Below are 72,089 nucleotides of genomic sequence, written 5' to 3' on the forward strand. Positions count from 1 at the left end.
TGTGGATTTTTATTTTTGCGCCAATGTCACGCAAGGGGAGCGACCCCGTAGGCAAGGGTCGCTCCGGGGAGAGGGGGGCAAATTTATATTAGGCCATTTCTGCCCCCCCGGGGGCAGATCAGCCTATTGTTATTAGGCCGATCTGCCCCCAGGGGGGCAGAAACCTCTAGGTGCCAGGGAAACTTTTTTTTTTGTTTGTTTGTTTTTTTAGAGATGGGGAGCGACCCATTAGGCAAGGGTCGCTCCCCTGGGGGGCAAATTGTATTTAGACCATTTCTGCCCCCCCTTGGGGGTGGATCGGCCGATTTTATGTCAATCTGCCCCCAAGGGGGCAGAAACAACTAGGCACCGGGGATTTTTTTGTGTGCCAATGTCACGCAAGGTGAGTGACCCCGTAGGCAAGGGTCGCTCCCCAGGTGGGGCTGGGGGGGTATATTTATTTTAGGACATTTCTGCCCCCACGGCCGGCCTGAGCTAGAGGCCAAAAACCACAGGTAAGCACTTTGCAAAAAACACCTCTGTTTTCTGTAAAAAATGGTGATGTGTCCACGTTGTGTTTTGGGGCATTTCCTGTCGCGGGCGCTAGGCCTACCCACAAAAGTAAGGTACCATTTTTATCAGGAGACTTGGGGGAATGCTGGGTGGAAGGAAATTTGTGGCTCCTGTCAGATTCCAGAACTTTCTGTCACCGAAATGTGAAGAAAACATGTTTATTTAGCCACATTTTGAGGTTTGCAAAGGATTCTGGGTAACAGAACCTGGTCAGAGCCCCACAAGTCACCCCATCTTGGATTACCCTAGGTCTCTAGTTTTTAAAAATGCACAGGTTTGGTAGGTTTCCCTAGGTGCCGGCTGAGCTAGAGGCCAAAATCTACAGGTAGACACTTTGCAAAAAACACCTCTGTTTTCTGTCAAAAATTGTGATGTGTCCACGTTGTGTTTTGGGGCATTTCCTGTCACGGGCGCAAGGCCTACCCACACAAGTGAGGTATCATTTTTATCGGGAGACTTGGGGGAACATAGAATAGCAAAACAAGTGTTATTGCTCCTTGTCTTTCTCTACATGTTTTCCTTCCAAATATATGAGAGTGTGCAAAAAAGACGTCTATTTGAGAAATGCTCTGTAATTCACATGGTAGTATGGGCACCCCGGAATTCAGAGATGTGCAAATAACCACTGCTCCTCAACACCTTATCTTGTGCCCATTTCGGAAATACAAAGGTTTTCTTGATAGCTATTTTTCACTCTTTATATTTCAGCAAATGAATTGCTGTATACGCGGTATAGAATGAAAACCCACTGCAGGGTGCAGCTTATTTATTGGCTCTGGGTACCTAGGGTTCTTGATGAACCTACAAGCCCTGTATATCCCTGCAACCAGAAGAGTCCAGCAGACGTAACGGTATATTGCTTTCAAAACTCTGACATTGCAGGAAAAAGTTACAGAGTAAAACATAGAGAAAAATTGCTGTTTTTTTCACCTCAATTTCAATATATTTTTTTTTCAGTTGTTATTTTCTGTAGGAAACCCTTGTAGGATCTACACAAATTACCCCTTGCTGAATTCAATTTTTTTTCTACTTTTCAGAAATGTTTAGGTTTCTGGGATCCAGCATTGGTTTCACACCCATTTCTGTCAATGACTGTGTTGAAAAATTGGGTTTTCTGATTTAAGTCTGCCTGTTCCTGAAAGCTGGGAAGCCGGTGATTTTAGCACCACAAGCCCTTTGTTGATGCCATTTTCAGGGAAAAAACCACAAGCTTTCTTCTGCAGCCCCTTTTTCCAATTTTTTTGAAAAAAAACTAAATGTTCACTGTATTTTTGGCTAATTTCTTGGCCTTCTTCAGGGGAACCAACAAAGTCTGGGTACCTCTAGAATCCCTAGGATGTTGGAAAAAAAGGACTCAAATTTGGCTTGGCTAGCTTATGTGGACAAAAGGTTATGAGAGCCTAAGCACGAACTGCCCCAAATAACCAAAAAATGGCCTGGCACAGGACGGGGAAAAGGCCTGGCAGCGAAGGGGTTAAAAGTTATGTGTTCCCACTTTAAGTCATTGTCGATTGACGCTCCGACATGTGATTCTGGGGATGGTCTCATGGGGAATATGCATGATTTGGCCCAGTTGACACGCAGGCCGGATAAGTCTCCAAAAGTATTAAGTAATTGCAGAATTTGTGGAAGGGATTCGGTGTAGTTGCGTAGATATATTAGTGCATCGTCTGCATATAATGAAACTATGCAGAATTCTTTGCCGTCTGGGATACCCCATTCTGCTGTTTCCTTGCGTAGTCTTGCAGCGAGTGTCTCTCTTGCAAGTGCGAACAATAGTGGTGATAATGGACAACCTTGTCGCGTTCCTCTACCTATATCAAATTTTTCTGAAATGATTACGCCGGTTTAAATCCATGCTTTGGGATTAGTATATATTATGGATATCCAGCATATAAAGCCTGCGCCAAATCCAATTTTTTGTAGTGTTGTCATCAAAAAAGGCCAGCCCAGAGTGTCAAAGGCTTTTTCTACATCTAGTGACACCGCCACCCGAGATTGAACTAGTCTCGGAGTCTTGGACATGATGCGTAATAAGTTTCTAATATTAATAAAGTTATTGCGCCCTGGTATAAAGTCAGATTGGTCTGGGTGTATCAGGGTAGTCATTAGTGGTAGGAGGCGATTGGCTAGGATTTTAGCTAGTATTTTATAATCTGAATTTAATAGGGATAGGGGTCTGTCTGAGCGGACGTTTAAAGGGTCACATCCTTTTTTATGTAAGACTACAATTGTCGCCTCCCTTTGTGTTTCTGTGAGTTGTCCTTTTTCGTATGCTTCTTGTAGCATTGTTTAGAATGGTGCGATTATCTGTGGTCTGAAAGTTTGGTAGTATTTGATGGGGAGTCGATCCGTCCCTGGAGTTTTAATATGTGCCAACATGTTTAATGCCTGTAATATCTCTTCTCTTTCGATTGGTCTATTGAGGCTTATAATTTGTTCTGTGTGTAATCTCTTCAATGATGCGCGCTGAAAGAACTTTGCCAGTTGTAGCGGGTGTGGGGGGGGTTCAGTTGCGTACAGTGTACTATAGTTTTGTTTGAATGTCTCATTAATCTCTTGCTGTGTGTTTACCAACGTGCCTGTATCTTGTTTTATAGCATTTATGGGTGTGACTTTCTGTGTCCCTACGCTAGTAGCCTGCTAGATCGGTTGCCTTCGGCGTGTAGTCGTGCTGTGTAGTGTCGATAGTCAAATTTGTGCAAGCGACTCTTGTTTATGTTCCATTGGTTTTTTAGGTTAGTTAATTCGTTGCTATTGCCTCTGCCCAGGGCCAATTTGCATTCCATGTTGCGGATTTTCCCTTCAATATCGTGCAGCTCTGCACTGAGTTCACAGCGGACCCCACCTGCTGTTGCTATGCAAATGCCTCTTATTACTACTTTGTGTCCGTCCCATTCTGTAGCTCGTGATGTTGTCTTTGTGTTGATTGCAAATTAGGTTTCTATTTCTTCTGCTAGTTTGGCACGGAAAGGGAGGTCGCGCAGTATGGTGGGTTGCAGGCGCCATGTTGGAATACATGTTGGTTGTCTGCCCCATTTTAATGTTACCAGTAATGGGCAGTGATCTGATAGGGTTTTGGCCAGGTATGTTGCATTATGTAGCATGTGTGCTAGCCTGTTAGTGCATAGTAATAGGTCTATTCTCGTATGGAGTTGATGTACTGGTGAGTAAAAAGAGTATTCTCTATCTATGGGGTGTAATCGTCTCCATATATCTTGTAATTCTCTTTATTGTAGCCATTTATTGAGTGCACAGGACAAAGTCCTGCACTGGACGTCTCTCGTTGGAGGGTGTGATCTGTCCATTGACATCTCTATTACGCTATTAAAGTCTCCCCCCATATAGTGGGTGTGGTCGGGTCATACGGAATTTGTGTGGTAATGGTTTGAAGGAATTCTCCTTGTCCTGTGTTGGGTGCGTATAGCCCAATTATTATTAGTTGTTTCCCGTCTAGCTCTCCTACCAGGCAAGTGCATCTTCCATTATTATCTGTGTGTACATCTTTGACTGCGTATGGTACGCTGGGGACTATCCATATTAATACACTGTTTGCGTATGTCGAGGTTTTAGTACCATGTATTATACCTGACCAATTTTTGTCTATTTCACTCAGTTCGTGTGTTGTAGCATGTGTCTCTTGCAAAATAGCAATATGTACTTTGTGTCGTTTAAGGTACGAGTGTATCTTACGTCTTTTAGTCGTGTTGGCTAGTCCCCTAACGTTACAGGTTACTATGTTATATGATGTCATATTGTGTAGATTGCATGGTGTGTCACCCATGTCCCGGGTCCCACGCCGTCTCGACCAGCCCCCCGGAATATTGAGCATCTTGTAGAGGAAAAGGAAAGTAAAAGAGATAATAAAACTTACATTGGTTAATCTAACTGGGGAATGCAAGGCACAACTGGTGCAACTGTTTACATTAGTTACTTCAAGGTCCATTCGGTAACCCACTGGGTTGGGGGGGGCGTTGATGTATTTTCCAGAGTGACTGAGATTTTCAGCCCGTATGGATGTATTTGTGTCCCTTCTTGTGTTCTGTATTGTGCCTTCTGTGGTTGTAGCTCGCGCGTTGTGCCAGGTTTACTTTCTGCATGTTCCTTGCTTATTTTCTTTTTTTTCCCAGATTTGCTTTAATTTTGAGAGGGTAGGTCCCGTGGTATGTTTGCTGTTCTGCTTTTGTTACTTGGGTTTGTGAATTCGCACAAAGAGTCTTGGGGGCATATTTATACTCTGTTTGCGCCAAATTTGCGTCGTTTTTTTTCGACGCAAATTCGACGCAAAACTAACTCCATATTTATACTTTGGCGTTAGACGCGTCTAGCGCCAAAGTTCATGGAGTTAGCGTCATTTTTTGGCGTGAACACCTTCCTTGCGTTAATGAGATGCAAGGTAGGCGTTCCCGTCTTAAAAAATGACTCCCAGGCATGTGCGTGGTATTTATACTCCCGGGCAAAAATGACGCCCGGGAGTGGGCGGGGCAAAAAACCCCGCATTTGCGCCTCTTTTTAACGCCTGGGTCAGGGCAGGCGTTAAGGGACCTGTGGTTTCTGAGCCCAGAGGTGCCCTCCCCTGCCCCCAGGGACACCCCCTGCCACCCTTGCCCACCCCAGGAGGACACCCAAGGATGGAGGGACCCATCCCAGGGAAGAAAAGGTAAGTTGTGGTAAGTATTTTTTTTTTTAAAATGTGTGTTATAGGGGGGCCTGATTTGTGCCCCCCTACATGCCACTATGCCCAATGACCATGCCCAGGGGACAGAAGTCACCTGGGCATGGCCATTGGGCAAGGGGGCATGACTCCTGTCTTTGCTAAGACAGGAGTCATGTTAATGGCGTCTGGGCGCCCCAAAAAAATGGCGCAAATCGGGTTAAGACGATTTTTTTGCCTCAGCCTGACTTGCCCCATTTTTGGACGCCCAAACGCCATTTTTCCCTACGCCGGCGCTGCCTGGTGTACGTCGTTTTTTTTCACGCACACCAGGCAGCGCCGGTCGGCTAACGCCGGCTAACGCCATTCAATAAATACGGCACCCGCATGGCGCTTCAGAATGGCGTTAGCCGGCGCTAATCTTTTTGGCGCAAAACTGCGTTAGCGCAGTTTTGCGTCAAAAAGTATAAATATGGCCCCTGATGTTTTAGCTTTAAATGTCATCCGATGAACGTGGAGTAAACGTTGGTCCTGTGGTAAGCAGTAACATGATTAGGCCGGGTTAGCTGCTTGCTGAATCGGAGTCCGAGTTGTTCGTGTCTTGGTTGGATCGTGGCTGTATGCATGAGAACTTGTACGCCACCTTTAAGACTTGAGCTTGCTCCACCATTACCTGTGATTTCGTTGGTCCCGATTCGGTCCTGTGTTTTGATCTTTTTTTGCGGCGTGGTTGTGAAGTCAGCCACTCTTTTTGTGTTTGGGTCTAGGCTGTAGGGTCTATCAGACCTTTCGCGTGTATCCAAGTCCATGCGTCTTCTGATGTTGGGAATATGTGGGATCTTTCGCCATCCACCACACGCAATTTAGCCGGATACATCAAGGAGTATGAATAATTTTTGTCTCTCAGTATTTGCTTTGCTGTATTAAAGGTGGCGCGTCTGCGTTGCACTTCGGCGGTGTAATCTGGGTAGGCCGTGACTTTTGCGTTTTCTGTGTCAATTGGACCTGATGTGCGGAAGTTCTTTAGTATCTGGTCCCTGTCTCTATAGCTTAGAAGTCTCGCAATTAGTGGTCTTGGTGGGGCTCCCAGACGGGGAGAGACCCCTGGTACTTGATGTGCACATTCCACTATTAATAGCAGTGGGGGGTCGTTTGTGAATATGTTTTCTTTGAGCCAACATTCCAAGAATGCCTCTGCATTTGGGAGTTCGATCTTCTCCGGGAACCCAAGGAATCTTACATTATTACGGCGAGAGCGGCCTTCTGCCTCTTCAGCCCGCTTGTTTAGGCGTAGTATTTCGGATTCCTGGTGTTGGAGTCGGAGTTTCATGTCTGCTATGTCCGGTTGCGCTGTGTTAAGGGTTGTTTCAGCTGTTGCAACCCTTTCTGCTAGCTTCCGATGTTCCATTCGAAGAGTGTTGACTTCAGCCACTACAGTGTCTATTTTACCCTCTAATGATGTTCTGGTGTCGAGTATTGCTTGGAGTACTTTTTCCATTTGTGCGGAGTGAGCAGTTAGAGTCTCTGTCACTTTGTGTAGAGCGTTTGAGTGGTGCTCTGTGTCCTTTTCTGATGTTGATGCTTTGGGTCTAGCTTCAGTTTGTGTTCTTTGTGGTTTCGGTTTCACCATATTTATATTAATCGTGAGTTCGTTGCACATCAGTTTATTCGACTTCTATGTTGTAGTGCTAACTTTCTTTGGGATCGCTGAATAGTAGTACTATTCTACACAGATGTGGTATCTTATTCTAGTACAGGGTACACTTGTTATTGTGAATTTTATATCAAAGAGCCCTGCTTTTGCAGGTGAGTCCGCACATGTAATCAGTGGTGTGGCGCAGCTTAGTGGTGGAGTGGGAGCTTTTTCAAAGGTGTTTTACTTTATAGGGTTGAATAGGGTCGCACTCCTTTGCCTAGTTATCTTTGCGCGTGTTTGCAGGAGTCGATTTATGAGTCGCTTGGTTCCCTTCTTGGCCGCGTCCTCCTGCGTCGTCCAATTCACACACTTCGGCTCCTTCCACATTGGTTCGAGATTCCTGAGTTAGGCTTTTCTGTGCGAATTTTAAGTTTTTTTTTCTTTTTCTTTACCTACTTTTTTTTTTTTCTTTTGTTCATTTCACTCTGTGGCTCTCTCCCCCTTTACTTGGCGCTGTTCATGCCGGAAGGTGCATCATGCTATTTAGTCCGTTACGAATGCGCTACTAAACGCTACAGTTATTGATTCAATGTTTAGTTTTCTGTACTGTATGGCTAACAGTGTATTGGTTTAATGAATTGACAAACTGATTTTGAACGTAGTACTCAAGATATGTTCAGCTGTTAAATGTAGTGGAGCGGCGCCGCACTCCGGCCTTTGTCTACCCTGCCGGGCTTGATTAAACTTCAGTGCCTGTTGCGCTTGTCTTCTGGTGTCAGTGTCGCCGATGGAACGCGGCGCGATCAGCGGCTGGAGCCCGGTGTCTCGGCAACCATTTTTCGGGGCCCTCTGCTCCTCACCTTCGCCTCCGGCGGTCCTGTCCAGGTCCGGGTAGGCCAGAGTGCACCTCCGTCCGCGCCGCCGGGTGCCACTGCTTGTGCCGGCTGAGCGTCTGGCCATAGCTCCACGTCGAGGAGTCTCAGTGCGGGAGGCGACGTGGGTCAGAACCCCGACAATCGCTCCAGGGTCTCTCACGCCTCACCTCCGCTTCTCACGGCTCCACCGGCTGGGCCACTCCCCGGCCCAGGTAGGCCCGAGCGCGGGCGCCGCCCCGACTCCAGCGCGGGTCATCGGGTTCATGCTTGCTGCGTCGCAGGATTCCGTTGTTCAGTTTTTCTTAGTGTGCAAGCCTTATCGCACACATATCTGGTCATTTTCACATGCAGTGCCTGGGAATTTGATGTTTTAACAGAATCTTTTTACGGGCTGTGGACAAAGCTCACTTTAGAGTCTCCTTTCATGGCACCATCTTGACCACGCCCCCCCAGGCCATATCTTTTTCAATGCAGATTTCGCAAGTGGAGTACCGTTGAATTTTCATAATGCCAAGGTAGCTGTGTCAGAGGTATGTCATAATCAATTGTTGGTCTCTTCATGAGAAAAATTAATAGATCAAAATGGTCTATTATTGTTTTGGCAGGGGATTTTAATGTCCATCTGTGTGAGAATCCCAGGGAGAGGAGGAACATTACTCATTGTTCTTTGGTTCCATCTGGACTTAGAACACTCGATTCAATGGTCTATCTTAAATAGGTTGATGAGTGAGTATAACCTAGTTTTATCACTTGATAATCTTGTTACCTCAAAAGACAGCGTTATTTTCCCCATGTTTACTTGGAGGTGGTGCAAATCTTTTATTGATTTTATTTTTGTTTCTGTGTACCATTAGTACTGTGTAATAAAGGTGAAAATTCAGTTGAGCCACTTTAGTGATCATATCCAGTCACTTTATCTCTATGCTGGTACTTACCGATGCAGGTGTGGGGACTGAATAATTTGGAGGACCTAAGAGCAATTAAAAGACTTAGGTGGTCCCAGGTTGGTCACAATATCCTTTTTAGTACACTCTATTCATGTTGTGAAATGGAATTTAGCATTTGCCAATCGCCCATGTCGATGTCGAGTTCTGGTGATATCTTAGGGGGCTTTAGAGCAACTGCCACCACTATATCCTCTTTTCAGGAGTGCATGGGACTAAAATTGAGACCCCTAAATGGTTTGATAAGGAACGCTCCCTAGCATTGAAGAATCTCAAATACGTCTTAAGTGCATAATTATAGTCCTTTCCTAGTTCCAGGACTGGTAGGATCTTTGGGGTCCCATATTACTAAGGACAGATGTGTATCCCATTTTGAGGAGGAGTATGATGAGTATCCCATATTGAGGCGGCGTATGATGTAGCTCCAAGCATTGATTATAGTGAGTTTCATTTGGTCAAGGGGCTGTCCAAGTTGTCCTTTACCCTTTATGAGGTGAAAGCAGGGATGCTGGGTTAATCTAAAAACAAGGCTCCTGGTCCCGGTGGCATTCCTCCTGATTTGTACATCAGTGATACTGAGGTCTGTGCCTCTACCTTTACCACAGTTATTAAGGCAGCTGTTCTTGAGAGGTCTCCACAGTCTTGGGCCATCTCAGTCATTGTTGTGGTAATTAAGAAGGGTGACAGGGACAACCCCCAATGCTATCCGCCCATCTTGCTTCTTGATTCAGTAGTGAAAGTACTGGGGAGAGTCATACTGAATTGAGTAGAGACCTGGGCTGAGGAACATAGTATTCTATCTGATGTACAGTACGATTTTCAGTCTGGATGCTCCACAGCTGACCAGTGCTTAAGCCTGTACATGGTCCTAGGTGGATATACCATCACGTGCCAGGGCTATATGCACCTTGCGTTTATAAACCTTACTTAGGCCTTTGAGAAGAGAGAAACTGTGGCATATTATGCTGTCTATGGGGGTGGAGCAGGATATTGTCCTGTTTCTTTTGGATTTGCATCAGAATACTACAGCATTGGTGCGTTATGTTAAAGATATCAAATGCACATCTGTAGGGGAGTGAGGCAGGGCTGCATTATGGCCCCCTTCTTTTTCAATTTGTATTGTAAGCAATTAAAGCAGGCATTGATGACCACCAATGTGGATTGTCCGCAGATGGGGCAAATACATCTACCGGTGCTCCTGTACACCAACATTGCTATTATAATGGCTGAGCCAGCAATGGGGCTGCACTCTCTGCTGAATACATTTGCCACATTCATGTAAGAACTGGACCTTTCAGTTAATGTTAAGAAGTTGTTTGTGCCCTTGCTCCTCTAAAACTAAAATGTTTTATTTAGGCGCTAGTGCTCTGCACACATTTTCTTATTTAGGCATATTGTTTGATTCATCCTTGAATTGCGTTCCCTGGTTAATCAGAAAAAAGAGGAGTTTGTACGAGCAAATTCTGCATGTTTTAACTTTGCTGCGTATTTGGGCAAAAAACTACTGCGGTCTTTGCTACAAGTGCATAAAGCTAAATGTGTTTCCAGAGTGGTGTATGGGAGTGAGGTGTGGGGATATGTTAAGCAATCTGAGTTAAAGACACATTGGAAAAAAAAAATTCTGACGTCTTCTCTGTGTCCCTCAATGTGTCCCTATTTTTTCAGGGAGCTGGGTATGAGAAGTACCTGATCTCATTGGGCCAGGTCACAGCTCCCCAGCTACTCTGCAGCCTTCCTGCCTGATCTGCCCACATCACAAATACCGCACCTTCCTGACAGTGTGTCCCCGGATCCTGCTTCCTGCCTGTACCATCATGCTTTCCTGCCTCTCATGCAAGCCACGCCTACCCCCTAAGGCATCTAGTACAGGCCGTTGCGTAGTATGAATGAGACACGCCTAACCTCATAGGCCAGATTACATTTCCCCAGCTACTCTCCAGCTTTCCTGCCTGATCCACCAGCATCACAGATACCTCGTCTTCCTGACAGCACATTCCCGGACCCTGCTTCCCGCCTCTACAGCCCTTCTTTCCCGCCTCCCACACAGGCCACATCCACCCCCAGGGAATTTAATGCAGACCGCTGTGGTCTGGATGAGAACTACCTGACCTCATTGCACCAGGTCACAGCTCCCCAGCCACTCTGCAGCCTTTCTGCCTGATGCACCAGTATCACAGATTCTGTACCTTCCTAACAGTGCATCCCTGGATCCTGCTTCCCTCCCGACCTTCCTGCTTTCCTACCTCCCACGCAGGCCACCCCCACCCCCCATGACCTTTAATACAAGCCACTGAGTGGCCTGGATGGGAAGGCCCAGACCTCATTGGGCCAGGTCACAGCTCCGTAGCTGCTTTGCAGACTTCCTGCCTTATCTGCCTGTATCACAGGTACTGCACCTTCCTGACAGTGTGTCCCTGGATCTTGCTTCCCTCCTCTACAGCCCTGCTTTCCTGCCTCCCACACAGGCCACACCCACCACCAGAACTTTTAATGCAGGCCGCTGCAGTCTGGATGAGAAGTGCCTCATCCAGCTAGGTCACAGCTCCCCAGCTGCTCTGCAGCCTTCCTGCCTGATGCGGCTGCATCACAGGCACTGCACCTTCCTGACAGCACATCTCTGGATCCTGCTTCCCACCTCTACCGCTCTGTTTCCTGCCTCCCACACAGGTCATGCCTACCCCAAGGACATGTAATGCAGGCTGTTGCACAGCTGCACTCAGCAGGCACACAGCCAGCATGCTAAAGGCGTGCCAAAGGCAAGCCTATCTGCATCTGTCAATGACTGGACCACACCCAGCACCTGGACCACTGGTCCTCCTACCTTCCACCGCTACACCTCTAAGGAATATCAGGGCCTGAGCCCCAGGCCTCACAACAACAGCTGCTTCTCAGCCTCCCCACGTTTCTCCAAAGGAACTTTCGTCTGCCAACACTGCCGCTTCTCCTGCAACATGGACCCTCCATTACACACCGACACAGACACAATACTTGCGCAGAAGACAACAACAAACTCTAATGCTCTCCTTTGCTCAAAGCTCGCTCCCTCTGCAAACACGCCACAAAAATCTGGGACACCATCACCACCTACAACCCGGATACCGCATTAATTTCCAAAACATGGCTGAAATGTTCCACACCCCACGACATTACCACAGCCATCCCTACCAGTTACAAGATGTTACATCAAGATCACATCAACAAACTCAGTGGTGGCATTGCCATCTTTTTCAAGGAATCCATCCAATGCACCATTTTGAATGATGACCAAACAACACTCATGGAACTCCTCAACTTCCGATTGCAGACCAATGCCAACTCCACAATGAGAGGCACCCTAGTGTACAGACTCCCAGGCCCAAAACCAGCCTTCTGTAATGACATTGCCGACCTCATCGCCCCTTTGCAATCAGCTCCCCTCAGTACCTCCTACTCAAGGATCTCAATCTCCACCTTGAAGACCCCAAGGATGCCAGCTTCACCTCCCTCCTGAAGAACATCAGCAACATCAGCCTCTCCCAGCTGATCACCAAGTCCATGCACAAGGTTGGGCCCATCTGGATGCTATCTTCACATCCAGTGATAGAATGAAGTTCACCTGGACCGACCACACCATTGTCCATTTCATCATCTCTGATTCCCCTCACACCCTCTACAAATCCCACAGCACCCCCTACCGAAGCTGTAGCAAGGTAACCAAAAACCTATGGGCCCAGGCCCCAGGCGTCTCACAACCCAAGCCCATGCAGACCTCAACTAGGCCATACCAAACTTCTTCACCTGGATCACCGGATGTGCAAACAAAGTCGTCCCGCTGAAACCAGAAAAATGCAACAAACATGCCAAGCAAGCAAGATGGTACACTCCAGAGCTCAGAAACTTCAAATGCAAATGCTGCCAACTCAAAAAATGATGGTGCATAACCAAAGACTCATCCAATAAAGCTGCATACAAGTCAGGCCTCAACAACTACCACAACCACATCAAGGCCACCAAGAGAGCAGCCATCACCACCCTCATTTGCACAGCAGCCAACCACACTAAAGAGCTCTCCAAAATCATCAAGGAATTCACCAACCCTTCAGCCATGGAAGGCACCATCCAACCCTCTCAGAAACTCTGCAACTCCCCCTCAAACTATTTCCACAGCAAGACCACAACCATATACCACATCTTCAACCACGAACCCATTACCTTCACACTGGACATCCTCTCTCTATCAGCAACCACAAGCCACGCACAGACTGCTTGGACCCCAGTCACTCCGCAGACCACAGCCACCATCAAGGCATTAATACACATAGGGGCACCTACCCATCCCGGCCCCAACCATCTCTTTAACCTCAGATCCAGCACAATCAACTCAGCTCTAACCAGCAACCCTAACACCACTGTTAGAAATGGGGTCTTTGGTTGGCAGTCAGGTTACCCCTTGTCCAAGCAAGGACCTCACTCTAGTCAGAGTAAGTCACACATAATTCAAATTATCCTGTGCCCATCCTCTGTAGCTTGGCACCGAGCAGTCAGGCTTAATTTAGAAGGCTATGTGTAAGGTATGTGTGCAATAAATCATGCAATAACACAGTTTAATACCACAAAAATGCACCACACAGTGTTCAGAAAAATATAGAGTATTTATCTGGTTAAATGCAGTTCAAAATGATCATGATTTTATAAGTACACGTTAAAATATCACTTCAGAGAATGATAAAAAGAGTCTTTAGTGTTTAAAAAACAACGAGTGTCTTTCGCAAGCACAAAGTACCTGGTTTGTGTACAATTTCTCCTCAAGGGACTGCAGAGGAGGAGATGCGTGGAAAACGGGGAGGTGTGCGTCTGTTTCTCCGGGCACACACAGACGATAAGTCGATAATTTTCCAATTAGGGAAGGCATTGCATCGATTTCCGGGTCGCTGTCTTGGATCCTCTTCGGGTTGCGGGGTATTCGGACACCCCGGGGACGATGCAGCGAAAACCTGGGCATGCAGGACAAAGTCACAGGAGCTGCATCGATCTGGTGGTCCCCTTTCAGTTCCATCACGTCTGCCAGGGTCCCAGTAGGGGGTTTGGCAGTCCATTGTGTGAGGGCAGGCCACTGTCCTTTCAAATGTAAGTGTCAGGCCCTCCACCCTGCCAGCCCAGGAAGACCCATTCTGTATGCAGATGTGTGCAGGTGTGACTAAGCATCCTTTGTCTGGGGTTTTCTGAGTGAAATGCACAAGGGAACTGTCAACTAACCTAGCCAGACGTGGATTGTAAGGCACAGGAGGAATTAAGTTTCTAAAAGTGGCATTTCTAAAATAGTAATATTAAATCCAACTTCACCAGTCAGCAGGATTTTGTATTACCTTTCTGGCCATACTAAATATGAACTTGTTACTCCTTTCAGGTCAGAATCTACCACTCAAACAGTATATGAGGGTAGCCCTAATGCTAGCCTATGAAAGGAGCAGGCCTCACAGCAGTGCAAAACGAATTTCGGAGTTCTACACTACCAGTACATGTAAACTACACGGGGATATGTCCTGCCTTTTACCTACATAGCACCCTGCCCTATGGACTACCTAGGGCCTACCTTAGGTGTGACATATGTAGAAAAGGGGGAGTTTAAGGCTTGCCAAGTACTTTTAAATGCCAAGTCGAAGTGGCAGTGAAACTGCACACACAGCCCTTGCAATGGCAGGCCTGAGGCATAGTTAAGGGGCTACATATGTGGGTGGCACAATCAGTGCTGCAGGCCCACTAGTAGCATTTAATTTACAGGCACCGGGGACATGTAGTGCACTTTACGGGGGACTTACAAGTAGATTAAATAAGCCAATTGGGTATGAACCAATGTCACCATGTTTTAAGGGAGAGAGCATATGCACTTTAGCACTTCTTAAATCTTCCCGGATAGATGGAAGCACGTAGAAGTCAGACTCCGCCTAACAAAGCCCTCCACAGACCCCAACAACCTTAAAAAGTTCAAACTATCTCCTTGCTACCCTTCTCCATCAAAGTCATCAAAAAAGTAATCAATCAGCAGCTCACCAAACACCTTGTACAAAACCACCTGCTTGACTACTTGCAGTTAGGATTCTGAGCAACCTACAGCACAGAGACCACACTGATGTCTGCCACGGATGACATCAGAGCCCTCCTCAATTGAGAAATACTGGCAGCAAGCACTGATCCTGCTGGATCTCTCTGCAGCATTCAAAATTATCGCCTACCACACGCTCCTCAAGAGACTCAACAACATTGCTACTCAACATGAAGCCCTCAAGTGGATTGCCTCTTTTCTCTCAGGCCCCAGGCAAAGCATCTGCCTTACACCTTTCACCTCTGCACTCAAGACCATCACCTGTGGCGTACCCCAAGGATCTATCCTCAGCCCTACCTTATTTAACATCTACATGAACCCCCTTGCAGACCTTATCATATCCTATGCTATCAGCATACTCTCCTACGCCGACAACACCCAACTGATCCTTTCGCTCACTGTGAACCAACACAATGCCAAAACCAATTTCTACAATGACATACCACCTTGGATGAAAGACAACTGCCTCAAGCTCAACACTGATAAGACAGAGGTCCTGATCATTGGGAAGAACACCAAGGTCTGGGTGCGACAGCTGGTGGCCACCACAACTCAGACCAACACCCAGCCTATTGGAACACATTTGAACTTTGGTGTCATCCTAAACCACCAACTGTCCCCAAAGCAACAAGCGAACTCAGTTACCTCCACCTTCTTCCACATACTCCAAATGCTGTGTTGAATCTTCAAATGGGACCCTACCAACAAAAGGACATCAGTCACATACACACCGGTCACCAACCACCTCGACTACAGCAATGCGCTCTAAGGTTACTCAAAAGACTGCAGACCCTGCAGAACACAGAGACTCATCCTGAACCTACTGAAACACACCATCATCACCCCTTACCTCATGGAGATCCACTGACTCCTGGTCCAGAATAGATGTCAGTTCAAGATCCTCATACTGGCATACAAGGCACTACACAATTAAGGACCTACAACAACCAAAGACAAAATTTCCATGCCCCCAAAAGACAGCTGCATTGTGCAACTCTCAACCTTACACACACTTCCCGTATCCATTGCACCCACAGCGGCAGACCCTTCTTTTCCTACATTGCAGCCAAGGCATGGAACAACCTGCCCCTGCACCTCTGAACAGCTCCCTCCCTGGTGTGACTGAGAAATAGCCATGAAGACTCATATACTATTTTTACGCAGTGTGTGTGTGTGTGTATATATATATATAAATATATGGATTTTAGGTATGTTTTATGTATTCTCTCTATGCAATCACTGGTTTCTTGCTTTTAATATTTTTGTGGGTATTGGTTTTGCACATGGAGTTTGATGGATGACTTGTGTATTTATTGTATTTTATTATGCTTAGGCTTTTATGATTTGTTAAAAAGCAAAATACAGCTCATTTTATTCAATTTTAATTGAAAAGGAAAAGAGGAATAGAATGTGAAGTATCATGCATGACCACTTCCATATATGAAATCTGGAAGTCTAACGAATCACACGTAATCCACAGAGCCCAATTAAAAGCACCATTTGGTTAGTTAGCCCATTTAGTCATCAATTGTGTGCATGTGGGACCTGCTACCACTTAAATACAATGGACAATTTTGCAACTATTGTCATTCATATTCATTGCAGTATGCGTTTTATGTGACATAATATTAAGATAAAAAATATTACAATTTAAACATATTGAGAAAAAAAAAAAACTCTACATAGTTATTATGTGAACTACAAAATACTGCCTACAAAAATAAACCTCACTAAAATAATGCCAGCACATAGTTAAATAAAAGTGTTGAGCACTGTCCTCTCTGCCAAGCTTTTTGCCTTCACCCCTCCATTAGGCTGGATTTGTTTTTATTAGTTTTAGGACTCTGTGCACTTTACCACTGCTAACTAATACTAAAGTGCTTGTGCTTTCTCCCTAAAACTTGGTAAAATTGGTTTACACCTAATTGACATATTTAATTTACTTATACGTCCCTTGTAGAGTGGTATAGCGTATACTTAGGGCATGAAAATTAAATGCTGACAATAGGCCTGCAGTATTTATTATGCTACCCAGTTAGGCAGCCCTAAATACAATGCCTCAGGCCTGCCATTGCAGTCTGAATGCAGTTTTAAATTGTCAGTTTGACTTAGGAATACAACCCCTCGCCATGCCTTAAAGTTCCCTTTTTTGTACCTATGCTATAGGTGGTCCATAAGGCATATTAATTAAAAGATTGGGATGTATCCTTAAGTTTTGCATGTCCTGGAAGTGTAAACTTCTAAATTCATATCTCACTACTTGACACCGACCTGTCCTACAGGATAACATTGGGTTGCCTTATTACATTCCATAAGTGCTAATGATTGCTTGGCAACAGCTGGACATCCCATGTTTGGTGTCTGAGAAATTTTACTCAAAAATCCGCTTTAATCGTAAAGTTAGATTTTAAGTTATAATTTTGAAAATGTCACTTTTAGAAAGTTGGTATTTTGCTGCCCTAAACTATTTGGATCCTGCAGCCTCTCCTTGGGCACATGACTGAGTGTAGTTGGCAGTTGGACTTTGTTTATACCTCCCAGGCAGTCACATAATAGGTTGTACCTGAATAGGCCATCACCAGGCAGGTTGGGGGTGGAGCTTGGCACAGACTCATTCGGAACTGAATAGGCTGTGCTCTGCCTTCACACAAAGGACTTGCCACCCCTGCATTGTCCACATAGTCTGCTTGGAGCCTTGACAGGGGAGTTAGGAACCTGCAAGTACTTTAAAAGGATTCAAAGGAATTCTCTAGTAACTTATCCTACTTCAAAGAAGTCACCATGTAATACCCACTTTTCAGTTCAGTTTCTGGAACAGTGGAAGCACTCTCATAGGACTGCCTGCTGCTGTGGCCTAGTGTGTACTTAAGAATGCCTTGTTGCATCTGGAAGCAAGGCTTTGCTGCCTCAAGTCTGCCTTGAACCCTTAGTGGCCCGACCTACTGCCTCAGCCCTGCTTGATCATCTGCACCCAGGACTACCAGGGTCAATCCAAGAGCTAGTTTACTGGCCTTGTGCTTACAGCCTCAGGGACAGAAAAGGCTCCCTTCATCTTGAACCTGCACCTGAATCCAGCATGAGTGGCTAATAACCACCCATGTGGCACCCCGCCTGTCCTGGACACTTAGGCCCTCATTACAACCCTGGCAGTGAATCCTGCTTTCCGCCGTGCAGAAGACCACCAACATACCGCTGCAGCCGAGGAATTCCGCTACAGGTATTACGACCCACAGCTCGGAATCTGCCACAATACAGACACCCACACAAGTCCGCCATATCGAAGGTTAGTGATAAACTGGCAATACCAAAACTGACACCATCACGCCAACAGGAATACGGCCACACTATCAGGACCCAAGAATCAACGTGGCGGTCTTTCAACTGCAGTATTCCATTGGCGGTACACACGTAGCGCTCAAAATACACACACAATTACAAAACACAACCACATTGGACAATTCGAAATACACACACCTGATACACATACACACACCACTCCCACACACCTAATCCAACATAAAGCACACACCTACATCACCCACAAACCCTTACTACCAACATTTTGAAAGAAGGCCAGAGAGAGAGACTACCTAAAAGAACACCAGCATCCACAGACACACAACACCATCACTCACACAACCACCCCGCCATTTTCTTTCTGTTCACTCACTTGATACCTGACCTTCAACAGGAGAGGACCTACACTGCAAGTGCTGCTCTGACCTGTGTCTGGAAGCGACAATGGCTACAGTGTCTGGGGAAAGGGCCCCTGCCTTCACTTCGGAGGAGTTGGAGAAACTAGTGGATGGGGTCCTCCCCCAGTACACGCACATGTATGGTCCTCCAGACAAACAGGTGAGAACACGTTGAGCATGCTGCATGGGCAATGCCTGCTTTGAGTGGTGTGGATAGAAGATACATGGGGGGGCTGAGGCCTGCATGTGTGTATGGGGAGTGTATGTACGTCACGGCATGGGTGGGAACTGGTGTGCAATGACTATGACAATCCAGACGGGTGAGTAATTTCCTTTCCCCCTGTACCATTCCTCTAGGTCAGCGCCCACCAGAAGAAGGGTATTTGGCATGCCATCGCCAAGGACATGGGGACCCTTGGGGTCTACCACAGACGGAGCACCCACTGCTGTAAAAGATGGGAGGACCTGCGCCGCTGGAGAAAGAAGACGGTCGAGGCCCAGCTGGGGATGGCCTCCCAACATGGAAGGAGTGCCCGTCGCATCATGCCCCCCTGATGTCCTGGATCCTGGCGGTGGCATAACCGGAGTTGGATGGGCGCTTGGGGGCATCACAGCAGCCACAAGGGGGTGAGTACACTCTCCTTCAGCTGACTCGCTGCGCATAACGAGGTGTCTGGGTGGGGGAGGTGGGCAGTGGGTTACCCTAAGCCAGGGCAAACTTGGTAGGCAAGGTCCCTTGTGTGTAGGCTAAGTGGCACCCCAACCTCACTAGTGGTAAGAGACATCTACACCTAATCAGGCTCCTGTGACTTCCAGGTGTGCAGCAATTGGGCCTAGGCCTCGTACCCCATGTTCAGGTGAAATTTCTAGAAACTGTTAGTGCATGGCGTAGTGCAGAGGGCTGCTCCCTCTGTGTTGTGTCCGCCAACGATAGTGGTGTTGCATGCACTGAACATGTTTTTCTTCTGTCTTTCCCCCTCTTTTTATGGTCTCCCTGTTCTTGTGTGCAATAGCATCATCAGGCAGAGGAGCATTGGCACCGGAGCAGGAGGGAGCTGCAACCCACGTGGCCCTGGAGGGTGAAGCAACGGAGTCTGAAGCCACCAGTGGGACGGAGGGCGAGGGGAGCTCCACGGCGGGGACAGGAGCAGACACCAGTGACAGCGACTCCTCCTATGATGGGAGCTCCATTGCGGTGGCGGGCACCTCTGTGCCCACCGCATCAACAGGTAGAGCCGCCACCCCCCTACCAGCACCGCCCTCCCAGCAGCCCCTCAGCATGTGTCCCGTGCCCGCTCACCCAAGAGGGTGGGCATCTCCTTCGCACCAGGCACCTTAGGCCCTGCCCCAGTCAGCCCTGCTGCCTTCGGTAAGGAGGCTATTGACCTCCTGAGATCCCTCACTGTTGGGCAATCTACCATTTTGAATGCCATCCAGGGTGTTGAGAGGCATTTGCAACAAACAAATGCATACCTGGAGGGCATTCATTCTGGGCAGGTAACCCAACAGCGAGCATTTCAGGCTCTGGCCTCAGCACTGATGGCAGCCATTGTCCCTGTGTCCAGCCTCCCCCCACCAACTTCCACTACCCAGACCCAATCCCCTCTACCTCAGCCTATCCCAAGCCCACCATCAGACCAGCATGCACACACATCAACACACAAAAGTGACTCAGGAAAACATAAGCACCACACATCCCACAGGCACTCACACAAGCACCATACCCATGCACACATACCAACATCCACTTCCTCCACTGTGTCCCCCTCCTCCACGTCCTCCACCTCCCTCCCAGTCTCATCTCCACTCACACCTACATACACTACATCCTCAGCCACTACCTCCATCACTAGCACGCCCATCACCACACACCACTCACATGCAACCACCACCCCACTACCATTCACACATCCCCTGTGTCCTCTCCCAGTGTGTCTGTGAGCCCTCCTCCCAAACTACACAAACGCAGGCACACAAACATCCAACAGCCATCCACCTCACAACAGCCTCCGGCCCATGCACCTTCACCCAAACTCAGCATACGTACACCTCCTAGAACCACTACCTCTTCCTCCACTCCCACACCCCCTCCATCTTCCCATCCCAGTGTGTCTAAAAAGCTTTTCCTGGCAAACGTTGACCTCTTCCCTTCACCTCCCCCCCGTTCTTCCCCTAGGGCCAGGCCTTCCAGGTCCCAGCCCAGCACCTCAGCCACCAAATCCCAAGGCACAGTGGTGCCAGCAACTGCGGGGTCATCGAATGCACCACCCATCAGGGCTGCCAGTGTGCCACGTAGTGAGGGCAAGGACATTCCGCCACCTGCCAAGGTGAAAAAGGTGCTCACATCCCGGAGGGAGAAGCCGAGACTACCAGCCACCAAGGGCTCATCAAAAATAAAAGGGGATAGTGGCATGACAACTGCGGTACCAGCAAAGGTGGGGAAGGGCCAAAAGCAGAACAGCAGGTCAGGAGAGGGCATGGTGGCACCGACTGAGGGACCAGTGTCACAACTTCTGTCCACAACCACACCAACCTGAATGGCAGTGAACACCGCTAGCTGCCCCGCCACCACAACCGCCACCTGCACTGCCACCTGCACCACCGCCTGCACCTCCACCGGCACGTCTACAGCCTCAGCAACAGTCCCCAGCCTCTTCCCAGTGGGCAGCCATCCGATGTTGCAGGAGACGTCCTGCTGTGTCCCTCAGCAGGTGCTGATCCATGCACCACCGCCACAGATACCGCTGCAAGCACCACCGCCACAGACACCGCCCCAAGCACCGCCAACGGCCCGTGACGTACTCGGACAGTGGCACCACCGTTGACATGTCTACCATCCCCAGTGGTCAGTCGCCCGAGGCTGGAGGAGAGTTCCTGGACCCTGGGCAGCTCCATGAGGCATGACTTCCATCACTGTTTGCACCTGCAGGTGGAAGGCGAAGCCACAGCAGTGTGGGTTATGTCTCTGCCTCCATGGCGTATCATGCTACCTGTACCTCGCCAATCTCGTGGCACACACACCCATGTGAGGGAATTGTACCGCCACACTGCACATGGAGCACTCTGGGCACCAGGCCCCCTCCAGAACCAGTGGAGAGATACATCCACTATCTCAGTCCTTGGGAGGATGAAGCACTCTGGGCACCAGGCCCCCTCCAGAACCAGTGGAGAGATACATCCACTACCTCAGTCCTTGGCAGGATGAAGCACTCTGGGCACAATGCCCCCTCCAGAACCAGTGGAGACTGTTATCCACTTGAAAGACTGTGGCTTTGCACTCCCCAGGATAAAACACTGGGCAAACCACCCACTTGAGAGACTTGAGCGACTGTGGCTTTGCACTCCCCAGGCTAAAGCAGTGGGCAACCCACCCACTTGAGAGACTTGAGAGACTTGAGAGACTTGAGAGACTGTGGCTTTGCACTCCCCAGGATAAAGCAGTGGGCAAACCACCCACTTGAGAGACTTGAGAGACTATGGCTTTGCACTCCCCACGATAAAGCAGTGGGCAAACCACCTACTTGAGAGACTGTGGCTTTGCACTCCTGAGGATAAAGCAGTGGGCAAACCACCCACGGGAGAGACTTGAGAGACTGTGGCTTTGCACTCCCCAGGATAAAGCAATAGGCAAACCACCCACTGGAGAGACTTGTAAGACTGTGGCTTTGCACTCCCCAGGATACAGCAATGGGCATGGAGCTACCTCGTGCAGCAGTGGCGTAGTGATTTCATCGGACTGAGGTGGTCCCCTCCCACTCCCCCTCAGTTGCCTGTATATTTTCGGACTGATGCCCCAGCTGTGATCTCTCCATTTCCAGTCAGGTGTCTAGTGTGGGCTTCGCCTATGCATTTTGGGCCCAGTGGTCCACGGACAATGATTGGTACACTAACCGGACTTGTGTAGTTAATTACACTGGTTACAATCATTTACTTTTGTCCTTGCGTTCTTCCAGGGGGTGGGGGGGAGTATATGTAATATTGCTGCATGTATTTGTGTGTATGTTGTTGTGGGTGATGGTGAGGGTGCGGTATTGCGTGTTGAGTGTGTGTGTCACTCTCTTCCCCCCCTGTGTTGTAGGTGCAGTACTCACTGTGGTCATCACCGCCGCCGTTCGTACTCCTGGTAGATGAGAAGATACACCAACATTGGTAAAACCTGTAGTTCCGGCTCCATGGCGCCCTGGTTCCTCGTTGGGTGTCGAGAGGTGAGTATTTTCCATTTTGTGTACTGTTTCCACCGTGCTTTTGATCGCGTTGGTTCCGCCCTGGAAAAGGTGGCAGATAGGCATCTTGAAATACAATGGGCGGTACTTTGTCTTCCGCCTGTCTGTTGCCGGTGACCACTGCAGTGTTTGTTTCTATTGCCGTGGTGGTCGGAGTGTTAAAGTGGCTGTCTATGTTGGCGGTTTCCACCATGGTCATGATTCAATTTTTTTTCCACTGGCCTGTTGGCGGTATTAGCGCCGCTTTAACACCGACCACCAGGGTTGTAATGAGGGCCTTAGTGGTGGTGCTAAAGGTGTCCAGATAGATAACAACCAAAAACCGGAACTTAGAAAATGTTGTCTACAAATTGCTGAGGGAACCAAGGGAAGAAAGGGCCAACCTGCTCACTATCTGCCCAAGGTGCAGCACCAGCCGGTCTGACTTCATTGAACCTCCTGCTACATTCTTCTGTGCATCAGAAAATCCTGTTCAGCAGTCCGTCTGCAAAGGGGTATCCAATCTTCTGAAACTCCAATCAGCTACAGCCTCCAACTTTGACTTTTGAAAAAACCAAAGGCCCTCATTATGACCCTGGCAGTCTGAAGACTGCCAGGGCCACGGTGGCGATCTCACCACCGATGGGCCGGCGGTGACGCCCGCCGCATTATGAGTGTGGTGGGTTGGCCTCTGCCAACGAGCCACATCCACACCTGTACCGCCACAGCGGTTGGTCACCTGTGCCGGGGATCAGCATTTCTGACCTGACAGTCCTCTTAACACGGCCAGCGGTATCGCGAGTTGGCTTTCCATCAAGGTTAACTCTGCAGTAGCAACGCCACGAAAACCCTGGTGGAAAATCTACCGGTGACAGGAAATGTCTTTCCTGTCACCGGCAGATGACTCCCCCCTGCAATCCCAGTACCCCCTACCCCCTTCCATACCAGAACCCCCCACTCCCTTCCAGTACAGTACCCCCTTCTACTACAGCACCCCCGCCCCTACCCCACAAATACACACACGCACACCCACACGCACCCCACATACACTCATTCACCATATACATACATTCACTCATTCTCATCCATACACGCATTCACTCACACGCATCCATACAGGCACTCAATCACATACATCCATACTCTCATCCACACAAACATTCCAACATGCACTCACTTCAACAATCATACATGCATTCAAATACCCATACACACACACATTGAAACAAGCATTCAAACACTCATACATGCATACACACTTACATTCACACACGCAGACAACACCCACTCACACACAACACTTCCCACATTCCCATCCCCATCCCCTGTCAGACGATCGACTTACCTTGTCTAGCGAGGAGGTCATCCGGCAGGGAATGGTAACAGGCGCTTCCACCGCAGGCAGGGCTTCACATCAACACATCACTAGGCCATACTACAGTTTGTAAAACGGCTAGTGGAGTCCTTTTGGCGGGGCCAGTGGTGGAAACGCCCATGCGCCTCCGACTGCCAGCATGACTACTGGAGGATTTCCACCCAAATTGTGGCGGAAATCCTTCAGTCTTCTGGCAGCCGTGGCTTTGACAGTCTTCTGAAAATACCACCGAAGTCATAATGAGGGACTAAGGCCCTTATTACAACCTCCGCCGCCCGCCAAGGTTTTACTGCCACCAAGGTTTTACCGCTGGTCGCATTATGAGATCCACAGAGTTTCCGCCCGCTGGCCCAGGTAGGAGGTCAGCCGTAATGGAGCCTGCGGTGTTGCGGCCGTGCGACGGGTGCAGCTGTACCCGTCGCGCTTTTCACTGTCTGCTGTGCAGACAGTGAAAAGCAGGGTGGGGCTGTGCCTGGGGGACCCTACACTGCCCAAAGGTAAGTGCTGACCAAACCCAACCCACTTGTGTATCTGAACTGTGCTCCTTTGTGGTCGTCCATATTTTTTTAATTTGAGCTGGTGTTATAAATGGGGTCTTTTGTCGGCAGTCAGGTTGCCCTCTGTCAAAGCAAGGACCCTCACACTAGTCAGGGTAAAGGAGAATCACACTCAGTTATCCCCCACTCACCCCCCTGGTAGCTTGGCACAAGCCGGCAGGCTTAACTCAGAGACAATGGGTTAAGTATTTGTACCAACACACACAGTAATGCAGTAAACCACCACAAAATGACACAACACATGTTTAGCGAAATGTAAATATTGTATCTAAGTGAACATGATCAAATAAGATAAAAATCCACAATTCCTATTAGAAATATGATCCTAACCCTTAAAAACACAAAAATAGTGCCTAGAGGCACAAATGCTGTAATTTGATGTTAAGCGTCATTGTGATGGAGTTATTTCCTACAATGTAGCGCCACTGGTGCCATTTATGGAGTCGAACGGACCCCCCAGGAAGAGTACCTAAGTAAAACAAGTAGAAAACAGGCCAGTGCATGGAGTCCGGAAGCAAGGTGTCACTGGATCTGAAGCGGAGTCGGTTGCTGTGGTACAGGGCAGAGGAACAGAGGCGTCATGGTGAGGCATTGGGTCCTTTCTTCAGAGCAGTGGAGGTGAGGTGGCTTTGGTTGAAACGTGTCAGTCACTTGGTACCTCTAGCATAGATGAAGTCCCTCAAAGTCACAATGCTGTGGTGCGACCTCATAGGGTCGCGCTCACGTCACAGGGTCACAGGCACCGCAAAGGAGTTGTGTGTCACAAACATTGGTGCTACGACACTCCATCTCAGCAAAATCTGGCAGGATCAGCAGCTGCGGTGATGCAAGGTCTGTGAAGCCATTGGAGTTGTCAAATGTCTGCGAGGTCCACAGCTTCAGGTGCAGGCGGCATCGCAGGTTTTATGCAATCTCAGTGAAGTCACCAGAAATATACTTCCAGGGTCCCGGGAGTCCACACCATTTAGACTCAAAACTGGATGGTGAAGCCTTTGCTGTCCCTGAGGCTTCAAAACACCCTTTGTGTCACTGTCGAGAGGAGATGCAAAAACAGCCCAGCTGTCAAACTGACCCAGACAGGGAATCCACAAACATGCAGAGTCACAGAATGGTTTAAGCAAGAAAATACTAACTTTCTAAAAGTGGCATTTTCAAACTTCACTAAAAGAAGTGTATTTAAATTGTGAGATCGGAGACACCAAACTCCACATTTTTATCTGCTCTCAAAGGGAATCTACACTTTATGAATATTTAAAGGCAGCCCCCATGTTATCCCGTGAGAAATGTAGGCCTTGCAACAGTGAAAAACAAATTTGGCAGTATTTCACTTTTAGGACATGTAAAACACATCAGTACATGTCCCACCTTTAACATAAACTGCTCCCTGCCCTTGGGGCTAACTAGGGCCCACCTTAGGGGTGCCTTACATTTATAGAAAGGGAAGATTTAAGCTTGGCAAGTGGGTACCCTTGCCAAGTAGAATTGGCAGGTTAAATGTGCACACACGGACACTGCAGTGGCAGGTCTGAGCTATGTTTACAGGGCTACTAATGTGGGTGGCACAACCAATGCTGCAGGCCCACTAGTAGCATTCCATTTACAGGCCCAGGACACCTCTAGTACACTTTAGTAGGGACTTACTAGTAAATCAAATATGAAAATCATTGAAACGTCAATTACACATATATTTTACATAGGGAGCACTTGCACTTTAGCACTGGTCAGCAGAGGTAAATTCCCAGAGTAACAAAGAAAGCAAAAACAGAGTCCAGCACACAGAAAGCAACCTGGGAAGTGGAGGCAAAATGTTAGGGGAGACCACGCCAAGGATGCCAGATCTAAAACCCTGTCTTGTGCGGCTAGATGTCTGTGGTTGACGTTTATATCCTTTGGGCACTTTTCTTTTCTAAAAATGTTAAATATTAAATAACAGCAGCCACCCTTAAAAAGACTGGCGAAACTGTTTCTCTTTCTGTATAAGCTAATAATTCAGACTACTGGATGTTTAATTGGATTTCAATTTAACTGAACCATTGAGTACTAAAGGAACTAAAGGGCCATTAGGACTCTTTAATATATCTCCTAGACATAGTTAAATTTTAGAACATGTTCTATCAAACACTCTAAACATTCGTCTTCCAATTTTCAGCCAACACCATATTACCTTAAACTACCAGAGACATTACAAGTACTACAAGGAATTGTTAATACAGTTTTGAAATTATTGTTAAAACGCTATACTTTATTCTGATCATGTTCCTGAGGCTTTGGTCCTGATTACGATTGTGGCAGTCCTCGGACTGTCACACTCGCGGTAGCTGTTAGACCGCTGCGGTTGTGATGGTATGAATGCCACATGACGAGGTTGGGGGTAGTCCCGTCAACCTACCACTGTCTCTGCAGGGATCTTCTATCCCGATGGGCTGATGGCGGTTGCAGGTTGGAATCAGCCAGGGTGGTGCAGCACAGCCCGGCTGATTACAACCAGGTTCTCCACCAGCCTTTTCATTGCGGTGAAACCTCCATTAAAAGGATGGTGGAGAACAGGTTCAGGGGGCCTCAGGAGCCCCTGCACTTTTCAATGGCATGTGAAGTGCAGGGTTTCCGCTGCCCAGCAATCTGATAATGTGCACTGCCTGCTGTGCAGAAAGTGTGCATTACGAGGGAGCCGGTGCCCCCTGCAGTCAGCATCATTGCTTCCAGCTCGATTATGAGCCAGCAACAATGCTGCTGCCACTTTCCCCCTGGGCTGACGATAGAAACCTTGGTTTTCCGCCCATCAGCCCAGCAGGAAAGTCATAATGAGACCAGCGGGGAGGTAGCCAGTAAAGCAGCAACCTCCCCATCGGAATTTCGGCGGACGGGTCTTCCCAGCTGCCGAAGTTGTAATTGGCCCCTTTATCTGCAATTGAAGGTTAACTCTCTAATTTCTCCAATTTACCAGATAAAACTCAAGAACATTGTGCTTGGTTTGACATTGTGCAATCATCACCAGTCCCCGGAAAGCAGATAAGGAAACACTCATTGATGGGAAATTAAGCAGATGAAATATAGCATCCCAGAGAGGAAATCAAATCCTTTCCTCAAGAAAAATGGAAAAGATAAGTAAAAACACTCAGATTTTTTTTTCTCTGCAAACATTATTTTCGGAAGATCTAGAGGAGATAGAAAATGTTCTCTCTCCACTAGCTGACCCGCCGTCGCTTTGCTTTCAGATTTTTACGAAGCAAAAGAAAAGAGGTTCTCAATCTCTATTGATACAACTAGTGAAGGAAAAAAGAGATGCACTGCCAATCAAACTACAAGCAATAACAAAATTTAAAAAAAGTAAAAGAACAACAGACCGTTATCTAAATGCCTCACTATTCCAATCGAGCAGTTATTGTTACCTTCTCCTAGTGAGGAGAGTTTATTGAATCCTCAATTCCAACTCTAACCAGCAATAATCCGAAAGTATCTACTGAGAATGAAAAGCTAAAGCTATATAAAAGTTCTACAAGTTTTCAAAACAAATTACCAATAAATATTGAATTAACCATTTACCAATTCAAAATGCTATATACTCATCCTATTCCTCTACAGCTCCAACAACCCCTCCAAAAACATTTTAAATGTAGTAATTTATGATATAGAAAACACACAAAAATCACACTAAACTACTAATTATTAACACAAATTGTAATATATGCTGGAATAACCAATACACAAAATCCTTAAAATGAATTATTTCACTGAATTATTTCGTTTACAAGCCAGTGACAATGCTGGCGCCACTTTCCCTCTGGGCTGATGGGTGGAAACCGTGGTTTCTGTCTGTCAGCCCAGCAGGAAATTCATACTGGGCCTGGAAGAGAGGTTGCCAGCATGGGGGCAACCTTGCTGTCTGAAATTCAGCAGACAGGTTATCATGTTCGCCAAACTCATAATGAGGCCCTTAGTCTTTGAACATTTCAGGTTGGATCTTTATTTTGTATTAATTTAGTTTATATAGTACTTCTGAAGTAAATGGTAGTAGAGCTTTTTATGGGAAATGGTGAAAAAGCAAAGAAGGTGCACAATGGCAGTTGGCAATGGCAATTCAACGAAGAAGAGGAATATTCAGAAGTGATGATTTTTGCCTGTTTTCAGAAAGACAACATTATAGTTGCAGTTCAGTGTAAGGGATCCTGAAAGGTTGTTGCAGCATCTGAGTTAATTTGGTTATGTGCTTGTGAGATCCTAATGCTCATTTTTATTAGGGTCGAGCCTGCGTCGCATGCGCTTGCGCATGCTTTTCGCTATAGAGACACTTTAAGAATTAAAAAGGGCTCAGAGCTCTGTCCACGTCACGTCAGTGTCTTTCATTGGCTCGTGGGCTTGCCTGTTAGAATCTGCTTGATTTCATTAGTGGAAGGCATGGATACGTCATGCCTTTTCCGGTGGATAGCCCTCCTCCAGCGCATCGACCAAGTACAGAAAACATGCGAGGCTACTTTTTCTCTATTTTCCCAGCGCGATCTCGCTTGTTTTTTTAAGTAGTTCATTCATTTGAAACGGGAACAACAGTTTTTTTTAATTACAGCAAATAGTTCTTGTGATGTCATGTTCAAGGACAGTGGTTTTATGTAGCTTTGGGAAGTTGAATAAGCAGTTTAAAACGATGCATGGGCAACATTTTAATTACGCTAAAAAAATGTCTAATTTGTTTACATTGAGTTAGTTGAAATTCGTGCAATTGCTAGCTATCTCGTAACAGGCAATTTTGTGCAATGTTTTGCTTGTGGTGGGCTTGTTCGTGTAGAATATGTTTCACTACGAGGCATATTCTGCATCAATCAGTCTTCTGCAGTATCTTACAAGATTTTTTCCATAAAAAGAGTGCGCTCACAAGAAGAGAGTGACTCGCGATAACAGCAAGCCACAGTTCACTACAGAAATGTAATTCACAAACTTTTTATGTAATTTAGCAAAGTATGTAAAATGTAATAAAAAATAATTAAAATGTTCGCACAAATCTATATTTAAAACATATTTGACCTTGTTTTAATACATTCCTTTATGTGACTGGAAAAAAAAACATAAAGAATTCTGGTGCTGGGACTGGAGGCCGCGAGTATGTATTTATTTTAGGATTTGGTCGGAGATCCCGATTGAGTCCAGAATATGTACCCGGGCTACTTGTGCTTTCGTACTGGTTCCACAGATTGTGGTGTTTTTACAATAATCAACGGTAGTTTACGCTGTTTACGGGCTGCAGAGCAATTTACACCTCTTCTGTAATATAATCTGAACGAATTCAGTCTCCAAAGTCATGCCGTTCTAATTTGAGGGGTGTGTAGGTTTCACGGGTTGAACGCCAGGGTCCACTGAAAGACTTTAAAAAAATGGATTATTCCTTTGCCAGAGCATGTGCAGAAGTATTATGCGATTACTTTTCCTTGGTTACAATGGGGCATCAAGTGTTCAGGCAGTCAGCACCCAAAACAGCACTATTTAAGCTTTCTATTAATTTCATTTGTGAAGAGTTCATGTTTCGCTTGGTTACAGTTCTGCTGTTGACAAAAATATGCTGTTGCTGCCCTGAGCTACAGATGAGCCTTGGAGCTTAACAGATGTACGAAGAACCAGTGCTTAATTTGAGCTTGTTGTTTCCAGCGCGGAGCTCCATTTTTGAGGGCCGGTGCTTATTTTTCTGCTTCAAGCATTTACTGTGAGGAAAGACGGAGGTAGAGAAAAATGAAACAGTGTTACAGTTGGAGAAAGGAGAAAGCAGAAAGCTGCAAGCGAGAGCTGAAGGGTCAGGGAGTGGCTTTAAATGGATTGAAGAGGCCTGAGGTGGCTTCAGGACTACGCTGCCTCAGTATTCCGTGTTAGCACATTTAATTGCTGCACCTGCATGTTTAAGAGGAGGGCTTTGGGCACCGGCATGTTTTGATTTACAAATTAAGCACTGCGAAGAACTATATAAATGTCATGTAACCGGGAAATCCAAGAGGGTTAGCCCTTTCCTAAGGGGAGTGCAAGGGTGTTCTGACGTCAGACGTGCACAGTGTAACCTCTCAAAAAGAACAGGAAGCAGTGTGGAGTACTCTCAGTGCGCCACAGACAGGTTGAGGTGCAAGCAAGACATCACGGATGCGGATGTGTGGTCAGGACAACCTGCCATGATGGAAAATAAGTTAGAGCTAAGCTGCAGAGAACATGCACTTGTCTCTCATAGAACTAGATTGTTGAGCTATCAAGTCACAGTTTGAATATTTCCTCCAATATTAGCACTATAAAAATACATTTTTGTATTATTTTTGGCCTGAATTTCTTCTTGCATTTCTGCAAACCCATCGTCCTTTGATTCTATTTTTGTATTCTTCTCTGAATTAGTTCACTATTTACTTTTTGTATAGAAGGAGACAATAGGCAGGGTCAGTTGCCTAGTGAAGTGCTTAGGCCAAGTATTGACGACAGTCATATTTGATCCTTCATCAAGATTTGCAAGAGCAGGATTTCATTATTAAAAAAAAAAGTACATTTGCTCTGCAAACAGAACTGTAGTTAAGGCAACTCACTCTCCTTGCCCTAAAATTCTACTAAGTTTTAAAAATCTATAAATTTTCCAAGGTTGAGTATAGCAGCGCGCAAGTGCTGCTTTTTCGACGTCTTGGTATCTATTTGGGCTTTTAACCACGCCCACCTTACACCCATCACTTTCACTCCTTCGTGGACTTGTCTTTCAAAAATCTTTTGATGACATTGGTAAATGCTTTACGTTTGTCCTTCCTTGGGGCGGTTTTGTTACAAACTTGGGGACCGACCCTGCTACATGGATAATTGCACTTTTGCCGATATGTTTGACTGGGAACGAACTTCTTTTTCCATTTGTGTCTCTCTTTCGCTCTCATGCTTATGGCAGCCGTGGCATTTTGAATTGGCTTGCTTATGTCAGCTGTTTTACTTTTCACTTTCAATTTATGTGGCAAGAAAGTCCAGTTAGGAATTTACAACGCTAATAGCTCTAACTCGAGCAAACGCGAGACCCATTGCATTGCAAACGCTTGTCTCTCCTGAGACCTCAATAAACTCCAGTAATGGTGATTCGGTTCGCCAGTCAAAGGCCTATTTAAATGAATAGCCCTTTACACTAGACAGCAGAACTTTAATTTGATTGTTGAGTTGATGAGCAACCAAAACATTTACCTCAAAATAGTTTATATGAGGTTTATCCCCCTCTACTTGTCTCTATGATTTTGGGACCTTATTTTCCCATTTTACACCAGTTTTGTCCCTTGCAGGAAAAGGTGCAGGTGTATGTGTGATGTGATTGGTTCCCACTGGGACTTCCCCATCAAGAATGTAGTGCAGGAAGTCAGGTTAGCTCCTATTTCGAATTAAGTGAGTCACGGGGTTTTGTTAATAAAATCAAAATAGGACCACATGCACTGGTCGTGCTACTCTGCTTCTCTCACCTGCTACCTTTTTACTCTCTATATGCAGACCCACATTTTCCTGCTTTCCGCCTGTGCTACCACCTTCTGGGAGAAGTGCAGGCTTTGGTGTGATATGGTTGGCTGTCATTTCGGCCTTCATTATTGGTAGCCTAGTAAATGGGACATATTTTTCACCTCCATGGGGTTACTTACCCACGGTGTTCTCTGGCAATGGGGAAAACTGTGTTGGAAACTGATGGTCCAGTAGGAAATGGAGAATTACCGGGGAATCGGTAATTCTGGATTTACTTCATCAGTCATTCATTTTTCCCCTTTCTTTCGCACAGAGGTTTTAGCTGTTATAAGCAGAAATATCAGTTTGAAAATAGTAAACGAATAATTCTGTATAGTTACTGACCCAATCGGAGTTAAAAGGCTCTCCTAATGAGGATCTGTGTCTTCATCACCCAGACTGCATTTCATGAAACTGCCCTGTTTTCAGTTCCAAGTAGAGCCATTGTGACATGGTTCTGTTAGTAAATGTCTAACCGGGCTGTGTGCCCTGAATGTGTTCCCACGTGCTTCAGCTGCTGCCTAGGGAGTTTCTGGCTGAGCACTCTCCTTTTCCAACTTTTGTCCTGTTCGGTCATGTCCTAATTGTACAGTTGTGACATGGCGGGTTCCAAGAGAGACTCCATCATCTAGACTGTTCTGCACAAATCTGGCTCAGTTCCTGCACCCTGTTGTAGGTAGGGGTGTTTGTTAGAAATAGCCAAGCTGGGCACTGTGGGGTGCAGATGCCATGGTGACTCAGTCTAAATGAAGCCTGGGCTGAGGAGGGTTGCTCTGTATCCTGTCAGAGAAAGGATGAGACTTGGCTTATTTAATATGTTTATGTATTGATTCATTTTTTAATGTGCTTATTAGTTCTCAATAAAATTTGAAATATTAACAGTCGTCTAGCATGTTTTACACTTTAACCATATAATTGTAACTTTTCTCAATCTATCCTCCCCTCCCCCTATGATACTCTGAGGAGAATATCCAAGTCGATTCTGAGGTATAGAACGTAGATCTGTGTACCAATTAGTCAAATTGTCACATGCCTGCTAGGTGTCAAAGGGTACTGCACATCAGGTGGACATGTTGGACCACCTGTCATATGTTTTCACTGTCCGCTATCCCTCCATCCTGCTATGCACTCACACCACACTACGAGTATCCTCCTCCAGAGGGATCTGGTGCATGTCACCTAGTCGCCTACTCATTAGCATCTCATCCAGAGGTTTGTGGACCTCCTGAAGCATCTGTGCCCATGTCGCCATATCTTTTTCTACCTTGGCATTCCTCCCTACATGTTTCATGTGTACTTATTTGGCCACTGCCCATTCTAAAATATGTTTCAGCTACTCATTATAACAAGGCAATTCTGTGGCTAGCCATTTGATGGCAATACCCCTTTTTGCAAGTATAAGTCCAAGCATCACAAATTTATGGCTAATCATTTTTCGGGGCTGGAAGTAACCCCACTAGTATGGCCTCAGGTGTGTATGGTATCTTCCACCCCACGGCTCTATTTGGCCGCCTGCCAAACTCATAACCCCACTACACCGCAGTTGCGGGCTAAATCCAACCAGCCATATTTTGAGTTTCCCGCTGGGCTTGCAGACGGAAACAGTGTTTCCGCCCACCAACCCAGTGGGAAACAGGGTTGTAACATTGCAGGCGGCTCGTAATTAAGCCGTCTCCAATGTGGCAGCACCCATTGCGCATTCCACTGCCTGTAATTCGGGCAGTTGAATGCGTGACAGGACTGTGGATGGGGGTCCCTGTACTGCTCATGCCAAGTGAATGGGCAGTGCAGGGGCCACCAGGGTCCTCCGATGACCCCATTCTGCCAGCCTTTCCATGGCAGTGTAAACCGCCTTAGAAAGGCTGGCGGATGGAGACTCATAATCCCTAGGGCAGTGCTGCTTGCAGCGCTGCCCTGGCTGATAACAACCAATGGGTCCAACAGGCCGCAGACTGGTGGCAGCCTGGTGGTGTCGGCGGTTGGACCATGGCAGCTCCACCACAGTCATAATAGGGTAGTCAGACCGCCCTGTCTGCGGCAGTCTGACCGCCATCACAAGTGTGGCCGTCTTGAGACCAGCACACTCGTAATGAGGGCCAATGTTTATAAACTCAGTTATCAGAGCACTGATCTACGATTATCTATTTGGTGGAGTGCTTTAGGGGTCAGATAAGTTTGATGGACATCATTATATTTCACCAGTTTATAGCTGCATTGGAGATTATTTTTTCACCCCATCATATTTTCGTTCCCACTCTCATGATGTGTAACTTTCACCCAGTGCCTGTTCCCATCTCTGTTCATATTTAGGCGTATTTATAACAAGATTCTCTCTGAAGGCCCTACATGTGTGGGATATTAGCCTGCGATTACCCACCATAGAAAGGAGTGTGGTAAGTGTATGGGAGGCAGAAGGTTCTTTTAGAAAACATGGCCATATGTCATGGGCCATAACTGCAATTTTTTCACATTTTAGGTATTAGCCCAACCCCAATCTAAAGGAGTCAATTGCTTTAGCTTGGGTGATGAATTTGTTTCCTAAATACAGGTCACCCAAGCAAGTGCAGCCCCCCTCCATCCATTCTGTTGTACTGACATGATGTAACTAATGTGTGCAAAGGGTTTTAAGTCCCAAGGCTGCATGTCCCATGCATAGGGTGCCTTATGGGATCACATAAGTGACCACATGTTCCTTCCTACACCTTAAACACATGTCGGACAATGTATGGGGCAGCCAATCTAATTTGTATTCTGCACATTAGTAGGACTGCTAGGGAGGGGTACCCATATGTGCCCGCAAGAGAGTATTCTCTCAATTATTATCTCTGTCCAACCATTGAACTGCGTGCTGTAGGTGTGCTGCCATTTAGTACAATTCTATGTTCGGGAGCTCTAACCTACCCCTGTCCCAGGTCTGCATGAGCAATGATAACCTTATTCTTTTCCATTTGTTCGTCTAGAATAGTTCCAATAGGAGGCTATCCAATTCAGTAAAATGTATCTACGGCATATCATAAAGGGTATTTTCAATCCCATACAGACATCTGGGAAGAACTACCAGCTTACCCAGGGCTGTCCTACTCATTAAAGATAGGGGCAGTTTTCTCCAGAGCTGTACTGATGTTTTTAAATTCTCCAATAATTTACCTATATTGAGGTCCAGGAACTAAATTCCTATATTGAGGTCAAGGCAGTTTGATGCCCAAATACCTTAGTTCTTTCTCTCTTCATGGAAGACCTACACTCGGGAGAGAAGTCATCAGCCTCTCCAACAATGTGCTCAGAGGGAACAGGCAAGACTTTCTAGTATTCACAAAAAGGCCAGAAACCTCACCAAAGATCTGCAATGTGTACAACAGGATGGGTACCGAATACTCTGGTTGACATAAGTATTCCAGGGTGTCATCAGCATAAAGCGATGCTACACGAATAGTCTCACCTAGCCGGATCCCCCATGGTCTCAGTTTCTGCCGTAGTAAAATCGCTAAGGGCTCTATGGCTAAAGCAAAAAAAAGAGGCAACAGGGGACAGCCTTCTTGAGTGCCCCTGTGGAGGGCAGTTTTCTCTGAGACTATCTTGTCCGTGCACACCCTTGCTCTGGGGTCTGTGTATAATAATTTGACCCATGCTATAAATTGTGGTCCAAGACCCTCTTTGTGTAATACTAACCATAAGTATTCCCATTCTACTGAGTCAAATGCTTTATCTATATCTAATAGAGCTAGGGTATGTAGATTTTCCTTTAATTGAGGTGCATGATAGACGTGAGCTAACCGTCGCAAGTTATACATAGTGCTGTGATGCGGAATACATTTGCACTGATCTGTGTGTGTGAGTGCCTGTAGGTGCAGAAGCAGTTGAGCTGCTAAGAAGCTGCTGAGTATTTCCCAGGTTTAATAGAGGTAAGGGCCGATAGAGCAAGGGTTCTGTGGGGTCCGTGACTAGTTTAGGAATTGGTACTATAAATGCTTCCCATATAAAAACAGACAGTCTACCAATTTTTCATGACGCCTGGGGGACTTCTAGAAATGTTTCAGATAGCAAACCTTTATAATGTTGAAACATTCTGCAAGGAAGGCCATCTCCTTCCAGGTATTTTTGCGGTATTAAGTTTTCGAATGGCTGCCTTACGTACCTCCAGAGTAAAGGGCTCATTTGGTATAGCTCTGTCCTCGGCTCTCAATGCGGGAGAGTTATTTCCGACATGAATGCAGCCCCATGGTCTTCCGTCCTCACAACCCTTTCTGCATACAGCCTATCCAGGTGAGTCCGGAACCTTTCATTTATTGCCTTTTACTTAGGCACCAAGGTCTCTGCCTCATTTTGTAATGACGTGACCAGTTCCCAGGAGTCTACCTGATAAAGTAAGTGCACTAGCAGAGCCCCAGTCTTGCCCCCTCTGTATGTAATCTTTGCCTTCAAGCTTTGTAGACATGTTTTTCTAGTCTGCGCCAATATTCTAGCAGTGTTCACTGGGAATTTTGCCATTTTGTTAATTTATGTGGATGAGACGGGAAATCCCACTCTTGATCCTGCAGCTGTGTCTCCCAATGAGTAAGATCATCCTCTAATTGTCTTTTTGCCCCATATGTAGTCTTGAGGCATACTACCCATACTGCCACCTTCATTGCCTCCCAGTCGTGGGCCCTACTACTGGAGCTCCCCTAATTCTCTTGAAAGTAATTAGAAAGTGTATCTTGAATGTCTGCCTCAAATATTGGCTCCAACAGGGAGTGGTCAGAAAGAGAACAAGACCTATACTCCATTGTTGCCAAGTCCACCAGGGGCCTGTACACGGGGGATCTCTCCATCTCCTATTCATCCACAGCAGTTGCAATCTAGGGGGTAAACGGTGAGCAGCTGGTCAGTATTCCATATTCCAAATTACTACACTGCATTGCATGTTGTGACTGTAACAGTATATTGTTGTATATGTCCAAATGGTGCTTATGTGTACTGTGACGCAGTTAGGTGCCATGGCCTGCACTCCCCCTTAAATGGCGACCGCCTGTCCTGTATGGTGGGACACGTGGAAATGAGGTAATTCCGCTGATGTTGTGCGCCGTTGCGGGAGGCGGTTGAGAACCACTGTGCAACTCCTCATTGGATACAATTGGGCCCTACGGGTTACAGTGGCCAATGGTGATGTACGACAGTGGTGACGGTATGCACACCAAGGACGTGACTGCTGTTTTCTATCTGTTCACTCACTTGCTACCTGACCTTCAACAGGAGAGGACCTACACTGCAAGTGCTGCTGTGACCTGTGTCTGGAACTGACCATGGCTCATGTCACTGGGAAAAGGGCCCCTGCCTTCACCACAGCAGAGTTGGAGAGACTGGTGGATGGGGTCCTACCCCATTACCGAATGCTGTATGGGCCTCCAGACCAACAGGTGAGTACACTGTGAGCACGATGCTCAGGGCATGAATGTATGGAATGCTGTGTGAGAGCCTCGTGTGGGGGGTTGGTGGAAGGCCCCTGGGCTGCGTGCTGCATGTATGCTGAGCAATGTCTGTGCGTAAGGGGAAGTGAAGGGCTATCGTGGGTCATGAGTGTAACAGGCAGGACGGTCTGACTGATACCTTTTCCTATGTGAATTTCACCTGCTGGTCAGCGCCCATCAAAAAAAGCGTATATGGCATGCCATCGCCAAGGACGTGTGGACCCTGGGGTCTACGGCAGGCGGAGCACCCACTGTCGGAAACGGTGGGAGGACCTGAGAAGCTGGGCATGGAAGACAGCAGAGGCTCAGCTTGGGATGTCTTCCCAACGAGGAAGGGGTGCCCGTCGAACCCTGAACCCCCTGATGGCCCGCATACTGGCGGTGGCCTATCCGGAGCTGGATGGGTGCTTGGGGGCATCACAGCAGCCACAAGAGGGTGAGTACAGTGTCCCAGTATACTATTGCACATGGTGGGGTGGCATCCAGGTGGGGGATGTGGGCCTGTGGTTCCCCCTAGGCCAAGCCGGACATTGCAGGGTAGGGCCCATGTTGGGCAGAATCTGATGTGAAAGTCCTTCAACCAAGCTAGTAGGCATCCACTACTGAGCAGGGATTTGTGGGTCTCAGGTATGCTGTAATTGGCGTTAGGTGTCACTGTCCATGGGCTGATGACTGTTAGTGCATTGCCTAGTGTGTAGGGCTGTTCCCTGTGTGTTAGTCATGGTGTTGTTGCCGCCATTGACCAAGTGTATCCTTTGTCTCACCCCCCCTTTTTGTTTTGTCACCCGGTCCTTATGTGCATTACCATCATCTGGCAGAGGAGCAGAGGCACCGGCGACGGGGAGAAATGCATCCCACAGGGCACAGGAGGCTGAATCCACTGAGTGTAAGGGCACCAGTGGGAAAGAGGGTGAGGGGAGCACCACGGCGGAGACAGGAGGGGACAGTTCTGACAGTGATACCTCCTCCGATGGAAGCTCCCTGGTGGTGGCCCAACTACAGGTACAGCTGCCACCCCCATACCAGCACCGCCCTCCCAGCAGCCTCTCAGCGTGTTTCCCGTGCCCACTCACCCAGGAGGGTGGTCACCGCTTTCACCCCAGGCACCTCAGGCCCTGCCCCAGTTAACCCTGCTGCCCTGAGTGAGGAGGCTATTGACTTCCTGCAATCCATCTTTGTTGGGCAGTCACCATTGTGAAAGCCATCCAGGGTTTGCCAGCCAATTTGCAACAAACAAATGCATTCCTGGAGGGCATTCACTCTGGCATGGCGGCCCAACAGAGATCAATGCAGGCTCTGGTTTCCTCCCTGATGGCAGTCATTGACTCTGTTTCTAGCCTCCCCCCTCCAACGGCCTCTGCACAATCCCATTACCCTCAACCCCAACCTCTCCCAAGCACACAGGCAGACCAGCATGCACCCAGGACAACACACAAGAGTGGTTCAGGCAAACACAAGCACCACATGTCATCCCACAGGCACTCACACAAACACCATCCAGATGCAGACATAACAGCATCCACTGCCTCCACTGTGGCCCCCTACTCCTCATCCTCCACCTTTCTCCCAGTAGCGCCTGCACTCACCTGCATGCACTGCATCCTCATCCACTCCCACCATCACCAGCACGCCTATCACTACACGCCCCTCACTGGCAGTCACCCCCCCCACATCCATGCAAAAGTCCCCTGCATCCTCTCCCACTGTGTCTGTGCCCCCTCCTCCCAAAGTACACAAACGCAAGCACTCAGACACCCAACAGCCATCCACCTCACAACAGCATCCAGCCCATACACCTGCACTCAAACACAACAGACAGACACCTCCTACAATCGCTTCCACTTCACCCTCTTCCCTCCACAATGTCCCTAAGAAGCTTTTTCTTTCCACTGTTGACCTCTTCCCTACCACTCCCTCCACTCATCCTTCTCATCGGGGCAGGTGGTCAGAACCCAGGCAAGCACCTCAGACACCCAGTCCCTGGCCACAGTAATGTCGGTAGCTACTGCAGGTGGGAGAGGATTACGGGCACCAGGCAGCAACACTGACAGGGTGCCTGCACCAGGTGCATCAAGGAAGGGCAAGGAGGCACCACCAGCTGCTGGAGGGAAGGGAAAGGAGGCACCACCAGCTGCAGGAGGGAAGGGCAAGGATTCACCACTAGCTGCGACAGGGAAGGGCAAGGTGGAACTACCAGCTGCATGAGGGAAGGGCAAGGGGCAATCCTCGGTTGAGGACAGGAAGGGCAAGGGGCCTGCACCTGCAGGCAAGAAGGACAGGAGGCCTGGTGCTGGGACTCATTCGGAGCCCCCACCACCAACCATGGTGGTTCAGCCATCTGAGGCTGTAGGGGAAGGGCTGGAGCCTCCCCCCACCACTGCCACCACTGCCACCAGCACTGCCACCAGCACCGCCACCAGCAGCAGCCCCAGTGAGCAGCTGTCCGAGGCGGCAGGGGATGGGCTAGAGCCTCCCCCCACCACTGCCAGTACCGCCACCAGCACTGCCACCAGCAGCAGCCCCAGTGGGCAGCCGTCCGAGGCTGCAGGGGATGGGCTGGAGCCTCCCCCCTCACTGTTAGCACCGCCACCAACACCACCACTGCCACCACTGTGCAGCCGCCACCGACAGTGGACAGTGTGTAGTCCTGCCTCTATGGGCTGTTTTGCGTTCTGGCCCCTGCAAATCGTGTGAGTCTGACACCCAGATGAGAGACTGTGACCCTGCACTCCCCAAGTTCTGCTTCACAGGGCACAATGCCCCCTCCAGAACCAGTGGAAGAAGCCATCAACTCACCCCATCTTCCAAGGATGAAGCACACTGGGCACAAGGCCCCCTCCTTCCCTGGATGAAGCACATTGGGCACCAGGCCCCCTCCAGAACCATTCGAGAAGCCATCATCTGACGTCATCCTTCCCAGGATGAAGCACACTGGGCACCAGTCCCCCTCCAGAACCAGTTGAGAAGCCATGCACTCACCCCACCCTTCCCAGGATGAAGCACACTGGGCACAATGCCCCCTCCAGAACCAGTGGAAGAAGCCATACACTCACCCCATTCTTCCCAGGATGAAGCACACTGGGCACAAGGCCCCCTCTAGAATCAGTGGAAGAGGCCATCCACTAGAGAGACTGTGGCCTTGCACTCCCCAGGACCAAGCAGTGGGCAAACCACCCACTTGAGAGACTGTGGCCTTGTACTTCCCAGGACCAAGCAGAGGGCAAACCACCCACTAGAGAGACTGTGGCCTTGCACTCCCCGGGACCAAGCAGTGGGCAAACCACCCACTTGAGAGACTGTGGCCTTCCACTCCCCAGGACATTGCACAGGGCATGTAGCCCCCTCCAGGACCAGGGGTGTTGTACCATCTTCTGGCTGAGGTGCCCCCCCCATTCCCCATCCCCCTGAGGTGCCTGTTTATTTTCAACCTGATGCCCCTGCAGTGTTCTCTCCTTGTTGTTGCAGGAGTGAGGTGGGGCCTTGCCCTATGTGAGGTGGCCCTGTGGCCCACGGACATTGAGGACTGAGCAGTGTTCTGACGTTTGTAAATATGTATATACATTTGTATTTTGATGCACTTATTCATGTTATTTTCTCGTATTACACTCACTTTCTTCCAATCATTTTGTCCTTGCATTATTCCTGAGGGGTATGGGGTGGATATGTAATGTTTGTACATCTGATTGTGTGTATAGTGTTGGGGGTGGGAGTGTTGCATGTTGTATGTGTGTGTCACTCTCTTTTTCCACCCCCCTCCCTTGTGTGCTAGGCGGCACTACTCACTGCGGTCGTCTTCGCTAGAGTTGATGTTCATAATGCAGGAAAAGGTAGACTAGCATGGGGAATATGTGCAGCTCGGGCTCTATGGCATCGTGGTTGTTCCCCAAGTCTCCAGAGGTGAGTCCTTTGACTTCTGTGTTCTGTTTCCGCAGTGCTTTTGATGTCGTTGGTACCGCCCCGGAAAAGGTGATGGATAGGCCTGTCTAAATACACTGGGTGGTACATTGTCTTCTGCCTGGCTCTTGACAGTTACCGCGTGGTGCTTGTTGATACCGCTGTGGGGGTCGGTGTGTTAAAGTGGCTGTCTTTCTGATTGGTTTCCGCCGTGATCATAATTCCTTTTTTTTACTGCTGGCCTGTTGGCAGTATTACCGCCGCTTTATCACCGACCGCCAGGGTTGTAATGAGGGCCTTAGTGTTACAAAAATAAAGGTACTTTATTTTGGTGAACCAAATGCCAAAAATACCATAGAGAATATACTCCCTCAGGAGGTAAGTAATACAGAAATTACATACACTAGTATGCAAAAACAGGTGTAAAAACAGTTAGAAAACAGTGCAAATAGTGAAAATCACAATGCTTAGAAATGGGTGTGGGGGAACACAAACCATATACTAAGGAAGTGGAATGTGAATGGCGGTGTCCCACCTAGGTAAGTGTAGCGTGTATAGGGGTGCTGGGAGTATTAGAAAACACCAAAGGTAAGTAATAGAACCCACCCCAGAGCCCAGGAGAGCAGAAGTAAATCACAGTAACTTTCCTAGAGCACACAAGAACATGAGAAAGAAGATAATGCAAGAACCAGTAGAAACTGCAAGACACCAACTGTGGATTTCTGGACCTGATGACCTGTGGAAGAAGGGGACCAAGTCCAAGAAGTACAGAAGAATCCAAGGAGAACAGGAGCCCCTGCTAACCCGGATGAAAGGACAAAAGGGGAACCACCATTGAAGAACAACAGTCATTACTGTACCCATGGAGATGGATGAGGGTTCCTGGTTGGTGCAGATGATGTCCCACGCTGGATGGAAGATTGCAGTCTGGTTTGCATCACTGGATTCCACCAACAAGCCTTGGCACATGCAAATCTCATGGTTAGCGGAAAATGGCGCTGCCCAGGACCAGGAGGGACCTGGTGGACTCTACCCAGGAGGGGGAGTCAGAGATCCCACTCAGCAACTCAGAGAGCCCGCAGAAGAGCGGGCAGCGTGCACTGGAGTCCCACAGCATGGGGACAAAGAAGGTGCAAAATGAGGCCCATGCAGCACTACAACAAAGGATCCCATGCTGCCAGAGAACCACTCAGGAAGTTGTGCGTCACAGGATAGAGTCCGGGGGGCTGGAGCTGCACGGTGCATGAAGAACTTGGTGGTAGGATGCCAACAAGCCTGGAAAACTGCAAAACACATGGTGCAAGGGAGTACTGTCTTGCGTAGGGAGGCAAGCTCTTACCTCCACCAAAGTCAGACAGACGGATGTCAGGACTGTTGAGACCACTTCAGTTTACACCTGAGATGCAGGATCCAAGCAACTCATCAGGAGAGGGGACCCACTCTGCCGGTCGTCAATGCATAGAGGTGCCTGCTGAAGCAGGGAAGTGATTCCTTCACTCCAAGGGAGATTCCTTCACTTTTCTGGTGCAGGCTGAAGACAGGCTGTCCTCTGACGATGCACGACTGGGAAACAGTTGCAGTTGCTGGCTGGAGCTGAAGATACAATGTTGTAGAAGTCATCTTTGCTTCTTTGTTGCAGTTGTAGAGTTCCTGGAGGGTCCAGATGTAGTTTCTTTGGTGAGAAGGTGAAGTAAAGGATGCAGAGGATTCCTGCTGGAGTCTTGCAATCCGAATCTGAAGAACCACCCAAGACAGAGACCCTAAATAGCCCTAAAAGGGGAATTGGTCACCTAAGCAGGTAAGGACCTATCAGGGGAGGGTTCTGATGTCACCTGCTGCTGGCCACTCAGATGCTCCCAGAGTTCCCTGCCAACTTGGAATCCAAGATGGCAAAACCCAGGGACCCTCTGGAGGAGCTCTGAGCACCACCCCTTGGGTGGTGATGGACAGGGAAGTGGTCACTCCCCTTTTCTTTGTCCAGTTTCACACCAGAGCAGGGACTGGGGGTTCCTGAACCAGTGTAGACTGGATTATGCAAAAAGGGCACCAAACGTGCCCTTCAAAGCATTTTCAATGGCTTGGGGAGTCTACAACTCCCAAGAATGTAACATTAATTGTTTTGCTTAACATTAATTGTTTTGCTTGGCAATGATTGGGCGAGTGTCATTTACATCACATTGGATTATAAACTTTCAGGTTCAGTTTAGTTAATTTTGAATTAAAATAGATTATTGGCAATGCAAATGTATCCTATTTAGTCATTACCTGCAATGTCATAAGGAGAAATGCCTGAAGCGTTCTTATTAAAACTAAAGGGCTATTATTTGCTCTGTTACTGTAGAAGTTTTGAAATTTACAGATCCTGTTTCACAGGTTTGGTCTGTGGAGACGATTAAAAGGTATGAATAATACAATTGTGTAAAGTCCTCTGGTTGTTAATAATGTCAGTACTCATGAGTAGTGTAAATGAGTGGGAAAGTAGGTATTTCTTGGTCCTATTGGGAAATGTTCATGATGTAAATATTTGCAGTAGATTTTTCTATCCTATACCCATTCATGAAGCTAACCCAGGATTCTGTCTGTAATTTGGTGAATAGGCTTTAGGTAGAAGGTACTGAAGTTGAAGACTTGGGAACAGTAAACTTCTGTGACGATGTTGTAGTGCCAAGACCTAACAAAGAAGACTTTCAATTCTGTGGGACCTTCTGTTTAGATGTCTCTGAAGGAAGACAAGGCAATAATTGTTGCAACCAAGACCTCCTAGACCTAGCAGAGCTTAGACAAGAGGCAGGCTTCTGTGGATTCCAGAAGGAAAAAATACATTGATTATCAGAGAGGAAAATGAGAAGGTAAGTCTGAGACAGGCACACTTGGTGACACTTGCCAGCACATAGTAATCCTGGATACACATTTTGCACCTCACTGAGAGCACTGTTCCTTACATTGAAAAACACTGACCAGAAATGCAGATGCTAATACAAAATGGGGAAATTAGAGGCTGGTCAGTCTAGAACATGTCCTTTCTAGAGGTGAATAACCAATATCAGTGTGATGTTCCAAATCATACTCTGCTTGTTTGGCTGGCTCTGTAGTTTTGCCGGGATAATCCCAAAATTAGGAGCATCCCTTTTTAGGATACAGGGACCTTTGCCCATTGAAGTGGCATTCCTCATCATTTGGTCCTGCTCCTCCATGGGTAGGGGTTGCAATTCCCAACAGGGATCTTTAATAGAGCTCTTTGAGGAGATCTTTTTATCCTTATTTCACCACTACCCAGAGGGTAGTTGAATTCGCCAATAGGAGTTTGTCTTCTGTGCAGAGGGCCTGCTGAGTGTAGTTTTGACCAATGCAAAGTTTGAAATGTTAAAATTACCTATGGAAACCCAAGCTACTAGTTTATTCAGCAAATAGGTTCCATGATAAGATTAAAAACAGCAGGGCTCTGTGGACATAATCATAGAGTCTTGAATGGGTTGACATGTTTCTTGCACTGGCCCTGAAGTGTCAGTGGCATTCCACAGGCTTGATAATAGTCACACATCCATAACATACTTGCTCTCTAGTGTAATGATACTAACAAATAACTCACATGTGTTATCCATGTAGCCTGGTGAAAAAAAACATCCAACAAGATAGATTGAACAAAAATATATTAACAAACATCAATTATTTAGTATTGTTTAAAGATACAGGACTTTTTTGCACTGCATATTTTTAGTGCTTTCAGGTAATGACAATGTGGTTGTAAGGGAAAAGTATCACAACACAGCAAAGGCAAAAGCACACCATATACATGCATTTTAGTGAGTGAGAGAAACACCACATCTTTATGCAAAAGATTTATGTAGTTGTAGCTCACCCTAACCACATGTTGTCAAGGCCTTATTGGGAACGTGAGGCTGGTTGCATCTGACTAAAAGAATCTATTTAAATAAAACACATACAGTGGCCACTATCATATCTTGTTGTCTGTCTCCAGTTCATAAAAACCCTCTTTAGTAAGAGGCCTACTTTTTCCTTGCATTGGACTGGTGATTTAATCTAAATTGAGCATCTTTCATGTCCCTGAATACTGACTGGTGGACAAATACCAGGAAAGCCGGTATTTGAAGGCAAGACTAGACGCAATAGGCACCTTTCAGTTCATACAGGGGCATGGCCTTGTGACAATATTGTGTATCAGGGGCCTGTTGAAAAAAATTCTAGGGCGTGCCTCCCCACAATTGTTTAGGCCCTCCTCCCTGCTAGACACTGCCATGCCCACATCTCTTAAAATAGGCACCCCCAGGGAGAGATCGCTGTCATGTTCCCCCTATTTGTTGTGAGAGGCACTTTAGAGCATGGGCTCGGACGGTGGTCCTTTTCCTTTATCCTCTTCCATAGTTCTCATAGATACATGCATGATTAGTCTGCCCATCTTAGGGCCTGGTGGGAGATGTTACCTGCATGGTTCATTCTCTAGCCCCATTGGATCTACAGGAACATGATACTGAACAGGGAGGAGGGAGGTCACATGGTCCTGCCTGGCACAGGACTGAGCATTAGACCTAAAGTCTGAAGATTAGTTTTCTCCTCTTACCCATCACCCCCCCGAGAAGGCACCACACTCCTCCTCCACTCCCTTCCAGCACAACTTTGTACAGTAGCCACCAATTCCCCCTTTAGGACCTATCCCCATTGGTCTAAAGGCTGACAGACCTCCCCAAAACTACCCTTTTCAATGTCCCAGCTACTTATATTGCTATCACTGAACGTAAATGGTCTGACACACTATATGAAATGTAAAAAAGATAAGTCACAGGATGGTGGTTGAATGAGACAAACCTTCAATGGAAAACAACTGCTCCAAAAGCCCTACTCATTGGGAAATTATTGCAATTTAAAGTCCTCCCAACATGGACGGAGGCAGAGAAGTGGTGGGCTTTTGTGAAACTACCAATTCTGAAACAATTTGTAGTAGTGGGATACTGTGTATAGCCCATTGTAAGGTCTTGTTTCCTAGCTAGATTGTTAAGACTCCTTATATCCATGGGGCTGATCGTGTCCTGATTGGGACAATTAACAGTTAGCCTCAGATCTGATCCTGCACCAAACCAGCAGGAAATACTCTCATCACTGGACCGAGAGGGCTCTAAAGACAGACCGCTCATTTGACTGGGATAACTTCTTCTCCTTTCACCAGGGAACCCTGTCCTGTATTAATTTCTATCTTGTGCAAGGCAGACTGCTCCCACACACTACAGCAGGTCCCGATGTGATATCCTGGAAGGGGGTGTGGCTGACCATTGCCCAGTTAGACTAAGCGTGGACTTGGGTGTGATCCACTAACCCCTGGCTAGGTGCCACATGAAGGCATATGTATATAAGTGTCTGAGAGTAAAGAACAGCTTCACAAACACATTCACTCTTACTTCACTGATCACAAAGGATCAGTGGGCTCCCATAGGGTACTCTGGAAAGGCGATGCTGAGATGGATGATGTTACGGATTCAATGCTGGCCAAAAGCAAGGTCCAGACATAACTTCTTGCACTTATTAAGCAGCAACCACAGTCCTAGTCAGGGTAATGCTCAATCAAACCCCAAATTAAACTATGCTCTCCTTCTGGTAGCTCCTCACAGAGAAGTCAGGCTTAACCTGGAAGCAATGTGTAAAGTATTTGTGCAACTCTTCAAAAAGTAAAACAAGGAAACACTACACAACAGGATCCCACACCAGGTTAGCTAAGTAGAACTTATTTGAGTGAAAAAAATGAGGCCAAAACCCCAAAATACAATAAGCAAAACTTGAATTATGAATTGTTAAAGATTAAACTGTAAAATTGTACTTAGAAGCAAAAACGTGCCAACTGGGGACAAAGTCAAAAGTACAGGTCACCCACGATGGAGTGCTGGCCACCTACAGGGACCCTGTTGGATCCGCTGAACCAAAGTACCTCAAATCCAAGTTGCGGAGCTACATATTGTTTTGCTCCCACAGCAAAGAGTGCATTGGTTCTGCTAGATCAAAGCACCTCAGGCCTACGTCCAAGGATCCGGGACTGGAGTGGCACCACTTGGAAGGCAAAGTCCAGGTGCAGGAGCAGGGTGATTGAAAATATTTTCTGTCCCTGAGACTTCAGATCAGGAGACCAGCCAAGTAACCCTTAGAATCACTCTGGATTATGGGATGGAGAGATGCAGGTCAAGTAAATTTCAGTCCCAGGCAAGAGGGCAACAGGCACAGGTCAGTACAGCAAAGAAGGGGTCCTGCAGAACACGGGTCTAGCAGAGTGTCAGGCCTTTAGCAGCACAGCAGTCCTTCTTCCTGGCAAAGTATCCACCAGTCCAGAAGTGTGCTAAAGTGGTGATGTCTTAGGTCCAGTATTTATACTTTGGTGTTCTGGTTCTTAAAGGTTGGAGAAGCTTCTAGACAGTGGCTTTGAAGTACAAGGCATGCCCTTCCTCCCATGCCCGGTCTCCAAGCTGGTTGGATTGACAATACAGAGTCGTTAAGCACTTTGTGTGTGAATAGGGCACAGCCTATTCAAATGCAAGTAGGGCTGTGCTCATCTCCAACCAAACCATCAAGCCACTTAATGGCCCATTGAGGCACACCTAATCCCACTACTCCTTGACTGCCTGGGAGGAATACATATGCAGTCCTATGACTAGAGACAGGCTGCAAGCACCAAATGGCTCAGGCAAGAAAATAACAACTTTATAAAAGTTAAGAAAATAAAGACACCATCACTGACAATACTACACGCAATTTTTAAGATTGGTTGCAGAGTTAAATTATTGCAGCCACTCAATTATTTATTATGTGACTTTAACAATTAAATCAACACAATTAATGTACAATTGAAAAACATGTCATACACTTCAGAGAAACTACATTTCTATATCCAAACTAAGAAAATGGCTTCACCACCTTGAACAAACACTTTAACCTAAAACATATACATTAGGATAATATTCATCACTAACAACATCAGACTACATAAAAAAGTGTAGACAATGGACAAAACAATAATCACACACATGAGTTATAACCTACACTAAGCACATACAGGAGTTAGAATCAGTTTGTTCTTTCAAGGAGAAGTAAAAAGAAATTTAAAACAAAGTTTATATCCCTTTTAGTGAGGGTTCTCCTCACGAACATGAACTGGAATATAATTGTGACCTAAAAAATGGAAAGGAAAAAAAGAGATTTTTTTACCTCACATGATGAGATTGATAATTCAAAAATGATTTTTCATAAAATTCGCCCCTTGTTTAAAGACTTAGGCCTTAATTTTAACATTGCGGTAAAAACCTCCTAACGCCACAGTGACGGATGCCAAAAGACCGTCGCAGCGGCTACTAGCCGTCAGCCATATTATGACCACAGCCAGATTTCTGCCACAAGAATGGCGGAAATCCGGCTGTGGCCATGCCAGCAGATGGCAGTAACGTGGCGCGCTGCTACCAGCAGTGCCACACCAGTAGACCTCCACCAGCCGTATTATGACCAACAATACGGCATGGCAGTGTTCTGCTGGTGGGTGCTGCTGGCGGTAGCTGCACCCCGTCCCGTCTCCTGCCACAGGACCCCACTGGATCCAGGTAAGTCGGGTCTCCGACAGGGGAAGGGGCGGAGGGTGTTTTGCTTTCTGAATGTATGTGTGTGTGTGAATACCAGTGTGTGTTGCATGTTCAATGAGTGTGTGCATGAATGGAAATGTGAGTGCGTGTATGTTGTGTAATGTGAATATGTGTCTGCGTGTATGTTTGAAAGTGTGTGCGAATGAGTGTGTGAGTGGATGTATGCATGCCTGTAAGAGTGTGGGAATGGTTGTGTGTATGCATGTGTGTAGGAAGTTGGCTCTGTATGTGCTATTTCAAAGTAAGGAATAGCATGCACAGAGTCCAAGGGTTCCCCTTAGAGGTAAAATAGTGGAAAAAATAGATAATACTAATGCTCTATTTTGTGGTAGTGTGGTCGAGCAGTAGGCTTATCCAAGGAGTAGTGTTAAGCATTTGTTGTACATACACATAGACAATAAATGAGGTACACACACTCAGAGACAAATCCAGCCAATAGGTTTTTATATAGAAAAATATCTTTTCTTAGTTTATTTTAAGAACCACAGGTTCAAATTCTACATGTAATATCTCATTCGAAAGGTATTGCAGGTAAGTACTTTAGGAACTTCAAATCATCAAAATTGCATGTATACTTTTCAAGTTATTCACAAATAGCTGTTTTAAAAGTGGACACTTAGTGCAATTTTCACAGTTCCTAGGGGAGGTAAGTTTTGATTAGTTTTACCCGGTAAGTAAGACGCTTACAGGGTTCAGTTCTTGGTCCAAGGTAGCCCACCGTTGGGGGTTCCGAGCAACCCCAAAGTCACCACACCAGCAGCTCAGGGCCGGTCAGGTGCAGAGTTCAAAGTGGTGCCCAAAACACATAGGCTAGAATGGAGAGAAGGGGGTGCCCCGGTTCCGGTCTGCTTGCAGGTAAGTACCCGCGTCTTCGGAGGGCAGACCAGGGGGGTTTTGTAGGGCACCGGGGGGGACACAAGTCCACACAGAAATTTCACCCTCAGCGGCGCGGGGGCGGCCGGGTGCAGTGTAGAAACAAGCGTCGGGTTCGCAATGTTAGTCTATGAGAGATCTCGGGATCTCTTCAGCGCTGCAGGCAGGCAAGGGGGGGGTTCCTCGGGGAAACCTCCACTTGGGCAAGGGAGAGGGACTCCTGGGGGTCGCTTCTCCAGTGAAAGTCCGGTCCTTCAGGTCCTGGGGGCTGCGGGTGCAGGGTCTCTCCCAGGCGTCGGGACTTTAGATTCAAAGAGTCGCGGTCAGGGGAAGCCTCGGGATTCCCTCTGCAGGCGGCGCTGTGGGGGCTCAGGGGGGACAGGTTTTGGTACTCACAGTATCAGAGTAGTCCTGGGGTCCCTCCTGAGGGGTTGGATCGCCACCAGCCGAGTCGGGGTCGCCGGGTGCAGTGTTGCAAGTCTCACGCTTCTTGCGGGGAGCTTGCAGAGTTCTTTAAAGCTGCTGGAAACAAAGTTGCAGCTTTTCTTGGAGCAGGTCCGCTGTCCTCGGGAGTTTCTTGTCTTTTCGAAGCAGGGGCAGTCCTCAGAGGATGTCGAGGTCGCTGGTCCCTTTGGAAGGCGTCGCTGGAGCAGGATCTTTGGAAGGCAGGAGACAGGCCGGTGAGTTTCTGGAGCCAAGGCAGTTGTCGTCTTCTGGTCTTCCGCTGCAGGGGTTTCAGCTAGGCAGTCCTTCTTCTTGTAGTTGCAGGAATCTAATTTTCTAGGGTTCAGGGTAGCCCTTAAATACTAAATTTAAGGGCGTGTTTAGGTCTGGGGGGTTAGTAGCCAATGGCCACTAGCCCTGAGGGTGGGTACACCCTCTTTGTGCCTCCTCCCAAGGGGAGGGGGTCACAATCCTAACCCTATTGGGGGAATCCTCCATCTGCAAGATGGAGGATTTCTAAAAGTCAGAGTCACCTCAGCTCAGGACACCTTAGGGGCTGTCCTGACTGGCCAGTGACTCCTCCTTGTTGCTTGCTTTGTTCCCTCCAGCCTTGCCGCCAAAAGTGGGGGCCGTGGCCGGAGGGGGCGGGCAACTCCACTAAGCTGGAGTGCCCTGCTGGGCTGTGACAAAGGGGTGAGCCTTTGAGGCTCACCGCCAGGTGTCACAGCTCCTGCCTGGGGGAGGTGTTAGCATCTCCACCCAGTGCAGGCTTTGTTACTGGCCTCAGAGTGACAAAGGCACTCTCCCCATGGGGCCAGCAACATGTCTCTGGTGTGGCAGGCTGCTGGAACTAGTCAGCCTACACAGACAGTCGGTTAAGTTTCAGGGGGCACCTCTAAGGTGCCCTCTGTGGTGTATTTTACAATAAAATGTACACTGGCATCAGTGTGCATTTATTGTGCTGAGAAGTTTGATACCAAACTTCCCAGTTTTCAGTGTAGCCATTATGGTGCTGTGGAGTTCGTGTAAAACAGACTCCCAGACCATATACTCTTATGGCTACCCTGCACTTACAATGTCTAAGGTTTTGCTTAGACACTGTAGGGGCACAGTGCTCATGCACTGGTACCCTCACCTATGGCATAGTGCACCCTGCCTTAGGGCTGTAAGGCCTGCTAGAGGGGTGTCTTACCTATACTGCATAGGCAGTGAGAGGCTGGCATGGCACCCTGAGGGGAGTGCCATGTCGACTTACTCATTTTGTTCTCACTAGCACACACAGGCTTGTAAGCAGTGTGTCTGTGCTGAGTGAGGGGTCTCTAGGGTGGCATAAGACATGCTGCAGCCCTTAGAGACCTTTCTTGGCATCAGGGCCCTTGGTACTAGAAGTACCAGTTACAAGGGACTTATCTGAATGCCAGGGTGTGCCAATTGTGGATACAATGGTACATTTTAGGTGAAGGAACACTGGTGCTGGGGCCTGGTTAGCAGGGTCCCAGCACACTTCTCAGTCAAGTCAGCATCAGTATCAGGCAAAAAGTGGGGGGTAACTGCAACAGGGAGCCATTTCTTTACACAAGCCCCCCCCAGCCCACAGGCCAGGAGACTCAGCCCAAGCTGGGAGAGTCTTCCTAGTCTGTCAGGCGAGGAAGAGTAGGAGAAATAGGCTGGTTAGTTGCAGGGCCTACTCTGCCTTACATCCTTCTGTTCAGGTCATTCCCTTGGGGGAACTGACCTACTTCCACAGTGATAGGACCTAGTCTGAATTGCCTCTTGCCTGCCTCTTCAATGTCTCCACCCATTCTTTCTATTTTGGTCTTAGAGGTATCCACCTCTGCTAACCTTATCTTGGCCAGGGTTACCCCTAGCTTACCCAGAGAGGTTACCCAGAGCTGGAGTAACCCCACCATGACCAATAGGGTCAGGGGGCCTAACTTGCTATTTGGCATGGGGTCAGACCACCATGCTAAGGATAGTGCAGCCATAAAGGCTAACACCCAGCAGAGGCCACTGACAGCTGTCAGTGCCCAGAACCACACCTTTAGCTCTTCACCTAAAAGGGAAGGGGCTAAGTTACAGGCCTCTTTGGGTTCAGGTTGCCTGTCTGCTGTATTAGAGTGGGGGGTTACCACATCTTGTAGTAAACACCCTTCTTCCACTCTTTCTTCTGTTAGCTGAGGAGCCACCCACTCAGGTTTAACAGTTGCCTGACTAGCCAGGACTTCTTGTGGGTCAGGTTGGACTTTATCAGGGCCATTTTTGGAGTTCTCCCCTACTGGAGCAGAATCTCCTTGGCTTGCTGTAACCTTGGCTAAAGGTTGTCCACCCTTCCTACTCTGTTTTCTTTTCTTCTTTTTCTGGGGCCTGCTTGCATTTACTGCAGAGGCAGGACTTCCAGAATCCTTGGGAGAGGACTGGCACTGGACCAGTTTCTCTCTTGGGCTCTGACTAACCTCTGGGTAGTCATTTCCAAGGAGACAATCAAGGGGGAGGTCTGTACTGACTACTACCCTTCTCCAGCTAAGAGTGCCACCCACTTCTATGGGCACTAAAGCCACAGGCCTCTTAGTGACCCTGTCTAGGCTAACTCTTACCCTGGCAGTCTCACCTGGGATGTACTGGTTTGAGAGCACCAGCCTGTCATGCACAATAGTGTGACTGGCACAAGTGTCTCTCAGGGCCGTGGTTGGGATTCCATTCACCAGTAGGTGGTGGAAGTGTCTACTTCCCTCTGGAATCTCCAACTCACCTGTTGGGCCCTGTTTCCAGTTGAAGGCTAGGAAGACCTCCTCATCTGAGGAGTCATCTCCCATGGCTACACTGGTTACCCCTGGAATTTTGTTCTGGGGTTTGTTTTTGGGACAAGAAGTGTCCTTGGTGTGGTGCCCAGACTGTTTACAGTTGTGGCACCATGCCTTAGTGGCATCCCAGTTCTTACCCTGGTACCCACCTTTGTTTTGGGTTGTGTCTTGGGGCCCACCCACCTGTTCTGGTTTTTGGGGGCCTACAGAGGACTCTGTTTCTTTGTTTCTAGTGTTACCCACTTTCTCCTGGGGAGTTTTTGTAACCCCTTTCTTTTGGTCACCCCCAGTGGAAGTTTTGGTTACCCTAGTCTTGACCCAGTGGTCTGCCTTCTTTCCCAATTCTTGGGGAGAAATTGGACCTAGGTCTACCAGATACTGATGCAACTTTTCATTGAAGCAGTTACTTAAGATGTGTTCTTTCATAAACAAATTATAAAGCCCAACATAGTCACACACTTCATTTCCAGTTAACCAACCATCTAGTGTTTTCACTGAGTAGTCTACAAAATCAACCCAGGTCTGGCTCGAGGATTTTTGAGCCCCCCTGAATCTAATTCTATACTCCTCAGTGGAGAATCCAAAGCCCTCAATCAGGGTACCCTTCATGAGGTCATAAGATTCTGCATCTTTTCCAGAGAGTGTGAGGAGTCTATCCCTACACTTTCCAGTGAACATTTCCCAAAGGAGAGCACCCCAGTGAGATCCGTTTACTTTTCTGGTTACACAAGCCCTCTCAAAAGCTGTGAACCATTTGGTGATGTCATCACCATCTTCATATTTTGTTACAATCCCTTTGGGGATTTTTAGGATGTCAGGAGAATCTCTGACCCTATTTAAGTTGCTGCCACCATCGATGGGACCTAGGCCCATCTCTTGTCTTTCCCTCTCTATGGCTAGGATCTGTCTTTCCAAAGCCAATCTTTTGGCCATCCTGGCTAACTGGATGTCCTCTTCACTGGGGCTATCCTCAGTGATTTCAGAGGTGTTGGTCTCTCCTGTGAGGGAACCAGCATCTCTGACTATTATTTTTGGAGTCAGGGTTTGAGGGACCCTGTTCTCCCTAGATAGGATTGGTAGGGGGGAATTGTCCTCCAAGTCACTATCCTCTTCCTCTGAGTTGCCACCCTCAGAGGGGTTGGCCTTTTCAAACTCTGCCAAAAGCTCCTGGAGCTGTATTTTGGTAGGTTTGGGGCCCATTGTTATTTTCTTTATTTTACAGAGTGACCTTAGCTCCCTCATCTTAAGATGGAGGTAAGGTGTGGTGTCGAGTTCCACCACAGTCACATCTGTGCTAGACATTTTGCTTCTAAAAGTTGGAATACTTTTTAAGAATCTACAACTGGTTCTAGAATCTAATTCAAACTTTTACAAACTTTTAAACTCTAAAAGAAATGCTAAACAGGATCTAACACAAGGCCCTAGCAGGTCTTTTAAGAATTTAGAAAACTTTTCAAATTGCAAAAATCAATTTCTAATGACAATTTTGGAATTTGTCGTGTGATCAGGTATTGGCTGAGTAGTCCAGCAAATGCAAAGTCTTGTACCCCACCGCTGATCCACCAATGTAGGAAGTTGGCTCTGTATGTGCTATTTCAAAGTAAGGAATAGCATGCACAGAGTCCAAGGGTTCCCCTTAGAGGTAAAATAGTGGAAAAAATAGATAATACTAATGCTCTATTTTGTGGTAGTGTGGTCGAGCAGTAGGCTTATCCAAGGAGTAGTGTTAAGCATTTGTTGTACATACACATAGACAATAAATGAGGTACACACACTCAGAGACAAATCCAGCCAATAGGTTTTTATATAGAAAAATATCTTTTCTTAGTTTATTTTAAGAACCACAGGTTCAAATTCTACATGTAATATCTCATTCGAAAGGTATTGCAGGTAAGTACTTTAGGAACTTCAAATCATCAAAATTGCATGTATACTTTTCAAGTTATTCACAAATAGCTGTTTTAAAAGTGGACACTTAGTGCAATTTTCACAGTTCCTAGGGGAGGTAAGTTTTGATTAGTTTTACCCGGTAAGTAAGACGCTTACAGGGTTCAGTTCTTGGTCCAAGGTAGCCCACCGTTGGGGGTTCCGAGCAACCCCAAAGTCACCACACCAGCAGCTCAGGGCCGGTCAGGTGCAGAGTTCAAAGTGGTGCCCAAAACACATAGGCTAGAATGGAGAGAAGGGGGTGCCCCGGTTCCGGTCTGCTTGCAGGTAAGTACCCGCGTCTTCGGAGGGCAGACCAGGGGGGTTTTGTAGGGCACCGGGGGGGACACAAGTCCACACAGAAATTTCACCCTCAGCGGCGCGGGGGCGGCCGGGTGCAGTGTAGAAACAAGCGTCGGGTTCGCAATGTTAGTCTATGAGAGATCTCGGGATCTCTTCAGCGCTGCAGGCAGGCAAGGGGGGGGTTCCTCGGGGAAACCTCCACTTGGGCAAGGGAGAGGGACTCCTGGGGGTCGCTTCTCCAGTGAAAGTCCGGTCCTTCAGGTCCTGGGGGCTGCGGGTGCAGGGTCTCTCCCAGGCGTCGGGACTTTAGATTCAAAGAGTCGCGGTCAGGGGAAGCCTCGGGATTCCCTCTGCAGGCGGCGCTGTGGGGGCTCAGGGGGGACAGGTTTTGGTACTCACAGTATCAGAGTAGTCCTGGGGTCCCTCCTGAGGGGTTGGATCGCCACCAGCCGAGTCGGGGTCGCCGGGTGCAGTGTTGCAAGTCTCACGCTTCTTGCGGGGAGCTTGCAGAGTTCTTTAAAGCTGCTGGAAACAAAGTTGCAGCTTTTCTTGGAGCAGGTCCGCTGTCCTCGGGAGTTTCTTGTCTTTTCGAAGCAGGGGCAGTCCTCAGAGGATGTCGAGGTCGCTGGTCCCTTTGGAAGGCGTCGCTGGAGCAGGATCTTTGGAAGGCAGGAGACAGGCCGGTGAGTTTCTGGAGCCAAGGCAGTTGTCGTCTTCTGGTCTTCCGCTGCAGGGGTTTCAGCTAGGCAGTCCTTCTTCTTGTAGTTGCAGGAATCTAATTTTCTAGGGTTCAGGGTAGCCCTTAAATACTAAATTTAAGGGCGTGTTTAGGTCTGGGGGGTTAGTAGCCAATGGCCACTAGCCCTGAGGGTGGGTACACCCTCTTTGTGCCTCCTCCCAAGGGGAGGGGGTCACAATCCTAACCCTATTGGGGGAATCCTCCATCTGCAAGATGGAGGATTTCTAAAAGTCAGAGTCACCTCAGCTCAGGACACCTTAGGGGCTGTCCTGACTGGCCAGTGACTCCTCCTTGTTGCTTGCTTTGTTCCCTCCAGCCTTGCCGCCAAAAGTGGGGGCCGTGGCCGGAGGGGGCGGGCAACTCCACTAAGCTGGAGTGCCCTGCTGGGCTGTGACAAAGGGGTGAGCCTTTGAGGCTCACCGCCAGGTGTCACAGCTCCTGCCTGGGGGAGGTGTTAGCATCTCCACCCAGTGCAGGCTTTGTTACTGGCCTCAGAGTGACAAAGGCACTCTCCCCATGGGGCCAGCAACATGTCTCTGGTGTGGCAGGCTGCTGGAACTAGTCAGCCTACACAGACAGTCGGTTAAGTTTCAGGGGGCACCTCTAAGGTGCCCTCTGTGGTGTATTTTACAATAAAATGTACACTGGCATCAGTGTGCATTTATTGTGCTGAGAAGTTTGATACCAAACTTCCCAGTTTTCAGTGTAGCCATTATGGTGCTGTGGAGTTCGTGTAAAACAGACTCCCAGACCATATACTCTTATGGCTACCCTGCACTTACAATGTCTAAGGTTTTGCTTAGACACTGTAGGGGCACAGTGCTCATGCACTGGTACCCTCACCTATGGCATAGTGCACCCTGCCTTAGGGCTGTAAGGCCTGCTAGAGGGGTGTCTTACCTATACTGCATAGGCAGTGAGAGGCTGGCATGGCACCCTGAGGGGAGTGCCATGTCGACTTACTCATTTTGTTCTCACTAGCACACACAGGCTTGTAAGCAGTGTGTCTGTGCTGAGTGAGGGGTCTCTAGGGTGGCATAAGACATGCTGCAGCCCTTAGAGACCTTTCTTGGCATCAGGGCCCTTGGTACTAGAAGTACCAGTTACAAGGGACTTATCTGAATGCCAGGGTGTGCCAATTGTGGATACAATGGTACATTTTAGGTGAAGGAACACTGGTGCTGGGGCCTGGTTAGCAGGGTCCCAGCACACTTCTCAGTCAAGTCAGCATCAGTATCAGGCAAAAAGTGGGGGGTAACTGCAACAGGGAGCCATTTCTTTACAATGTGTGTGTGTGTGGTTGTGTGTGTGTGAAGGGGGGTGTGAATGTAGGGGCGTTCGGAGAGGTGGGGGCAACTGGTGAGGAAGGGGGGAGACCCCTATCAATGACACGGAAGAAATTCCCTGTCACTGATATGACCTACTGCCATGGTTTTCGTGGTGTTACGAACGCTACAAAAACCATGGCGGTAGGCGAGGTTATAATCTCACAGGCGGCACAATGGAGGCTGTCTGGCTCGAGATGGATATCTCCAGCCCGGCAGCTGTTACCGCCGTGGCAGTCAGAGTGGTACATTGGCGGGTTGGCTTCAGCCAATGTCATAATATGGTACTTACCGCCACATTAACACCGACCGCCGGGGTCGTAATGACCCCCTTACTTTGTAAAATCCAATGAATGCTCAGATTTTTCAAAACTGAAAAAAGCAGAGTAGCAATGTTTAAAAATATATATTTTTTTTATTAAAAGAAATTGTTTCTTATTGAAAACATTGTTCGTCCATACTGTATTTCGAGCCTCCTATTTGTTTCAAGAGAGGATTACGTCCAACTGAACCAGTAGCTATTCAATTAATTTACAAGAAAAATGTATTTGTTTCAAGAGCAGAATTCATCCTGCTAAACATGTCAGCTAAAAAAGAAGAAAAGAAAATCCTTACGCTGGAACCGTCAGTTAGCTTGAGCAGAAATGAATGCTTAATTAGGATTAATAGCGAAGGCTGACAAATTTACAATTCACAGTTGCTATGGTACACCACTCAATCTCCAATCAGTTACTACAATTCTTTTTTTGGCTTTCACTGAAAAAAGAAGGAGAAATGTATTCCAAATGAAACACCCAGGGGCATATTTCTACTCTGTTTGCACCAACATTTTTGACGCACAATTGGCGCAAACCCTGCCCCATATTTATACTTTGACGCCCAACCCCGCGGGCGTCAAAAGTCCACCATGTGCGTCATTTTTTGGAAGGGGGAACCAGCCTTGCGTTAATTATATGCAAGGTAGGCGTTCCCTTCCAAAAAATAACTTTAAGGCCTGTGCCCCTTATTTACACTCTGATGTCATTTTGACGCAGAGGAGGGGGCAGGCCTTAAAAAACGGCGCACAGCCTGATGGGCGCCGTTTTTTAATGCCTGGGTCAGGGCAGGCGTTAAGGGAGCTGTGGGATCGGAAGGAGATAAGAGGTGCCCTCCCCTGCCCCCAGGGACACCCCCTGTCACCCTTGCCCACCCCCGGAGGACACCCAAGGATGGAGGGACCCATCCCAGGGAAGTTGAGGTAAGTTGGGGTAAGATTTTTTTTTCGTTTTTTTTAAGTGTCATAGGGTGGCCAGATTTGAGCCCCCCTACAAGCCACTATGCCCAATGGCCATGCCCAGGGGACAAAAGTCCCCTGGGCATGGCCATTGGGCAAGGGGGCATGACTCTCGTCTTTGCTAAGACAGGAGTCATGTCAATGGAGGTCAAAAAAAATGTCGCAAATCCGGTTTGAGGCCTGAATTTTGCCTCAGACCTGACTTGCACCGTTTTTTGACGCACAACCCCCATTTTCCCATACGCCGGCGCTGCCTGGTGTGAGTCATTTTTTTTCACGCACACCAGTCCGCAGCGCCGGCTAACGTCATTCCATTAATAAGGCGCCCGCATGGGGCGTTGGAATGGCGTTAGCCGGCGGTAAAATGTTTGACGCACAACTGCGTTAGCACAGTTGTGCGTCAAAAAGTATAAATATGGGCCCCAGTCAGTTTTTCAAAAGGAGTGAAAGAAAGCTTCACAAGGCAGTTTTTGGCAACAAAGCAACGACTTGCATGCGTCTGTTTCACACGCTGAAATCACTCCGAGAGCATTGGTTGGATTCTGAAGAATCCTTCACGATCGAAAATAAACTAAAAGGGCGCCTTTAAACTGGATCCTTGCTTCTGATCATGACATTTTAAGCGCTGTCTGTCTTTTTAGACACCCAGTGCTTAATTTGTGCTTGTTGTGTCTGGTGCTGAGCACCGGCACTTATTTTTGAGGGCCGGGCTTATTCTTCTGCCCCAAGCATTTGCTCTGAGCAAAAGACACATATGGGAAAGATGGATGAATGGAAAAACGAAAAAGCGTCACAAAGAGAGAAAGCAGAAAGCTACAAGAGTGAGCTGAAGGGGCAGGGAGTGGCTTTATATGGATTGAAATGGCCCAAATGGCTTCAGGATTACGCCGCCTCAGTATTCCATGTTCACACATTTAATTGCAGCAGCCGCATTTTTAAGAGGAGGGCTTTGAGCACCGGCACCTTTTTATTTACAAATTAAGCACTGTAGACACCAATATACAAACGGTAGAACAACGCTAGCATTATCAAAGAAATACATTTTACCAAACCTAATACTTAGAACACATAAGCTTTTTAAGAACAAAGTGGAACTCTGACTCTTACCTCCCTCATGCAAAAAAGTAACAATATACTCACTTCTGATCGTGAAATTGAAAGCGTTGTCTATCTTTTTAAATACCAACAAACTGATAAGGCAACGCTACACATTATAAGAGAAATACTTACAATATTTAAGCTTTTTTAAAAAAGGCGTCACTGCGGCTCACACATCCCTAATGCCTGATGGCCGCCCCCACAGCCCCAGGGACGGCCACTTCCCGGGGCGATAAATGGAATATGAGCAAGGGTCCATTGCGGCCCCCCGCACCCTGGGGACCACCACTTACTAGGGCAAAAATTATTTTTTTAATCTGGGGGAGGCCCAATAGCCTCCCCAATAGCCACAGGACCACCACCTCCGCAGGGTGAATAATGTAATATGAGCGGGGGGCACAAATACCAAATAATTATAGAGGTCTATTTCAGACCCCCATTAGCTCTGCGGGCCACCACTTCCCTAGGGCTCTGCCTATATTGGAGGCACCCCTGAAGGAGCAACTGCTGGCCCTGGAGGCCGTCACCCTGCAAGGCCAGCTCCTGCTATGTCCCCGGTTGCCCACCCTAGGGACTAGCTGTTTGCTGTAGCTTGGCTGCAGCTTTGAAGCTGCAGCCAAGTCACAGCAAACCCTCCAGTTTTTGACAGCAAGATCCGAAATCCGGTCCTCCTTTCAAAAATGAAATACTTCAGCAAGCAGGGAAGCAATGGCACTGCAAGGTAAGCCTTGAAGCTTACCGACGGTGACAGATAGCCTGTAAAGGGCATTTTGCAAAATAACAAATAGAAATAAATAAATAAATATGTAAAGTGCGAATGAAAATGAAAAAAATAAAAAGTAAAAAGCAATAGCTAGCATGCATTTAGAGTTTGAGTCCAGTCGGACTCGCTTCCCTCTTCTTTTTAAGTAAAAATTAGTTTCATTTTTTAAAATGACAGATACATTTTATATTTTAAATTGTACAGACATATCTCATTCTAACTATATCATACATTAAAGCCTAAAAAACTCCCTGTCTCTCTCCCTCTCATTTTTTCTCTCTCTCTCTCTTTCTGTCTCACTTTCAATCAATTTCTCCCACTTACACACCAACTCAGACACTTGCTTAACCACTGACAGACCAACTGAGACCTTCATGCACTCATTCACAGTCCCAGTCTGACCCTCATGCACCCACTTACAGACCCACTCAGACACTCACGCATCCACTTACAGACCCACTCAGACTCTCACACACCCACTCACAGACTCTCTGACACCCTCATGCAGTCACTCACAGACCTACTGAGAAACTGATGCACCCACTAAGACACTGATGCACGCACTCTCACACCCAGAGACTCTCACAGCCACTCTCACCCCCAAATACTCCCTCTTACACCTACTCTCACACCCAGAGAGATAGGCTGTGGCAAACTCCCGCTGCACATGGCCAAATGCCTGTGTGCAGTATTTGGTTTGATGGTTGGGGGGGTGGCCGTAGGGACTAGCTCCAGTCCTGGCCTTGCGTGCAACCCCTGCTGCGCCTGGGTGAAAGCTGTGCATTGTGAAAGTTTGGGTGCTGACAGGGGTTTGGATTAACATATAGTAATGAAAATTACTATACATGAAAAAAACAGAAGTTTACTGAAAAAAACAAGAGATTACAGGGATGTTATAGTTAGGAAATGGAATTAAAAAACATTGGAATTCTCATAAAAGAATGAAGGTTACAGGGATGTTACAGTTAGGCTCACATTTTAAATGTACAAAATCATAAAAATTCACCAGTTACAGTCAGAGTTACTTCAAGTAACTATAATTAGTGCCCTAAAATTACTATAACTCACACTATCAACATGCACTGCTAATGACCCCACAAATTACAGCACTCATGAAATCTTTGATAACATCATTGATAATATCAATGTAAGAACTGTGCATGGCGAGGGCATGAGATACATATTATACTGCCAGTTATAAATCAAATACAAGATATATTAGGTACTGACTCTAAAAGGTATGGCAATTCATCAGTTAAATAATACATCATATAATGGGACCTTTAATTGAATGTGTGAGATGCCAATAGCCTTATTTCAATAAAACATTAAATGTGTACTATGCAATCCTGATTGAGGATCCTGCCCTCAAACCATATAACCCAATTTGTTGTTTTTGAATAGACCATAATGCCCAAGTGGGCTTCCCTAAACAACAAGCCCCATTTAAATTCAAGTTTGCGTTGAAATCAGTATTGCCCAAATGGGCAGAAATATTCTTCAAATTAGGGTCAGTAATCAATGCAGTAGTTAACCTCAATGTCCGCCATGGCCACTTCCTCAGTTGTTTCGTTGGTGCCAAAATAATGTTTAATATATATATATATATATATATATATATATATATATATATATATAGTTTTATATATAATATATTATATATATTATATATACATATATATATATATATATATATATATATATATATAAAAAACACAATCATGCTAAATATCCATATACATGCCCAATAAAGCCCTAGTAGGCAAGAAATGTAAAGCTATCTAAATTAGCCCTTCAGCGTTATTAACGACCAATAATCTCACCCCTCCTAGTGCAAGACATCATTAAAACAAATCTAAAATTTTACAAAAACTATGCAAGAGGAATTTGTCAAACCCAACATTTGATTGTTGAATCAGTAAGAGATGGGTAGGGTACCTCAACCGAGGTGTCCTCTCTATGCTGTCCCAGTCAAGAGAGTCCCCGCCACTCATCCGAAGGGGATAAATAGAAAACATCAAACGTGACATCAAGCATGAGATTAAGCAGTTACTGTTAAAAACACAGCTCACTTCAAAACAACAACTCAAAGGATTATAAACAGAAGGCAAAAATACACTTTAGACAATATCACACAGCTAACTAGCCCCAGATCATTCTAATTGTACATGTAACTCCTTATTTGTGTTTAGACTGTACGGACATTTAGTATCCAAATCAATGATGTGCCATGACTCCCTTTTACGTAAATGTAAAATGCTATTATCACCTCTACGATGTCCATCTATTCTTTCACTGCCATAGAACCTTAAGTACCTCCAATTGCTAAAATGGAGTTGCTCAAAATGCCTCACAATGGGGTAGTGTGAGTCCTTGTTGGTAATGGCCGAATATTTTCCAGTACTCGTTTGTGCACTAGATGCAAGGTACTTCCTACATACGTCAAACCACATGGGCAATCTAAGATATAAATCACACAGGTAGTCGCACATGTGATACATTGCTGTATCTTTCTTTTCCGATTAACCCCTTTGGTGAACTCATGACAATTCTGGGAGTATGTACATGCCTTACATTTTCCACAAACAAAGTAACCTTTCAGCCTGCAAGAATTCTGTTTGGTAGCTATTCCTTCAGTTGTAATATCCCCAGGCATTATAAAGGATTTGTTTTCCTATGAGTAGGGCTCGGTCTAAAACTAATGAGGTTGCCAATAACAGGGTCACATTTGAGTATTCTACAATTTCTGGTCAATATCTTTCTCACATAATCATTTTTCCCATTAAAAGTATTGATCAAACATGACGCATTCTCCTCAGCCTGGCCAATGTATTTGGGGGCAAACAAAATCTCTTAACCTTGTTCTAATTCTAATTGTTTTCACTGCCTTCCTGAGGACCCACTCTGAGTATCCCCATTCCCTGAACTGCGCCTGCATCACTGTCAGTTCTCTCTCAAAATCACTGTCATTACTTCAATTGCGTCTTCCCTGTTGAATTCTTCATAGGGAATACTCCATTTTAGACAGTCAGGATGATTGCTTTCAGCATGGAGCAAAGTATTCCCCGCTGTGCGTTTCCTAAACAACTTCATTGTAAGTTGGTTGTCCACCACTGCCACCCTAGCATCCAAAATTCAATACTTGTAGCACTAATCCGGTAAGAGATCTCAAGATTGTACTGATTATGGTTGATTTTGTTAACAAATTACCTGGCTTCTCCCTCAGTGCCCTTCAAAATCAGAAATAGGTCGTTTATGAACCATACCCACATCAGGATCCTCTTGACATCATCTTCAAACTCTGGGGAGCTGACACCTCTTCCTCCCACCAGCCCATTAGTGGATTGATTTAGCTGGGAGCAAAACAGGTTCCCATTGCCATCCCCCTGGTCTGTTTGTACAGCAGACCATTAAATATAAATATACTGTTCTGTAAACACAATTGCATCATCTGTAGAATCATCTCAGTATGGACATACAATGCTATAGGTCTTGACCTTACAAAATGTGCTGGTGCACGTAATCCATCCTTATGTTTAATACATGTGTGCAAAGTCTTAACATCCAGAATCATGAGGAGGAAATTCTTCTCCCAATAAATGCCTTCAATGCATTTCAGTAAATCTTTAGTGTCCTTTATGCATGATAGCAATGTATTAACAATAGGCCTAATGGAAAAAAAAAAAATGTACTTGTTTTCCAGCAGACTTTCCTTAGAGGATACTATGGGTCTTCCTGGTGGATTCTCCATAGACTTGTGAATCTTAGATAATAGATATAAGAATGGAAGTTTAGGGTGCTCATTCTTTAGAAATTGGTACTCTTACAACTCTTTAAGCCCTTTAGGTTTCCAGATGTTCAGCAAATCCGAATATTGCGCCATGGTCTCCTTACTGTATATTTAGATTGGGTCAACAAATCCCAATTTTGTACTGTGGTCTCTTTATATTCGGCATGGGTAATCTCACTGTAACATTCAGGTTCATTTAATTGCTTCATAGCTTCTTCCATATACATATCACTACATTGCCCCCCTTATCAGCAGGTCGTATCACAATGCTGGTATCAGTTGCTAGAGCTAGCCTTTCTTTGTGCCCAACTGATGTTCCTTTTGGACCTTCTGGTGCAACTTCTCAGTTTTCTGAGATCTGCCGCCATAGTTTCATTGAAAACAACAGAGTCATATGACAGCATGGGGGTAGATCTGGACTGAGGTTTAAACTAATGTCTAACATTGCATCATAAACAATATTCATTTGTTCCAAAATCTCCTGAGTACTTCTCCCCTCCTCACCATGCTGCAGGTCATACAATGCTGTTAGACATTCAATATCGCCAACTACCAACTCATTTTCAGGTATATTATATCCCACAAATTGTACCTTGGTTTTGGGGCTCAGTTTAAAAGATTTTTTTCAACTTGAGTTTCCTGGTTAATTGGAAAATATCCATCCTAGTCTTTACAAAATTAAAACCTTCTGTAGGACAGAAGGAAAGACCTAAGCTCAATATGTTTTATTCTGTAGGGGTTAAGTTCCAATCTCTTTCTTGTTCCACGTTGAACCTCTACTCTTCGTTCCCATAGAGGTGTTTTTTATTCCTGTGTGGTGTCCCCTTCCTGTGGAGTATGGTGAATTTGTTACTCATCCCCTCCTCAGAAGGCAAAATTGCTAAAAAAATAGATGTAGCCGATGTGTTACTCTCACTTTATCAAAATGAAAGTAAATGCTTGTGTCTGGAAATTCCAGTCCCATTCAATGGCTCAATCTATCTGTGTGAGTCGCCCTTCCACAAATTAATACATATAATATAGAGATTGATTATGACCACTATTAGTACTTTCTTTATCAACGACACACATTAAGCAACCTATTCACATTGTGCAGGATTATTTGAAAGTTCCTGAGGATTATAAACCACTAGGAACTAATACCTGAGTGATTTCTCATATTTGATCCTCCTAAGCATCCACATTTTTTTTCAACTGAGGCTGGGGGAATCCAGGATTTCCTGAGTGGGCTCACATTTGGAATGTCAATACCTTTGGTTTTGAAAGTATATTTACTTTATAGCACCATTCAGCACATGGTATCGATGAAAGAAATACAGCTGGGCTTGCTGCCAAAGCACTATGTTTGGCAGTGGAAACAAGAAAATGGGCAGAGCAACAACAACTTGTGACACTAATCCTACCTTGCAAACACAAGTTGGAAAAACAGTCTAAGATAGAACTCAATAAATGATGGGACGCCACCTTCCTCTGAAATTATTCGGACACTAAGATGATACCACAGGGCCTTAGAATTTTCCTTATACCAACCTACGAAAATCTGGATCCTCTTATGATATCTATTTATCTATCTCTCTATCTTTCTATCTTTAGATATATATATACACATATATATATATCAATAGATAGATAGATATTTTTTATATACACATATACAATAAAGTACTTTCTTTGCACAACATAGGTGCCTGCACCTAACTAAGAAGACAGGAGTCAGCTACACTGCCCAAAAACGTACAGGAAATTATAAAAAGTAATTGAAAAAAACTTAAAACCAAACTTCTACGCTTTAAAAAATTATTTGGCCATTTGATTAGAGAATTAATGTATATTTCTCCTTTATTATCTTAAAACTATATATATACTAACAACAAAAAAATGAAAATACAAAAAAAACAATCCACCAACATCAAAAAAAGAAAACTGCACCAAAATGTAAGTTATAATGAACTGTAAAAATTGCTAAATGTAAAGTGCCATCTATTTAATATAACACATACAACAATATCGTTTTCTTTCTACTGTAACATGATTAAATGTCCAAAGAAGTATGTTTTACTGTATCGCAGAAAGGACAACCCCTGCTAACATATTGATGATACATCTACAACAAAGGATATGGCAGCAAAGAACATGGCCACTGGACATGCACCAAATATTATTCTCATGATTGCTAAGGGCGGCAGCAACTGTAAATAATTAAGTAGAAAATAATACTGATTATAACCAGCTATTGAACATGGCAGAAATCCAAGATTTCAAAGAAGTATTCACAAGCTCAAGTTCCCCAAGTGGAGCAGTGCTTCAAGGATATGCTCGCAGAATTCCTACACACTGAATAGCAGAGCTGTCTATTGTTTGTTCGTGTGGGCCAACCCTGCCAGATGCAGAGGCACATAGTGAGTTCAGAGCACTTAGCTATTGGCATCACCTCCCGCAATGCTTCTGGCCCTTCACGATCACTCAGCTAGTCCTGATGGGGAGGAGAGGTTCAAAGCTCTGCACATTCTGAATAAAGAACACCTGCTCAGATCCTCAGAAGCTGTGGACTGACTTGGGCTTGGTTGCGGCCCTCCACCAGAGCCTCGAGAAATACCAGACTGGGCCTGACGTGTGCTGGGTGGGTCAGTATTAGAATCACGGAGAGAGGGTGTTCAGCTTTCCTGAGCTTGTTGAGAACACCCCACATAGATCACTGTGCTAGTTGACAAAGAAACTCACATGCAATTGTAGGAGAACCAGAAGGAAGCCATCATGGCAACAGTGTGTGATCAGGGCTTTGTCTTATTCGACAGAGTGCAAATATGGCTCTACCAAGATCCATGTCCAATCACCCTCTTAAACCTATGACAACATTCCTCTCCAAATCAAATACAAATGGGGGCACCTGCTCTGACTGGTCTTGGTCTGGGACAAAGAAACCCATATGATCCGCACATTAGCAGAGGCCTATGATGTCCTAGGCCAGGTTCACCCCGAGGTTGTGGCATTTCAAAATAGTTGACATTGAGAGCATGGACCAAGACATCTAATAGGCAAACCGGAATAGAAAACGTTTAAGACACACACAAACCAACAGTGAATGAAAGCTGACAGGAACACTGAGTACTATTACAGCAACTTCAGCACCATGAGACAACCCATGAAAAAGACTCAGATTGATTACTCAACTGCCTTGCCTCTAGGCCTCCGCTGCATGATGTACCCTATAAAGCCAGGTGTGCTACTTGAACCTCACAGCTTTAACAAACTAAAAGGGGATTTGTGTATGGGTACACTCTTTCACAGCTGTAGGAGCTACCCATATGAATATCACTCCTAATTGACTACCACCACGGTAACGACCATGGACCCCTCACTGATAGGATCTAGGGCTCCCATGATAGAAGTGGCTAAGTTTTATGTTATTTTCCCAGTTGTCCTATGCTCTTCACCCACACCCGGACTCCCTGATGTGTGTCCCAGTGCACAACCCCATGTGATAATGGCACTACTGGTCCTCTCCTTCCTGATTTTTAGAACACCCTCCACCCATTGCAAAACTAATGGTTAAAATTGTAAGCCTCAGTGTTCCATGGTGTGAATGCTCCCACAAAATGCCTGCCACTCTTACACTACTCAGGGATTCATTCATCTGCCGCCTAGAAGAGGCACAACTCTTCAAGAAAGACTGGGAACAGATGAAATCCTGCTGGGTTGATCAACAATATTTCTCCTCAGGGCCAAGCAAAAAGGTGTTTTGGCAACCTTGTTGGCTACTAAATTCCACAAGCGAGTCACAAAAATGCAAACAGAGCTATCTGGGAGACTTTTATGACTTCATATTAACCTACACATGTATACCTTTAAGCTTCCCATATTATACGCATCCAAGGACCTTCAAGACCAATTTGTATTGAAATCCACTAGGCCTCATTCACATCATTGGCTAATGCTAACCTTGTAGCATGCAAGGAATTGAATATTGTACCCCACACATATATGGTTAGACCATCTAATTGAAAATGGGGGTGTTTACGGCTGAAGGGTGTTCACAGGAGAGGGGTTTCACTGGTCAGAAGCTGTGCTTGTTGATGCTTGGAGACTCCAACCCCTCACTGCTAGTGACTTAATTTCTCCTCTGCCTCTCACCGGAGTATGCCCTACTTGACTATTTCTATACCTCAAGCCACATTTTAGCAGCCAAAGCACAGACTGAGATGGAGTGGCAGTGCTTTTAGACCAATCTTCTTTCACTCTCTCTTTCCAGGCACCTGGGCCAGCCTGTAGCCTTGCCCCACAGGGCATGGCACCCTAACAATAAACTGCTAACCTATGACTCTATCATAAAAAAGGAGATTGTAGAAAAGTGCTGTATTTGGATGGTCACCCCTCCCACCTTTTTGCTCCAGATGCTGTTGGTTATGACTCTGAAAGTGCACCTGAGCATGCCGACCAGGCCCAGTGCTAGTTCTTTCTCCCTAAAATTCTTAGCTGTGAATTGGTATCCTCAAGTACATTAACCCCCCTTATAAGTCCCCAGTATATGGTTCCACTGGTGCCCAGGGCAAGGGGTTTTAAGAGGTCACCAGGGCCTGAGGCACTATTTGAGCCACCCTGCATGTCCCAAGCAAACTACTGAGCGCAGGCCTGCCATTGCAGACTGCAGGAACTGTGCAAACTGCTCAAACTCAACTGTGGCCACTCTATGTGTAGCACAGTTACAGCACTGCCATTAATATATGTATGTGACCCCTAAGATAGGCATTCAGAGCACAGGATGCAGAATGCCTTATATTAATGGTGTGGAAATATAAGTGCAAGCGTATATGTCCATATAATGTCCGTTCCCATTAAGGACTACTATAAGTGACCAGTGGCCCATAGGATAACATAGGCTGGCACCTGGGCAAACTTAAGGTCGCTAGCTCCATTATGGTACCACTGAAATGAGTCATGTTTGCTATCAAAAAATATGCTTGCTAGCTCTTTTAAGGTACCAAGAAAATGAGTCATGCTTGGTATCAGACAATGTGCTTTTGCACCCCTAACATAAATTTCATGTGTAGGGCAATTTACCATCTACCCAGAAAGCACCCTTAGAGGTTGCCCTCTGAGTTACCATTGTTTTCCTGTACTCTGGCTGCCAGCTCACAGCTGCTGTCGCAAAGATAGGATTATGACCCCCTGGAAAGAGGTGCAAACACTCCCAGGCATCAGGACAATGGCCTGAATGGGAAAGGAGTCACACCTCACTCCCTTCCAGGTAGGCTACCCTCCCTCCCATAAATGCTAGTGAAGTGACACATCAAGGAGATGAGCTTCAAAGGGCACACCACCTCTGAAATGTAAGCAGGCTTTCTGCCAGAGGGTGACATAGCTATCCCCCTCCCCCAGGAATATTTGTGCCTGGGCAGGCTGGCAAATTAGTTAGTCAGGAGGCACATACCCCTAGAAGGTTATCCACACCTTCAGTGTGGTCAGCCTGGACTGTACAGCCAAGTTTGATTTCTGCCATCTTGGAAAGTGGCAGAATAGAGGGTTCTCAGCAGAAAAGGTGTCACAGCCTACCAGATGTGGTCACCTCAGTAGCAGACTAGCCACTGGGGTTAGAAGCCCATTGGCCACTTGCACCCACACATATAATGCCCCTAAATCTACAATTTAAGGAGCTCCATGTGCACCAAAGCATTAGGGAAGACCTGCATCGACAACAACGGGTCCTGCACTAACAAAAGGCTTACTACCTTGAACTTAGCAACTTCCAGGAACTGCTCTACTGCAGCTTGTCTTGGACCAAGGACATCTTCCTCCAGTAGGAGGGAACTCTTTGTGAGCCAAAGGCAAGGGCAGACTCCCGTGGACTAATGGCACTAGTCCCCTGCACACCGCACAAAAAAAGTTCTCACCGGATTGGAAGAAGCACTGGCCAACTGGCCCTTTGAAGGATTGGCCAAAGACTGGTGGTCCAGTGTCTTGTGGGGAGGGTAGTCCAGTTCCGTGCCAAGTTAAAGCCAGTTACCTTTTCCACTGGACCTCTGGAAAGGGAGATAGCCCCTTCTCCGTCTTACCACTGCCAAGATTTGTTCATGTCCAGTATGGTCATCACCAACTTTACTCGACGCTGCACCTTTGAGGACACATGGCACACCTTCAACACATTCAATGGATATTACCTGCGGCTCCGTTGTCAAGCTTATGCATCTGTTTCCTCACCTGCACCGTCAACATTGGTAAATCCAGCAAACAGAGCTCCTTTTCAGCACCATGGATAGCCAAGAATATCTCTGCACCTGAGACTAGGTGGAGTTGTTCTGCCTGGTGAATCCTAGTCCCAAGCCCACTAAAGCTTAACCTCCAGTGGGCTCCCACAAACTCGATTTGCAAGTACCAAGTCTTGGAGGTACAGGTTCTCAGCACCTGCAGCTCCTGTGTTTTGCAGCAAGAACAGCCATGATACTTTTGCACCCTGGCCCCATGAATCAGGTAAAATTGGTCTGATTGCCATAGCTTGATCTTGGCACCTGTGCAGCCGTAACTACAAGTGGGTTCCTCTGAGCTCACCCTGCAAATGACCGACCGTCACTAGTGACTTTTCCCATTGACCCATTGACAGCAATAGTGAGATTTAACAGCTTGTAAATGCACTGATTATATTTCTGCTTTAAAATCCATGTTTCCAGTTATATGGATCTGATTTGTTTTGTTTTGTTGTCTAAAATTCCATAAAATTCTGCTCTATTTTTAAGAATTGATGTTGGATTTATTTTTAGTCACGTCAATTACTTAGCATCCATGTTGGTACTCTGAAATGCTTAACACATGTTACTCTAGTAAAGCCTGACTGCTCTTTGCCATACTACCAGGACTGTTGTGAATCGGAGGGACCATCTTTGGGGTATTTTGAGAGTATTACATAGTGAGGCCTAACACAGCCATCTTTCTGCTATGCGACCACCTAAAAGCATTTGATTGAGAGGCCATGATAGCTATCTTTACTCCTCAATATTTGAGAAGGGATAAGCACTCAACCCTTGAGGAATCCTTAATACATCTCAAGAAGACTTGTGAGAAATCTGGAACATTTGGGTGCAGAGACAATTGACTTTGGGAAAGGTGCTAGAGCTGGAAAAGGCCAAATATACCATCCTATACACACTCAAAAATATTACACGTGCAGCAACAAAGTGGAGAGACGTCTGGCACAGAAGTTGTGGGCCTAGAACCACAAAGGCAGGATTACAGAAATCCAAATACAAGAAAGGCATAGTACACACTCCAATAAGGAGATTGTGCAAGCCTTTAGGCTTTGACAGAGTCTGCAGCAATAATTATAAATGGCTACTACACCTTATAGATAAGGCAAACCAGTGTCACACTCTTGTGCTTCTCATATCTATTGACTCTGAAAAAAGTGTTTGATCACATGCACTAGCCTTTCCTTTGGGGCGTACTGGCTAGCGCAGGTCTTAGGACATGCTTTCAAGATGGAGGAAGTGCAGGTATAGCAAGTACAAAGTGCGTGGGAGACTTAACAGACTAACCTCGCAGGCCTCCAGCCCAATGGTGTTGGCTTGAGGTATTCAGCTCCATATTTGGCTTCAAAGAATATATCTAGAAATAGCTGGCCTAGAACCTAGAACACCAATCCCCTTTTTTCATAGGTAAGCCACTGGGTACCATACTTAAGGCTCAAAGTTTGCCCTTCCTTAGGGAAAACACCAGAGTATAGGTATGCCAATATGCTCAATATGGCGTTCT

This window comes from Pleurodeles waltl, chromosome 10 (genome assembly GCF_031143425.1).
Source record: "Pleurodeles waltl isolate 20211129_DDA chromosome 10, aPleWal1.hap1.20221129, whole genome shotgun sequence".
Taxonomy (NCBI): Eukaryota; Metazoa; Chordata; class Amphibia; order Caudata; family Salamandridae; genus Pleurodeles; species Pleurodeles waltl.